Here is a 72,089-nt window from a genome sequence, read left to right as displayed (position 1 = left end):
GAAAAAAGTGTGCCTGGCAACTTGCATATGCTGTGGCTCTTGTCCAGGTCCCCTTTCCCTTCAACTTCATAAAAGCCAAAATGCTTCCATACACTAGCTTTTAAATCAGGGGGTGCTGGTCAGATTTTATCCGTCTGGTAGCTCACGCTCCGCCATTCTCACCAAAACTCAAGAAGTAGCCTAGCTTAGAACACGCATCTCAGCAGTCTTTCCTAATGACTTGTAGCCAACAAATTCCTAAGACTCTCAGGTGGCTTCCTCCAACCAGGCTCTGCGTGATGATGAAAAGCCTGAGATAAAATAAACTGACAGTTGCAACTCATTGCGAGGAGCAGGCAGCACCCTAGCAGCAGCTGAGACCCCAGGAGCCCAGCACTCCCTCTCTTATTTTCCCCATCATTTCCTCCATCACCCCCTCCATTCTCCTCTGCCCTCCTGTGTGTCTCAGTGTGTGTGTGTGTGTGTGTGTGTGTGTGCATGTGTGATAGACTGCAAGTGTGTATGTTTGATGTATGTGTGAATGCATTGGTAGTGGAATTGTGTGTGTGTTTGTGAGCATCTATATGTGAAAATGCATTTGGTGGATGAGTGTGTTCTGCAGAGGGGGTGCAGTTTAACTACTGGGAGGGGAAACTGGATGCCCCTGCCACTGTTCCCTAATTAAAGCCCATTCCCGCCTCTTTTATTTCAGTCCATTAAGCAAAAAAACGTGGCCACCCCTCTCTCGCTTCCACACATGACACACTCCAATCAATACACTCCCACTGGCTGCCTCACTGGGTTCCTCAAATGAATAGATTGCAGTGCAACATTATGTCTAATTGAATTTTGCTGAGGACGCTATGCAGAGCACTGTTGCAGGGTTTCAGATCTGTTCTTAAGGTTAAAACAAAAGGTTTGTCAAAAATGAAATTAATAGATTTTGAAAATGTATTAGCATTAGTGAGATTCCTTGAATCCTTGTGTCAAATCAAATCTAAAACAGACACATGACCATAATGATACACGTAGGAATTTTTTGTTGATATGTTGTTGTTGTCGTAGACTTTAAAATCATTATTAGTATCACCACAATACAAGATGAATTCATGCCTGATTCATTTTCACTCTTTTTGTTTTGTGATATCAAAGCAGTACGCCATAGCTAAGCTACAGCCACCTAGCTATCCACTCAGCATCACAAAGGTTCACATTAGCACATCAGGCCCCGGGAGAGAGCCTCCTCCTGGCTGGTGGCTGTGGGGGTTCAGCCAGGGATGGGGGATGGGGGCTGGGGGCTGGCAGATGGTTCAGTGGTATGTCTGACAGACTGACTGATGGATGGATTCACAGCGCTGACTCTTTCATTCTTCTCTTGTGGCTATGGCCACAATCTCTACTAAAGTCCCTTTGTATGACATTTACAGTACATGGACTGCCATCTCTCTTTTAGCAAGTTTTTATCTGTAGTTCCTTGACGCAACAATACACGTGGAGGTAACATTTTTATAGGATGTCATCCAGACTAGGGCTGTTGTTTTTATTCAAACAAATTTAACATTTGATCTAAAATTCACAGTATGTGTAAAAAACAACAACAACTTGTAGCTACTCGTACATAAACTGCATCTCACAGTCAGGAGTGAACCATGCTCAAAAATGCCCCTTACTCAGCGCCTTGTAAACTAGGCTACTGTCTTATCTTTGTCAACACAAAATGTAGTATACTAGCGAGCCATGCACAACAGATAATTGTGACACCAAACCATTTTACATGGTACATGAATAAATCTTGGATGCAGGTGAGCTCTTTAAAAAACAACTTCCTTACAGTGATGGTACCACAACAACAAATCTAAAGCCCAAACTTGATTTTTTAGAAAAATGACGGCCCTTATCCAGACATGACAAAAGCTGATTACTATTAGAAATTTTTGAATACCAGGGCCAATACTATACCTGAGTTATGGTACTGATGCAAAAATAATGCTTTATCTGATACTTTACTTAAAGAAATATTAAATATATTATTAAATGTCTACAAAACCCTTTGTTCATTTAACAAAAGAAGCCAAACATATCTATAATCTACAATTTTTGATACTCAGTGTATACTCAGTATACTCAGATACACATTTTGGTTGGTACCAAAAAAGGTTTGATACACAGCCCTACACAGCAGAGAGAACTTTTCCTATGTTTGTTCCTAAATTCAAAGTGTTTGGTATTTTATTGATCAATTTGAAAATGGGAGAATAATCAGATGTTAGCAGCTACCAGTCTAATCCTCAAGATGTAACAGTCTCATCTTTCTTAATTGATTTGTTTGCCTCTGTCAGTGAGTTTCAGTGCGAACATCTCATTGTGTGTCTTCAGTGACCACTGCAGCTGTTCCCATACCAATTAGCACGATGGCTCAAAGCAGGTGCCAAGGCAAATATTTAGCTAATTATCAATATTTAATAACATTTCTGCACTGGCTCCTTTCCTAAGGTCCAGCAGAAGCTATTACATTTCACCCCATAGATACATAGCAATGACATGTAATAACTGCTTGAATATAAAATAGATTAATAATTTAAAGTGAGCCAACAAATTAGGACCATCATTTAAAAAAACTAGGCTTGAAACCATTTTGCATAAAACCAGCCCAGTTCAAGGTAATGCCACGGCTCTCGTGATAAAAAATTACAGCATTAATTCAGCAAAGTGAACTTATTGCTCCGACTCCTTCTCAGAGATCCCTGGAGCATTCGAAGTAGAGGAATGAAATGATAGCAGTCACAGGCACAGAGGCGCTTATTTCCATTTCCCGCATCAAACCTAGTTTGAGCTTCTGTGTGTGTTGTGGTGAAAGGGGAAGGATTGGTCCTTTTCTCCTTGTGGTACAATTACTGAGATCCCTATGAATAGTGTGCTTTTATACTGAAGGTTCCCTCCCAGAGGGGCTGAGGCCTCTACCAGAAGTCCATTGTGTACACACAAACACAGAAAGATATACACACACACACACACACACACACACACACACACACACACACACACACTGTGACCTCTCTGGGTCATTGCTGGAACTACATAGACATGTCCCACCTTTGATGTAGGGATCTTAACTGGCATCTTAATTGACTCTTCAAGCTGTCTCAAATGAAAACAATCAACAGGAGTTATTTAGTCTTAACACTAAAGATCCACCTCTGGTTACAAAACGAGGTTGGCTGTCAAGTGTACTACACATGTATGTACAAATTGGCACATAACAGGGTTAGTTTTATACGTGTATTATCGTGAAAATCGGTGTAAGTGGGTGTTGTGAGATTTTCAACATTAAAGTGCGTTTTCAGAATTCCTGTTCAATTCCCACTGAGCAAATACTTCACTTGTGCAGAGGATCTGCAGCACCTTGCGCGGCAAACTCTTTTAATGGAGCATGTTGCTGGAGGCATCGTTGCTTACTTGTGTGATATTACCATTTACCTGCTGTTTTGAATTTTATTTGAATTGGGATGAAAAGATCAGGAGAAGGTGTTCGCTGGCAGACGTATCTGAATCCCAGTTTTTTCTTCCTCTTCCACATTCTAATTTGAGGCATGCCAAATGACTTGACATAGCGTTTTATACTTCTATACTTCCCATGTGCCTTTTGGGATTTAATCTGCTTTGGCAAAGAGTGAGAGAGAATTTACATCATTTCCCCAAGGATATGCATGCAGAGGGCAGAAAACATCAATCGGCAACCTTACACATTGGATCATTGTTGATAAGGCGTTGTCAAATGTTTTGAATCGTATAAAATGAAGCCTTCTCATTTTTAGCTCATTTTAGATCAAATATTTTGGCATTGTCAGTGTTCAGAGATCCATTTATGGCGAAAAGGAGTGTGTGAGGCAAATTACATCAACTTACATTCAGATGTAAGTTCACTTAAACATCTGTGTTTAATGTGCAGTCTATCATCAGACACACAACAGTTCCAAACTGGCCCTCTACACCTTAAACTACAGCCATGTTGGCTAACGGCATGGCTCTCAGGGTGGCATTGTCAGCCCAAAAATACCACTTTACTGGTATCTTAACAACTATTCGATGGATTGCCATGAAATTCTGTACAGACAATCATGGGCTACAGTGGATGAATCCTAACTACTTTAATGTTTCCCTACCTTATTCTAGCTTCACCAGCAGGCCAAAGTGAAAGCCAGTGAAAATCACTAACTTGTTCAAGCAAAATAGGCACAGTTATATATAATAGATGATAACGTCTTGCAACAGTGTGTTTTATCAAGTAATATTGCGAGTATAACAATCTGCCAAATTCAACGTTCAAGTTCACTCTTTTAAAACGTTCCTCTGTAGGAATAAAAATAAACCTAGGGATAACTTGTGACTGTTACAGGTAAAGGCTGAGGAACATGATGATGTTTGAATTTGGTGATATTCACTTACCATATTACTTACCATCCTTGTTTCTGTTATTTTATACACCTAATGTAAACAATCTCTTTTTTTTTCAAGAGGCTTTTCTGCCTTTAATTGATAGTACAGCTAGGTGAGAAAGGGGAAAGACATGCAGGATTTGAACCCTGGACCTCTGCATTGAGGCATAAACCTCTCAGTATATGTGCGCCTGCTCTACCCACTGATCCAACCCAGCCACGTAACTGATCTCTTTTTAAATAATCAAGGACAATATTTGTCTTTTTAGCAATGCAGCTATAGCAATGTTAATGATCTAGCCAGACAGCTTATTTAATTGACAAATCTGACCTTAAATATTACTTTCTTAAGCGTATCTCTAGATCATTGCACAGGTTAGATGCAGGTTTTATTTACAGTTAGTTAATTTTTGACAAACTTGGCAAAATAGAGTAACATAGAGTCATTCCTGTAAATCTTCAGCACAGTGTTTTCAGCAAGCAGGTTGTGCATATGCTCTGATATACAATACACATAACATGCTCTGTTGAGTTACATGGACATTATTCCCTCAAATTGGATATAATATTTGACATAAATCCAAAAAACGGTTTTGGAAACTGATATTTGGTGATTAATGTAAAGCTTGGTTGGTTGTGCAGGGTTATTATTTTAAGCTTGTAAAACTGTTTGTTTCAATGTCCATAAAGGGTAGAAAGACATTATACTAATTTTACAAGATAAATGATGAGTTGGTTCTAATCATAGACTGTAAAGGGCGCTGACACACCAACCCAATTATCGGCCGTCGGACAGTCTGGCAAGGTCGGTGACTCGAGTCTGTTCGATGTGTTCCGTGCCATCGTCAGCCGGAGGAGCTGTCGGCCTTCATTTTGACCGATTTGACTTGTTGAATCGGCCAGTGGGGAGTCGGACTCAATGACTAATCTGATTGGTGGAGTGCTAGCCCTTGACTAGTGAATCAGTGCATGAGAAAACCGCCAGTATCTTCTTATTACTAGCCATCATACTAGCCATTTCTTCCGTTCAGCGAGTAATGGCAACAACGATCCTTCTTGACTACTATCAACACACTCTGATGAAAACAATGATTGACGACAGTATGCTCTGTGTTTACTAGGTCTAGAGAGATGTTCCATCATTTCTGTTTTTAATTTTTTGGGCGACAATACAGATTAGTGCCGCCTGCTGTTATGGAGACATATTACTTTTTGGACCTTGGGGAGCCGACTGATCAGTCCGACTGCCTTTTCTGACGACGGTCGGCCGTCGGGTTGGTGTGTCAGAGCCTTAAAAATAATGGATGAAGCTTCGGGGTCTGAAAAGTAAAGCCAATGCGGAAGTGCCTTAAACCTGCATTCTATCTAATTTCCAGCAGGAGGCTGCTCCACTGGTTGCAAAAAAAGCCAGTTTCTATAGAAGTCTATGGGAAAATGACCCTGCTTCTCACTTGATTTATTACCTCAATAAATATTTTTATAATGAGTTTATGGCCTCAATCGCTAGTATTAAGTCTTTTTCTAAATTATGGTCCCATTTATTTTAAAATTGACAATAAAGCAGGGGATGCTTTATAGCGTGGCTACACACCGACCTGTCAGTCATGACAGAGGCTTAGCAATGCTAACCATGGCACTGTGTACATTAAAATAATAATAATAATAATAATAATAATAATAATAATAATGTTTGTGGGTGTTGTCACTGTTTTCGTTTTAAACATTGATACTCTCACTGTGTGTTTTCACTTCATCAAACTTAATTGGAACATTCTGTTCACCTAAAAATGTCTTGTTTAGCGTTCTGCCAACCAAACTAGCTACCGCTAGCGTTTGGAAGTTTGCCGATTTCAATCAGAGATGTAACACATTTTCAAAGACAAGACATTAAGGCATACAGAGTACACATATTTAGGGAGATGTTTGTTAGATCGAGAGGCCTCTCAGGCTTTTACTATTCCCTGTGGTGGCTGCGTGATCATCCTCGGCTCCAACCAAGTTCCTCCCACGTATGTTTTTTTTGGGTTTCTAAACAACTGGTGAGAAAAAACCCAGTTCCAACTTAAATTAGTCCCATCAGAAGATGTCAGAAGTGCTACATCTACATTTTTCCAGTCTGTCTAAATGTGGGCTCTAGGGCTGGGCGATATGGGCTAAAAGAAAAATCCCTGATTTTTTCACAAAAAATCCAATTTAAGATTTAAATCGGTCCCCCCTACTTAAAATCAATCTGCAGATGACAAAGAAATTGTTCAAAACAAGTTTTAACTTTATTTTGTTTTGACTCATACACACACGCACACACACACACACACACACATGGGGCATGTATAACATTATGATTATTCATGCCAATTTTGTGGAAATATAAATTGGTTTGAGTGTTTTCCCTACCATTGTTTTGGGGGGAGGCAGCCCGCCCCCCATGAAAGAATGACAAAATTATATAATTATGCCTAATATTCAACACCAACAAAACAGATGCGTGAGATAAAGCTGTTTTCACACATACAAGTAATTCACTTCTTGTTCCTTGCTAAAAGTTCAAATCATTTTGACTTTAGGCGGGCAACATTGCCCCTATTTTCACCTGTTGCTGAGTAACGTACATTAACATCCCATGGTCTCATGAATGTAGCATAGCAAGCTCCTTCGTAGTAACTGGCAGTAAAAAAAACGTCGAAGAGGAGCTCCGTGCTACAGAACGCCGATTGCTAGTTGTTTAAGCCGCTACAGACCTCCGTCACAGCTCGGTTGTATCAGCGGCATTCAGTAGATGTGTTGAGCCACAACAGAGTTCCTCAACACTGCCTCTGGTGCTCCGCATGGTGCTCCGTCAGGTCAGCTGTAGTTGGTGGTTCACTTATTCGAGAATAGGTGACTGTCAGCCAGGTACAGAGCACCGCAAGCTGCCGGTCATTTCGGCGGAGATTACGGTTAAGTAAGTAATGAAACGACTAGTTAAGAAAAGAACTAATGTTAGTCCCTGTCGCTGCCATGTTGTTTGTGTATCTCTATGGCAAACGCGTGGGGGGAGGGCTGAGCCCGTTCGGAACTACGGGAGCCCAGAGGGGAGCGTCGGCGGATGTTAAGGAGAAAACCGATTTTCATTTAAACAAATCAACAATAATATAATACAATAATCAATAAAATTGATTTATCGCCCAGCCCTAGTGGGCTCTGAACCTGGCAACCCAAACGCATTTTTCAATTTTAACATTATAGTGACCTGTTGATGACCAGCAAAGCATCACTAAGTGTGTAGTTATTAAACTCAATGACCAACAATTTGTAAACCCTTCATAATCTTCTGTATCATAAAATGTTATTCATTAATTGTAATTTTGTAATTAGAATTGTGATTTTATTGTAATTACAATTGTAATTTGTGCCATACAATATTCATTTTATTATTATGTTGAAACACATTTATACACAAGACCTGTGTTAAAAACAAAACCATAACAAAAAAACTTACCTGTTTAGTTTCACATCTGGTTATTGTTTCAATTCTGAAGAAAAACAAGAAATAGCAAGGGACTCACTGATAAAAAGAAAACACCAATTTATGGGTTTTTCACTTTGGAACCATGGGAGAGGTCTTTAAGGGGGACTGGTATCTTTTAATAAAGAACAGGCTTCAAAAGAACAAAAGTTCAACCTTCAACAACCCTGGCACAAGACAAAAAAAATGCTATTATCACAGATTAGAAACATTTTGGTTGGCTGGGATTAAAAAATAACATTGATTTTAGGGAAAAGACACCCAAGGGTAATCCCAGCGATACAAGGGGTATCAGGACTTTTAGGTTTTCATATATTCTGAGAAACCAGTTGTATCCATGTATTTTTGCTTGACATGAAAAACATACTTGTCAATTATCTGCTTGACAGTCATTCATAGTGTATAACCTTTGTTTGAATATTATTGCCATGCACAGTTATTCTTTGCTTACTGTCAATCAGTTGTCACCCACAGGAAGAAATGGAAGTCTCTGTTTCAGGAAATAATCCCTGAAAATCCACATTGCCATACAAATAGTAATAATCATATCCATCTCCTCTTTTTTGCATGTCTTTGTTCATTGGGACAGTGGTTTATTTGAACTTTTGATGTGGTTTAATTTTATATTAACAACAAACAAAAAATGGGAGATGTACTGTTAATGTTTGGAGTATTTTTTAAACACATAGGTAGAAGTAAATTTGGCATATTGATATTAATATTCTCCTTTAAGGCTGCCCAAATATCCAGTCTCAAACCTCAGGTAAATTGGAGGTCCTTGAACAGTAAATATACTTGAAACATACGGACATCAAAAAAGACCTTCCCAAGGACACACATCTACAGGTAAAAAGGTGAAAAATTTATTTTGAATTTAAGTATGTGAGACCTTAATGAGACAGAAAAAAAATCACACAAGGTCGTCTTTCGTAAGAGAACAGAAATCCCATCCCTGTGGCGCAGAAAAGACAGAACTTTTTGTTTTAGCAAACTGCCCATCAAATAAGCATAATAACCATCAGAATTCATACGGTGTTCTGAGACTCCTGAAGGCAAGCGGCCCCACTCAAATTAGCAGCTCTGATAAATCACCATTAATTAGCTAATAAAAGCCAGCAGGTGGTTTGGAGCCCAAAGACATTCCCCGGTTGTCTGAATTATGTATATTACAGCAGTGCACTGATCAAGTAAATGAGTAGGGGGAACAACAGATAGGAGTTCTGGAGGGCCCTCATGTAGGCATTATGCGCCAATCAAATCTCCTGCAATTCCACAATCCCACCCACAGGAATACAAGTGGCTCTGACCCCCACTCAAATCACATAACACACAGGGCTCTGGTGTGAGGCATATTTATACATGGATTATGCATACAGAATACAAAGTTTGCCTTAGCCCACCCCTGAATGAAAAGCTTGTAAAGATGTTATACTTCCATTATAGAAACATAAGGCAATTATTTGGAGAACAGAGAAACACGGTTTGATTGAGACACAATGACCTCTCTACATCGAGCTGACAAGGACAGCATATGTTCTTCATCATCTTCATCGTCATACATCATTTATCACTCAAACCGCACAATGTGTTGTGGCTGCATTACCTGATGTTAAGCCAAGAATGGGACTTCCATGTCTATTTGAACCTAGGCCTAACTTTATTGGCTACTTATGCTCAACATTCACTCAATCCTGGTGCTGTAATGAATGAGATATTATAAAAAAGCTGTGTGAGACCCAAGTCTGACTGTATGGAAAAAGATAAAAGATGTTTGTTCATCTCACTTCAGTTTTATTGCTGCACAATGGGATTGTCATGCAGACAAACTGAGCAACACATACTGTATATAATAATAGATCGATACTTGGCGTCTGTTTATCGATACAGTATTGCCACAGAAAATATCGCGATACTATGCTGTATCGATTTGTTCCCCCCACCCCTATAGTATATATCATCATATATATCAATATAATGATAAAATGATCTGTACCATGATTGTACCATGACAATTTTATCCATATCATCCACCACTTTCTACGCATTTGAAAGGACAAGATGTATCTTTACAACTTTAAATTCTGGGAGTATGAACCTGAGTTGACAGGACCAGAACATTATACAAGGAGAGAGAAAAAAAACTGTCAAGGTAGCACAGTTAATAGCAATTATGACCATCTGTTTTTAACAAAGTGTATCATAAATCTGTAACATTGACTGTATGGAACACCCTACGCATACATGTATAGATACAACCTTCACTGAAAGTTGCCCATCGCAATTTCCCAGAGCCAATTATCAGTTTTCTTTGTTTGACCGGTTATCTAAATGGTTGTTGATTAAATTTGATTGAATCAGCTCCAAAGTATTATATGACTTGGTATATTGGTTTTGATTTTGATCATTATTACTAAAGGTGGCGGTGGTGATGATGGTATTATTATTGTTTTTATTATTCTTATTATTATTATTATTATTATTATTCTTCTTCTTCTTCTTCTATTATTATTATTATTATTATTATTATTGTTTTTATTATTCTTATTATTATTATTATTATTATTATATGGCCTTCTCTCCATGTCACCTCTCAACCCAATTTTCCTTGTTCTCGTACTCGTCCTGCAGGCCTTAACTGCTTAGCGATGTCTCTCCTCCCATTTTCCCATATATGTCCTAGACACCAACAGATGACATCCTCAGAGATCGCTTAAAAACTGAGCATGAGCTTAACAACTCACTTAAGAAAAAAAAGGAATACCACTTTTCGAGAAAAAACAACAACTGACAAGATACTAGCAAACCAATTGAAACAAAGCCTCAACACTTAACCTATGACTTCTTTCATGCTTGCTAGCTCTGTACTCCAGTTCAGGCCTTTTGGTCAGAGGTCATGAGCAAACTATCAAAGATTCTGGGTCTCAGCATCTCTTTTTGCCATCCATGTGTCTTCTGGGTGATTGCTCTACACTTCAAGTTACACAGCAGTTCACGCCATTTATTTGCATGGCTCTAACAATAGCTGTAAGACTAACTATGTTACTTAACTGGAAGGACCATCAACCACTGACTTAATACTTGCACACATGCATGTGCATACTAATGCAAATATAAACAAAACAGGGACCCACTCATATGAACATTGCTCCTTAGCGCTACTAGTGGTTAAAAACTCTACAGGGTACCTTTTAAGTTTGAAATGATTTACTAAATCTGAGCACAGAAATACATAATGATGTAAAAAGTCTTATGACCAGTTTTCCCTAGAAAATAATCAGCATCATGGTACGTTTTCACACCACTTACCTCCACCGGAGTGAAGTGAAGCACCCACTTGATAAAATCCCTGAGAAGCATCATTAGCCTGAATAGGGGTTAATAGAGGTTAATTCAACATGTAAATGCTGCGTTACGTTATCACAGAAGGGATGTTTTAGTGCATTTTGATGAACTGTTGTTTTTGTAAAACTGCATATTTTGCACATTATAATCCGTCTAACTCTGTTCAATTCTGCCACTGTCAGAAATCTAGTTTGCTTCTTTCCTCCTTGGGTAAATGAGCTCTTTTCTCTGGGTTAGATGTCCTGAGGCAGCCACTTGGCAGAGGGTAAAAGAAATGGCAAAAAGGCATCCACACAAGTGGGACATGGGAGCAGATGGGACACTGATTGCAGTGTTGTTTACAGCTGTTGAGGTCCTTCCATACTGCTATATAGAGGTCAGAAACTATGTCTGTCTGCCACATTTCACAGCACAGCCACTGAGATACACAGGCATCTCCCCGACAAAGCTCACCGTCGATATTAGCACAAAAAAAAAGAAACATGACGATGGATTATATTTTTTGGGGTTTTTATCAACAGGGTTATTTTTGGGGATGATTCTTATTCTTTCAGTCAATATCAGAGTTCTTGTTTCCCTCAAAATGTTCTCACAGGAAAAACTGCAAAATGCACGTGCTCACGCAAAGTGAGAAGGAAATAAAAAGGACAGCAGAAAGTGAGAAAGAGAGACTATCTGGAAGGAAAGCCATCCAACACAAAGGTCTTTGACGATCGTTAACATTTCTTTATGTTCGCATTGAATCACTTTATATGGTTTTACTAGGGACGTTGACCATTTAGGATTGCTCCATCAGGGTACTGACTATAGTCTGTATCTCGAACAATAATAGCCCAGAGCGGCAGGTGAAATATATGCAAAGTAATCAACCTTTTGCAAAGGCACCTCAGAAGCACACATTTCAACAGCACAGTGTAATATAATGTAGTGGGTGACATCAACTTGCTTTGCTGAGACATTATTTTCAACAAAGAATTTGCATGGCAAGATCATGTAACTTTTGTCACAGGCAATATAATTGCTATATACCTCTCATTTACATTGCAATACTTGACACACTGCCTGTAATATGGACTTGATGGTCAAGCAGAAACATTGTCATTTTTGACAAATTATGTAGGCTACATGTAATAATAATAATTTCAGGGAAATAAAAAAAAATCTATAATTCCGTGCAGGAAACTCTGTCTGTCTATACCTGCTCCATATTTGTATGATGTCCGTGGCTTTTTGGTAGCAGTCGTTAGATGGAACTGTCTGGCTGAAATTTGTGTGGTGGCTCATTTCCAGCATGATTGGCAGCTAACAATCTGTACCCTGGATAATGCCATGAAATGCTGCCTTTAAGTGCTGTCAGAAATACTGCAATTACAGATTTAGTAAACACAAACGATCCAGCAAAGCCATAAACGTGAGGCTGGAGAAGATTGGAGATATTCTATAAGACCTGAGCGGGTGAAATACTGTGTGATATTATTCTGCTGTTGTTGCTTATAAACATACTTTTGTACATTATTATATTGTCGTAAACCCATAGCGTTTGTTTATAGTTTGTCAACCATCAGATCTTTCTGCACCATTTATACTGAGGCATCTATCAATTTAATACAGCATCTCTGGTTGGGGCAATGGTGCAAATCAGTTAGCAGGACTGTTTTATGGCAATATTGGATTTGCATGTTTTCTCGTCAATTTGATAAAGTACCTTGATTTGTCAGGTATTTAATTTACTGGATGAGCCAAGAAATAGACACTTTCAGTTGATTATTTTGTTTTTAAAATGGTTCTCAATTGAATTTCAAGAAAACTAACTTAATTACAGTATATTAGGGGTGGGAATCACCAGAGGCCTCACGATACGATATCATCACAATACTTATGTCGTGATACAATATTATTGCAATTTTAAACATATTGCAATATTCTGTGATATAGATTGCAATTTATTACCTTTTTTCCAACTTCAAATGTTTCCCAATTTCAAATTATGTCCCCAAAAGGAAACTTTGTCAACATCTGTTTTATCTAAAAAGATAAAAGATGTTTGTTCATCTCACTTCAGTTTTATTGCCGCACAATGGGATTGTCATGCAGACAAACTGAGCAACACATACTGTATATAATAATAGATCGATACTTGGCGTCTGTTTATCGATACAGTATTGCCACAGAAAATATCGCGATACTATGCTGTATCGATTTGTTCCCCCCACCCCTATAGTATATATCATCATATATATCAATATAATGATAAAATGATCTGTACCATGATTGCACCATGACAATTTTATCCATATAATCCACCACTTTCTACGCATTTGAAAGGACAAGATGTATCTTTACAACTTTAAATTCTGGGAGTATGAACCTGAGTTGACAGGACCAGAACATTATACAAGGAGAGAGAAAAAAAAACTGTCAAGGTAGCACAGTTAATAGCAATTATGACCATCTGTTTTTAACAAAGTGTATCATAAATCTGTAACATTGATATCCCACACTACACTACATCCGTGTACAGTATATGCGTCTCTGCATAAAGTGCAGAGCGTAGTGTAGTGATTTGTGGCTCACACAAACTGAGGAACATAAAAAGTGAGATGAACAGACATAAAGCACCGTGTGTGGGAAGCTTGGAAAACTTATAGAGCGTCGCATTAACAAGGCGAGATCCAAAGTGTGTGAAACAGTCTAATGGGTCTAATACTGAGTGTATGGGATTTTTGTCCTCTATAGCCTCACTTTCTGCATCCTAAAACACAGTGGAGTTTACATCAACCACAGAGACCTGACATGATTCAAGTTTAATGATAAATAATGATTTATTTTGGATATTTCATATTCTTGCTGCTTTGCCGACCTGTTCTTTGTGTCCGTGACTTACAGGAATTCCCCTTGAAGCCCATTATAAAGTCGGATTCATTTCATGAACAAAAGTTGGCTAATTTAATAATGTCTCATGATGTTAAATATGATAGCATTCTAGTAGTTAGTGTATATTTAATAATGCAAATATTTTAATTATCTCCATGCATGTAATCTCAAGTGTATAGTAGATGTTTGCTCGGTTCTGCCTCCACACACTCCTGACACACCTCCTCCTATTCATCCAAAATAATTCTAGTCTACTCATTTCATTTTCCAAGTTGTCTCTAAATAAATTGATATATCAAAAATCAAACAAATACACCACAAGTTAAGGCCTCAAACTGTGTCAGAGCAAAATTCGGGATTAATTTAACAAAAAGTACATTGCTGGACAGCAGCTTCAAAAATGCTAAACCATAACCTCCATGGATTATTAATGGGGGCCATCAACAAGGCAGTCAGTTAACACTGTTTCTATGGAGGTGGGACCACTGAATCACACTGCTTAATAATCACATATTGTTTTGATATGATATACCGTATAATGTGCATACATTACGTAATGCTTTAGACAGATTTAATCCGATCATACTGTAGATCTTTGTTTGTGTTTGGCATTTGAGATTGTGTGTGTGTGTTGTGTGAGTGTGTGTGTCCTTATTGGTGCTTTGAGATGCATAGCCATTGAGACCATAATTTAGTCCATTATGTCCTCTGGTTTGCAGTCGTAGCCCCAGGCCGCTGGCACTGAACGTTGTGTCATTTGCTACCAACTGGGTTTTTGATGAGAGTGTGTGACCTAGACGCCTCATCCCTCACCACTGTCTCATTCCCTTTATTTACATCTGTCTTTAGCATTCTAATTACTCTCTTTATTGCTTTAGCCTGGAGGAATCTGTTATACTGGAGGAAAAAAAGACTAAGGACACTAGAGTTTTAACCAATAATAAAGCAGCATAACTCCCATTACCCATAGGCAAAGATTGGGCCTGTGAGGGTCTCCTGTTATGGGCTGTGGGCAAGAAAACTACGGAAAGCCTTCTCAGTACAGGGTTTACATGCACAGTGCCATTTGCCTGATCTGTTGTGTGCATTTCAAATATTTGTTTTCACGACAAAGTCTTACAAGGTCAAAAGAAAACTGTTTTTCCTGATAATAAGCAGTTTTATAGATGTTTCTGGTGATGTGATCATATTGTAAGCAACCATTTAATTAGACTTTAGTCAATTGATAGTTTTGCCTAAATTAATTTAGTATGTATAATTTGAACCACATTTTCTCACACTTTGTCTTTCAGTTTCTGATCATACATAAAGCAAGCCGGGTGCACATTCAGTACATCATCCACTCAATTTTTTGTTGCTGGACAATGTCAATGCAAAAATCACTTTTAAATGTTTCGTCCCTTCCCACAGAATTTTATGAAATGGCATCTAGAGCAGCCACAGCAGTCTTTAATGAGCTCTCAACTTTAAAGACTTGAAGGATATTAACAAGCTACTTGACAAATGGTGCTTAGAAGCACATTAAAGACGCAGCTAATGGTGTGCATAATGACGGCTAATTTTCGATCAGATATAAATTAGAGCCCCCAACAGTTATTTGCCTTAAGGACTTTATGTAAATGATTCTGTTCTGTATAAACTGAAAACTGAGAGAGAGAGAGAGAATGAGAGAGAGAGAGAGAGAGAGAGAGAGACTAGCACTCCTTGTGGGTATGATTAATAGATCTGCAACAGAGAGCACGGCTGTCAAAACCCAATGAACACACATTCACTAGACAGCTCTACCACCTTCTCATTAAGGTCCAATCTCTACGAGGTCTACAACTTACTCATTCGGAACACCAAAACCGCCTCTGAGAATGAGCGAGTGTGAACACTCAATGGTTGCAAAAGGATAATCAGGTGAAAAGGGAATGCAAGGAGGAGACCTAGCCGTTCATAAACGTGTACACCCATCCAATGTTGTTAAATATTTGATGGCTGAAGGCACTTTGATGCCATCAATTTACACATTAGGTCATAATGCATAACCGAGTACACATGGTGTGACTGAATTAAATGACAAACACATTTAGTTAATAGCTTATATATTCACACACATTATGAAGAATCCACAGATTAAGATCTGTCATTGTGATGTCAAAGGTCCTGGTGCATGCCCGTGTATTCCTTCTACATGAATTAGCACTGATGCACTGATTTGATCCTCCTTAACAAAGTTGCAGATTCCGATTGAATGAATATTGATATCAATTGAATATGTTGTAGTGCTGTAAACATGACACTTGCATTGGTATCTTTTTTGTTTTAATAGAAAATGTCTTTAACATACAAATATTTTGACACACAGTTTGCTTTAGGCATGATGAGACAAATAATCATAGACAGAGGGTTTGAATTTTGTACCAAGCAATTCACAAGGGAGTTTAATTGTATCGATTGTAAAACCCTTTAAGCATATGAATTCTAGAATAATCAAGATAAAGCTGGATATAAGATTATCCTGCTTTGTTTTGTTTTTGCTGATCAGTCTTAAGGTAACTATGCTTTTAACTGGACGTGTTTCTGTGACACTGCATGTTTTTGGCGTTAAAGCGCGGTGTGATTTTGTGACATGAAGTTGTGACAGTATACGCTGTATTGGGCCTTTACAGAAGGACTGAAACCTCTTAAAAACTTTATTATTTATTATTCAGATGATCCTCAAGATGATTTAAAGACTTTTCAGTCAATACATTTCAGTGAATACTGTTAATCAATATACCATCAAAAAACTAATTAACATGGAATGTTTGAAGGTAAAATGAAATGGAAATGACATGATTAAATGATCTAAGTTATTTTATTTTGATGAGCATTTGGTTCTCACCATGTAAATTCTTCTAAAGTTGACTGTCTTACCTTTCTGGATAGTAAACTGCTGGTTCTGATTTGAAATGGTCTGGTCCATTAAGCTACAGTTAACATGGAAAGAGCAAAACTTTTAAGTTTTAATTATGCATGGATGTTTTTGACTTTTCTGAACTCAAACAGGTCTAAACAACACATGAGTGCCAAATGACAAATTCATTAGATTCTAATAAAATGATGTCTACAAAATACTTCTCCTTGAAGGGCAATGATGTAACTGGTGTTCCTCACACTCCCCTGGCTGTAAGAAAAAGTATTGCAAAAGGTTAATAATGTTAGTGGCGGTGATAGAGGTCTGTTTCTCATTGTCATTTTTTCTAGTCCATAATTATGTTTCTTGTTGATGCACCAAAACGCCAAAACAAATTCCTTGTATGTGAAGACTTGGCAATAAACCGGATTCTGATTCTCGGTTTTATTTTTCACGATAATCTTAATTTTATAATAATCTTCATTAAAATAAGACGTCATTCACAGCACAAGGGGTTCCCAGTCCCATTCTTTGGACTGGACTTAATGTTGAATGATTTACTATTATCTACCAATATTGATAAAGCCCACTGGCATCCAAATTGCTAAATTTACTGAACACACGTAATCTGTCCTTGATAAAGTCTATAACACGCTCGCCATGTTGGAGATAGCTGTGTTGCAACAGTCTAGCAGGGGTGTAGACAGTATTCCCCCTCAAGCAAAACCATTTGAATATTCATTTAGATTCATGTTGAAAAATAAAAATCCACAAACTTACACAATGGCATCAACTGTATGGACGATAAAGAACAATCTACCAAACCAAGAATTATAATGCTCAAAACGTTATTATTCTAATAGAATACATTTGTTAATAGAATCATTCTATTAATAACAAATGTATAAAATAAATGAAAAAGCTCTGGGGGAAAGGTAGATACTTGGTAATGCATCCAAATCATTATTTTGGTGGCAGCCACATGTCAGGGGTGACTGTGGCCTCCCAGCACCCCCCTCTAATCACGCCCCTGAGCTATTTTAGTTCTGAAGGCTGTGAACGTTTCTAATGGCATTAAATTAAGATTTCTTTTAATAATAATAAAAATTTTTTTGTGCAAATCCCATTTTTTTCTGATTCATAATGAAAATTTCAAAATTTCAGTAAATGATAATTTATCGGTATCTTAAAGTTTGATTTCGATGCAGACTGTACAAATAGCACCTGGAAAACCTTGATTTTTTTAATTACTTGCATTGAAAAAATATGCGATGTTAAATGGCAGCACTGCGTTTGAATACGTCAATGTCGTACATTTTTAATAAGAAAGGAATTCTTGTCTGTGCGCGTTTCGACAGTATCCAATGTTTGCAGCACATACATTTATTCTGTTTCACATTTCAAATTAAAAGTTAGACAGCCCAAGCCTTTTCCTAAAACTGTAGTCCCCCCCCTCCGCCCACTAAAACGCATAAATAAGTTCTTTTCTGGCTAATAATTCGCTCATGTTTTTACTCTCACATGGCAGAAATAAATATCTCGCCTGGTGAAACCATAATTAAACCATAACCAAATCATAATTTCGATTTTCAGAGTTTCGAAAAGTAGGCCTAATGTTGTAATGTCACGTCTTAAATGACTAGCGACGGAATCACCCAACTTTTATTTGACCAGTTCAGGCTGGTGTGGATTTATCCTGTAGCCTATGTAACACACTAACTGCTCATGTGGTTTAATTAACAATTCAGTCTTCAATCAGCATAAAAAGCGAGAATTGTTGGATGTTTTTCATTGGTAAAATGGAACATATGCCTACTGTATTTGAACTGAAAGTATGCCTACCCCTGGCATTAAACTCGTCTGTTTATGAGTGTGCACGTGGTTGGTACGTGTGTGCGCGTGCGTATATTAGAGAGAGAGAGAGAGAGAGAGAGAGAGAGAGAGAGAGAGAGAGCTGTTTCATTGGCAGACACAGTGCTTTGCCTCCTTTTGCATGCCATCCTAGATCAAAAAGTATCCCACCAAAATCCTTCCAGCCATCCGATGCTGCTCCATCGATTCGTTTCTGGAAAACACTTAACAAACTAATAACCATTGATGGCTAGGCCTAATTAATATTGCATTAACAACAACTGATTGGCGACAGTATCAAATGGCGATTGCCGGTTAACATTCAAGCAGCCATCTGACGGGTGTTGTACAATATTTTGGCGGTGCAAAAGAGCCAACAGATGATAAATAAAGGGTTATATAGTGCGTGGCGCGTTCAATTCATGGCTTACACTTCTTCTAATGCGAGAGCAGTCGCGTCTTTGAAGGCAGACACTTGGCGTAAATGTACAGTTAAAATATTCTACTCTCGGGTCCCCAGGCGGAGCTCCGACAGTCCCTGGCCTCATTAAATTTTCATCAGTATCCCTGTGAAAGGGGGGAAATGTTCAGGGGAAAGAGAAAAATAAAACAGAGGGCGTAATTATAACAAAAGGAAACAGCACTGCCCTTTTCGTTTTGTAGAAAGCTCCCACTGTGACGTGCTCTATGTACGTTTCAATGTATGGAGCACAGATGTGTCTGTGGCTTTAAGGTAAACTTTTTGTTTCACATATTTATCACATACCAAATAGACCTTCGATTTTTTTTTTCATTGTGCTGCTGAGGCCTTTCTGGTGTGTCTCTGTGTGTATGTGTGTGTGTGTGTGTGTGTGTGTGTGTGTGTGTGTGTGTGTGTGTGTGTGTGTGTGTGTGTGTGTGTGTGTGTGTGTTTCAGTGCTGGGGCCAAATTGATTCGCTATCAAAGAATCCAGATCGATTTTCTCCCAATATGAGAAAGTGAAAGCAGGCAGCAGTCTGGTTGAGAAGCATGCCTGTTTGCCTGTCTGTCTGTCTGTCTGTCTGTCTGTCTGTCTGTCTGTCTGTCTCTCTCTCTCTCTCTCTCTCTCTCTCTCTCTCTCTCTCCCACTCTGTGTGTGTGTGTGTGTGTGTGTGTGTGTGTGTGTGTGTGTGTGTGTGTGTGTGTGTGTGTGTGTGTGTGTGTGTGTGTGTGTGTGTGTGTGTGTGTGTGTGCGCAGAGCACTGCATAAAGTTAATTTCAATTCCCGATGAGACACTCACTCGGCAGCCCTCCCTGACCAGCGGTAATTAACAGGGATAGCTAATGACTACTTAACTCGCTCTTCATAATTATCTGGTTTTCATAATTCGATGTGTAATTTAATAATTCGCTCTTATTAACGTATTAAGTGAATGGCTCATTTAGGGGAAATTAGAAGCACTCACCAGGAGCATCTTTTAATTGATGAACCATCATCGCTGTCTCATTAATAAGGCTCGTTTTGATACTCTTAATTTGTCACAAGGATGGCGGTTGAACATGTTTGGTTTATGGATCAATGTTATGAAGGCGTTGTCTTTCCAGTTTATAGTCATTTCATTAAAAGGTTTTTGTTGGATGAATATTGAGGAGAGATATCTCTGTCACGTGTAATTAATTTAAGTATTTATATATTAGAATAAAAATATTTAAAAAAATATTTGGTGAAAATGAATTGATTGTCTCGCCCTGTGACACTTTTAGAAAAACCTGTATATTTTAGTATTTGTATGGTTATACAAATATGAAAACACTTGACAGAGGGTAAAAACTTTTGTTGCAAACAATTTTTTGATTATTGATTAAATGTGCTTTTTTAGAATCAATATTTTTTGCTAAATCACCTTTCTTCTTTCTATAAAATGAACTCCTATGATCAATTTGAAATTATCCCCAAAATAATCTAATGCAAATGTATTCCAGGTGTTGTAAATAATCAGTGTAATAGTGGAAGACAGGTTTCAGGAATGCTAATGTTTGGCTCGTGCGGCCTCTCAGGTATCTGTCCATGGTGCTGAAACGCTTGCTCAGCGCTCAACAAGCCAGCCAGCCAGCCAGCCCTGAAGCCATCAACCCTGCTATGGACATGACATTCAAAATGCTCCTCTCTTCTTCTTTTTCAACCCTACTCCTACTCATTACGAACCATAACTTCGAACCAAAGCTTTTGCTTCAAAGCCTGCGCGCCCGCATGCCCGAGCGAAGCATGTTTGAGTGTGTATTTAAATAGAGACGGGCACGTTGGCAGGCGAGCTGTTTTTCTGGCGGGCTGACATCTGGCAAGTCTGCGCTCCAGGGACCCATCCAGCTCTCCATAGACCCCCTGATTAGACTCTAATAGAATATTAGCATTTGCTCTCAGGTAAGGCAACAGTGAGTCGCATAAGCTGGCAGCAAGTCGGTGGCGAAGCCACGTGTGTCTTTAACATTGATGGAATATAGAGAAAAAGGGGCTCCTGACGGCCTGCTTTATGATGAGGCCTGGAAGGAAGACGATGCTGAGGCCAAATAGCTGTTTCTAATTACATTATCATTTCAGTTATTCATCTCTAAGATTACCTAGGTAGTGGGAGAACAGATTGGGTATAGGGTGGGGGTGGGCTGTTGGTGGTGTCTTGCCCATCGGCACTGTGGCAGGGCTCGTGGCAGTTTGCAAAATCAAACCTGACACCTTTTGGTAACGGTAAACTCACGTTACCTTTAAAAAGAAAATGGCAGTCAAATAATCCTAAAGAATTCACAAAATGTCTTTTCAAAGCTGTGCAGCCCACAGCTAAACCGTTTCCAGCCTCCTCATCAATAAATAAATAGATGAATAAATAAAAGTATAGTAATGTCTGGATGAGCCACATTACACAGTGTAGTCATGGAAAACGTCCAATTAAATGTTAAAGTTAGTTCTTTAATGAAACACATATTGCAGTTCAATAATTAAATAAATTAAAATTACATGGATGTAATAAATTAATAGAATTATTTAACCAGGAACCAAAAGCAACATACATTACAGAAATAAGTTACCTCAGCTAAAACAGCAATACAGCAAAAACCTGTACGGATATATTTATGTGCATCGACTGGTTCCAATGAAATATTTACATTGTACACGTATACTTCCATGAAGCTGTTTCTTTTGTCTTCAAGAAAAAAACATTACTTAAACAAGGTGATTTTAACAAGCAACGACTTCATAATGATGCGCGTATATTTATACAAATAAATAGCAGAAAACATACATAAAATAATTTAAAAAGAGAATACTATCTCATATATATCTCGATTGTGCCATCTCAAATGTGAGAAGTCGTAAACTAAAATTTGTGACTGTATATTTCACAGTCGTTTCCCTTTAAATCAGGACAACACGCTTAACTTGCTGTCAGAATGTGATTTTCTCAAGCAAAACGAGGAGGGGGGGAATCCCAATAAATATATAATGAAGTAAACATGACCTCACTCAATAAATAGTTCATAAGATACCGGCCCACGCTGGATTGTAAACTTATTGCAGCCGGCAAGAAATCATATTATTTTTTATTTTATGCGAGGTTCTGTGAAATCCGCACGTGAGTCCCTATTTCGATATTTCCACATACTGAGGCCTAATAATAAACAACCCTACCTTAATCCAAACCCCGGGTATCTTCAAAATAGATCCCTGACTTTGATCACACATGGTAACAAAATAAGTGGAATTAATTACACATTTAGACACAAAATGAAGTGTGTGACAAGTAAATTATTAATTTACAGAGGGTTATTTGGCAGTAATGTACTATTAGCTTTCAAGACCATGGAGTGTGTTATCCTCTTAATCCCCTCATGGACCCTGAATAAATGTCAGACTGCATCGTCATAAACTCGGAGGGATAATGTAGCTCATCCTATAAGCCAAAAATATAAACACCAATAGTCAACCAAGTGCTTTGAGTTAAACTAGCCCCGTTGTGTGTAAATAACAAACGCTATTTTCAGTGGGGCTATTTCTGCTAACGCAAACTATAGTCCTCATTTGAAATGAATCCTAAATAAAAACGAAAGCATAGAGTCCTGTAAGTCATACTGCGTTGACATTAAAGAAAAAGGTGAAGCATAGTAATTGTGGAAACAGTGGTGTCTTACTTGCTCTGTCAAACGGTGCTTTACTTGACTCCACGTCTCCCCCTCAGCGAGTAAAAGACGTGACTGTGGGTGTTTTCGAGTTTTTTTTTTTTCATTGTCATTGTTCAATTTTTTAGGAATTTTTCGAAGTTCAAAGCACAAAGTCATCGATGATTGAAAAAACGGTGTGAGATAGGAAATATGATACAAATCGTCTCTAAACAGTCCCGAGTCTTTTAGTGGTGGTTTAAAGCGATTTTAGACGCATGCAGAGTATTTCATTCGTTTCTGTTTCTGTCGCTGGTTGCAAAACCAGACCCGCACCACGTTCTTTTTCAGGTCCAGCTTTTCTGCGATTGCTGCGATTTTCTCCGAGGAGGGACGCGGCTGAATGGCAAAATAGGCCTCCAGTGATCTCTTCTCTGGCGCGGCTATCGACGTGCGCTTCCTCTTCTTCTCCGCGCCGTTGAACAACTCGGGTTTATTAAGTTTCTCCCTGTGTGATTTCTCGGCTTCTTCTAGCCAAGCTTGCAGGATGGGCTTCAAAGCAATCATGTTGTTGTGAGAGAGCGTGAGGGACTCGAATCGGCAGATGGTGCTCTGGCTGAGGGAGCCCACCCCAGGAATCTTCAGGCTGGCTAAAGCTGACCCTACATCCGCCTGGGTAACCCCGAGTTTGATCCGTCTCTGCTTAAACCTCTCTGCGAAGGCTTCCAAGTCCCTTGGATCGGCGTCCACGTCGCTCATGCCCATGTGCTGTTGTAGCCCGTGGGCGTGAGCCATGTTGATGGCTGCCTGGTGCATGTGGTTCATGCCCGCCATGTGGGCAGGGTGCGCAGCCGTGGAAACCACCGAGCCATCCGGCCCTGCCATGGCTCCTAGTGTCAGTCCCGGGGTGATGTGGTCCAGCAGATCCCCCTCCAGTGCCTGGTGAGGCTGGTGATGGTGGTGATGGTGGTGGTGATGGTGGTGTCCAGACAAGGCGGACGGATGAGAAATAGGCACCGAGGAGGAGGAGGAGGAAGACGAGGTGCAGGGGAGAGTGTTCATGGTGTGGTAGGTTGCGTCCGGCTTGAAGGGACTGTGATGTGGAGGGTGGTGGTGGCTCTTGGTCTGCGAGACTATATCCACCGCCGCTAGAGCTTCAGCCCGGGCCAACAAACTCTCATCCAAGCCTCCGAATATATTGCTCTGCAATTGCAAATAGAATGCACACATAGCTGTCAGCAGGGAATTCTCCCTCCACTCCTCGGTTTAAAACATTTCCAGAATGTGAGAAATCCCAAGGAGCACACAAAACAAGACACATGCAACATCCCAGGTCATAAAAATTAATACGCAAGGCAAAGCCGACTGAATACATAAGTTGAGCAGAGGAAAAAAAAAAAAATATGGAGGTGTTGGGTGATTTGCTGTGCAGACATGAAAAAAACATCAAGCACAAAAAAAAGTGGGCTGTCAAAATGTGCCTTTAAGCAGTGATTATGCAGAATACGTACCGGTGGGGTTGGGAGACAGGCTCTGCGCATCGCCTCCGAGCTGCTGCCGCTGCTGCTGATGATGGTGTTGCTGTGTCGGGAGGACGAGCAGGACGATGAGGGTGCATTGGAATTGGAGGATGAGGAATGCAACGAGTACTTGGGTTCGGGCAAGCTGGCGTGAGCCATGGCAAAAGGCTGCTTGCTGTTCAGAGACATCATCATCATATTTGCGGGCGATCCAAGCCTCGGCAAGTTCCTTTTAATAAGTGAAGACTCCGCCTCCTCGGTCGGGAGTTGAAGCCCAATTGCTTCGCGGGAATCTCAAGTCACTGTCGAATAAAGTGTAGGCTGAAGATGGTCGTCCAACGCTGAAGTTGTCACATCTATTTATTATTACTAGCGGAGGTATGGAGGTGTCTCGTCTTTGTGGCAAATGAGATAACGCAGGCACCAACAAGCCATGCAACTGAGCGCAGCCGATACCTTTTCCGTTGTGGACTTGTGGCGCGATAGTTCAAAACAAAAACAAAAATATTCAGTTTTTTTGTCCAGCAACCGGCTCCACCTTGTATAATATTTTTTTTTTTTTTGCCTTGGATTTTTTTGTGTGGCAGAACTCCTCATAGACGACGCCAGAACGATTTGAAAAAGTTTCTTTCCGTATCTTAGGATTTCCAAAATACTTCTAGTTTCAAACAACTGCCGCTTTCGTTGACCTGTTTGGCTTTTGTGTGAAAAAGTTTCCGTCTTGAAATGACCGTAAGTGAGAAGTAATGGTGGTGACAGTCTCTGTGCTGTACCTCGTTGAATGCTGCGGGGACCCGAACTGCCTCTGCTCTGAGGCGAAGGGCAGACTGAGTCTCTCTCCGCCTCTCTCTCTCTCTCTCTCTCTCTCTCTCTCTCTCTCTCTCTCTCACTCACACACACACACACACACACACACACACACACACACACACACACACACACGCTCTCTCTCGCTCTCTCTCTCTCTCTCTCTCTCTCTCTCTCTCTCTCTCTCTCTCTTTACAGCTCTCCCAGTCTCTCACCCTCTCACATACACACACTCTTTTCAGCTGTACCTGAGAAACCCTTTCATGATTTATTATTCTTCATTAGCCTCACCACCACCACCGCCGCCGCCGCCGCCGCTGGGGACTCTGCGCATGGGCAGTCTGCGACAAGGCATTTATTTCAAATGACTACTTCTTATCACCAACACCTCGTGACTTTTTCTAATAACGTATAAAAAAAGTAAAGTATTTATTGCAACTGAAAATATGTTGCAATTGTTGAATATTGAAACATGGACTTTAACCTTTGCCAAACAGACAACTGCGTCTCTGATACATACCATGGACAGCTCTACACCACTGACTTAGGTCAAAATACCTCCAAGTTATTATCGTATAAAGTCAAAGATATAGGCTATAACTGTGGTTTTATTATAACGCCTAGGCCTACGGTAAAAATATAAGTTGTAAAAAATAAATAATTAAAAACTAATCTAATAGTATTGGCAACTGCTGTGATTATTATAGCCTATTTATATTTTAATTTAAGGTCTAGCAATTCATATTATCGCCTGCAATGTCTTCTCCTTTGTTGCTATGCCGCTTGTATGAATTTGGAAGAAACGTGTAGAAAATACGAGAAATAAATTACTAAACTTTGTGAGACAATTATAATATTTGGTATTATTTTGTATTGTTTTCTGCATGGTGTTTTTTTTGCATGCAAACGGGGCACGATACTTCGTGAATGACGACAAAAGTGGATATTTAAAATAATTAGCACCGTTTAATTGCAAATCTATATACTTGTCATAGCAGGCTATTATCTTATCTCTCCTCTAATTAAGCCACATCATCGGTAACGTCATTACAATATTTAATCACGTTGTAATTAACAAGGGGTGTCTAATTTGTTTAATATGGTCACCTCTATAGGATGAGATAAATGTTATGATGGAAGTCTCTCGGAGGTTAGAACATATTCTTATGGCAAACAATGCCTCTTGGATATGTTTTTCGTTTCCTGTGTGGCTCTTAATTTTTCAAAACACCTCTCTCTCCACACACACACACACACACACACACACACACACACACACACACACACACAGACACACACACACACACACACACACACACACACACACACACACACACACACACACACACACACACACACACACACACACACACACACACACGTATATCTTGTAGCAGTTATGAAGCAGTGATCAGTGTCAGTGATCTATGTATTGACCCCTTAAAGCTTAAATGTTTTAATAGTATAAATCGCTAATGTTAAGGGTTCCACATCAACTCCTCGTTTCTTTGGAGATATGAAGAAGTATGGTGTTATCCTAAATATAAACTACACATCGCCGTCCCGGTATGTGGCCACAGCCTGTGCAGCACTTCAATACAAGTGTGTAAGCGTTTTAATCCGGGCTTCCGATGTAACGTGGCGCTAGACGCGTTCTCTTGAATACACGTCGGGATGTCAGTTGCCGTTTTTCTTTTTGATTCACGCAGACATCCCACGGCTGCGACAGAAACCCTGTTGGTGTTGCTGCATAGCAGTTAGTTTTTACATTGAAAGAGAGCCATCCAGCTGCAGAAGTATGTTGGCTCCCCAGCAGGACAACAGGCGCTGCTGGAGCCACCTCCAGACAGAGATCAGGCTCCGGAGACATCAAGGAGCAATCAGTGTCTGCTCACATATACCGACAGACTGATTTATGATGAAACTTTAAAGAAATCATTTATATTTCACCACCTCTAAATTGGTGTATGAAATTTTCATCCACAATGAAACACAAAAAAGTATATCTTAAGTCAAATAAATCAGCTTGAGCTGCTCCCAAGCAATTGGCTTTGAAGTACATTTTCAACACTTTCCTGAGTGTGTTCACGTACCTAAGGCTTTTACTTTCTGTGCCAACAGCTTTCTCACTTTCGAGGGAGGGCAGTTTGTCAGACAGGTTAACAGAATCACGTTTGAAGGGTCTGCCATGGCAAACACAATTAAGTGGCAATTCAAGATATTTCAGGATAACCACATATATTTGGCTGGTATGGTTTGAAATAACATACAATGTAGTTTTTTGAATTTTTTTTGTAATTTGTATTTATTTTTTGGCTTACATGGGCTATGATAGCGCCTTATATGCTTATTTTAAATGTTTAACTTAAATGATTTATTAGCAAAAATAGATACATGAATATAATTTATGACAAGATTTAATTGAGAAAAGCGACCACAGGGATCATAACAGGATTTCAAAATGATTTGACTATATAACAAATATTTTAATAAAGCCTATAAAAAAGCCCCCTAAATGAGAAACATCCCACACTCTTAAGATTGGGCTGCTTTGGTTGTCACTTTTTAAAATGTTTCTGTGCCATCAGCTAAATGCCCTTTCAGTTTAAAATATCGTGGCCTCAATTTGTGTCATCACACTGATCCAGTAATTGGAGGGAATGTTGCTATCACACATATAGACTTGTCTCAACGCTGGAAGGTGCAGTCATTCCTTGCCTTTATAAACATAAACCCTCAGTAGAATTGTGCAAGAAAAGACTTCTCTCACTTCAAGGCGCTTTACTACATATAAATCGGCACTGTCTAAAAATAAAAGTAAAGCCCAAGTAAAATGGAGAGAGCACATGCAGCGGGGCTTGATATAACTCAGGTGACTTGTTTGCTTTTTTTCCTCCTCGCTCTCTTGCTTACATCCGAATCAAGGAGTGCTGCAGAGGTGTCTGTGTGCTTTACACAAAGACATACTCTTCTCAGCCTCCCTCAGGAGCTCTCCACGTTAACAATCCCAATTACACCGAGACCACCAGAGACAGCTGTTTTTATTACAGAGCCGCTCCTTTGTGCCGCCAACAAGGTAGCGCCGCTCCTAGACTGAACACAGAGCTAAAGCTACACTGAGAGGAGAGGGAGAGAAGTGTGGAGTGAAGTGGATGAAGTCTCTTGGCTGCTCACAGTGGTGATGCCTTTATTCACAGCTTCCCCCTCCCTTTTCTGATCTGGTGGAGCTCTTTACATGTCGGAGCAGAAGGTCACTGCTTGTTGGGAGAGGGTCTACAAAGAGATCAGGATCTAACTCAAGGCAACAGCAAATCGCACAAAGAAGGGGGGGGGGGTTCAGCCACTAAGAGCGGTGTTTTATTTATTCATCTGCTTTACCTGGGAAATGTGACAGGTTCCGCAAGGAACATTGTGGCTTTAATGTGTTGTTTAAATGCATTCAACAAAAGGTAGAAGCCTTCAGGATTTACTAAATGTCACACACTGTACTGTAGCTCTCAGAGGGAACAAGTGGCTCACCACTTGAGATAATGAAAGAGGGTTAAAAAAACTGCACTTGAATTGCAGCTCGACTGGTATACAAACTGTGAGATGTTTTCTATTTGATCTCTATGCGGGGCTAAATAAAAGCATCAACAGTTCTCAGGATATTCTAATTACTTATTATAGGTTTATACAGGCCTGCTTGTTTGTCTGTGACATTTTATGAGAGCCACTTTTCCTAAAATAAGACCTGAAATGTTTGCTGAGGCAGATTATGATGACATATAAGGCCTCTTTTGTGATAAAATAACAATTCATTTGATAATAACAAAACGCAATTGAAAAGGCGTAGAACGTGCAATAATCTAACAACACATAATAATCCAAATAATCAAACACACCTTATGTCACAATTTGCAGCCATAAAATTGATTCATGAAAGTTTAATCTTAGCACCTCTGTGTAAAGCGAATCCCATCTTCATGCAATAGGACAGAGTTTGTGCGTCTTTTGCATTAATGGTGTCTTTTTTAAAACCCTGTGATCTTTTCCTTAATCTTAAAGCTGCATATTAGATTTTATGTTTCGGCCACTAGGGGACAGTGGAACAAGATGACGTCTTACCACCTTATAAAGTTATATGGCAAACGTGTTAGCGAACAGTAGCCTGTTTACACATGAGCAATTTTAGTATTTAGTGTAGTATATTTGGAGTCCTGTTTGTGTCAACCTGACAAATATAAGTCCAATATTCACTCTGTTTGGTCGTGTGTGTGCATGTTTGTATCTGTCTGATCTGTATGCTCAAGGACCTCTCGTGGTTGGTGTGATTTACAATATTTGAACATATTTGAATGAGTTCTCTGTTTTGCTGACTCCTCTTAACTGGCTGGTGGATCAACAACTGCTTCAGTATTGAAAGGCATTTCCAGCAATCGGCTAGGCTAAAAACAAGCCTTACCTAGTCTGTTGCAGGTCACATTTTGAACTTTGTAATGACTCAAACACTGACATCCATAGAAAAGTTTGGTCTTATTTTGAACTGGAGCATCTGCAGATTAATTCCATCCCGATATGTTATGCTAAAGTTAGGCATGAGACGAGATGAATAAATTCCAGTTTTTGTTATCTTCATCGCCTCAAGCGACACTTTGCCTGCCTACTGGCTTAGATTCGCAGGGTCTTACTGTGCTCTTTATGTGAGACAAGCGCTCCACGAGTGAACGCGAGGTACTCCATGCGTGGTAACCATGGGGCTTCTGTGCACTACTGTATCCCTGCCGGTACAACTGAATGACATTAGTTGGCTGTGGCATCATATATCCCTAATCACAGGTGGATTTATAACAAAAGGTGGCAATTTTATTCTTTTCTAACCACAGACTGTTATTGTTGAAAGTTAAAATTAGCTAAATTAGCATAGTCAGAATTCTATAGTTCTAATTTAAGTTTATTGTTACTCAATAAAACCATGTCTTGTGCTGATGCTCTGCCATGCAAAAGCCCTACCGTTTATGTCCTGATGACTGTTTATAACAGCACGACTGCGACAGCTTCACGGGATCGCGCCCGCTTGCCACTCCACCTGTCAGATTACCCGCGTCCACCTACATGCCAGCTCGCCTCTCATTGAAAATGAATTACTAGGTGCGTCAATCGCTCCCCATGTGAAAGACTTTGAGGGAGCCGGAAGGGAAAACTGAGTGAGATTCAACTCTTCTTTGTCAGGGAGAGGAGAGGGAGATACACCTGGCGGAGATCTGCATTCTACTGTGTGCACTTTCTAGTTTAACGGTACCTCTGTTTTGGTCTCCACCAACTCCTGAGGAAAACCTTGGGCTAATTGCGCCACTGTCCCACCAGTTAGTCACTAGCTTTGTCTGTTTGGCATTCGGCCCTCAGCAGGAAGTGTACAGTGGGTTTATCAGAGGTATCACGCTAAAAAAAAAATGCTGCTTGCTGCTAATGATGCTGATGAGAGCAGTGAACCAAAACAGTAAAGTTGCTTGCTGTCAAACCAAAATTCTGAGCTGAAAGAATTACACAGTCATCTTATCCATTATTAATACAAACATATGGATTAGTTCAGCACTAACAGTGTGTTTTAGTTTATTTACCGTAACCATTAATTTAACATAACTGTAACCCAATATCAGCATTGAGTCTAGTGATAGTGTTGATCATCTCAGTTTGGTTGTTGCTGACTAGACAGAGACAATGTGTCCATATTTCTCTATAGCATTATGGGCAATATTATCGCTTATGTGGACTACAGTATGATAACCAGCTAACCTGGTCTAGTAGTGAAGCCAACCTCAGGCCATGACTGATTAGAGGCCTTGAGAGTGAGGTGTGCCATGAGGTCAGGAAAACAAATAATATCACCACCAATTTCCCTATTACGCAACAGGTACCAATCATTTTTTTTTGGGGGGAGCATTATATTCTGGCCCATCCCTGCCTATTGGCTGCAGGGCAGCAGATGATAAGGTCAAGCCTCATAATGATGTCACATACCTTAAGGTACTTCAGATCAATATTGAGAGAGGCGCGTTATACCTGACAGCCTGTCAAATAAAGCCTGCCTGGCAAAGGAAGAAAAAAATTACTTGCTTTGAGATTGTCTCTTCTGATAAAATGAGATCCTCTCTCTCACGCTGCTTTTGGCAAATATCATATCGGTGGATGCCTTTGTGATCTTTAAAACAATGTGGTCACACATGATAAAGAATATATCCTCTAGATTTGACTGATCAACCTTGAATGACTTGAATGATAAAAACTTTAAAATTGTAACTGCATAGTAAAGCATGGATTAGTGTAAAGTGCTTGCAGCTGATGCGCATGGTTTCTGTAGGATAACATTTGACATGACAGACGTTCCTTTGAGTAAAGCTGACCTCATATGACAACAAACGAAGACGAGGAAGGCAGCGTACATGTGAAGTTACACCTCAGAGCGTGCGACTGTAAAGAATGCATAAGTCAAGTGCTATACAAGTGATTAATGTAGCAGAATGATTGCAGAATTCTGTCCAACCTGAAAGAACATTTCTTCTACCTCTCTCATTAGTTTGACTGTCCCATGTGGTAATATATTGCTTGTCACTGGGTTGTCTAATAGTTGATGCTAATTGACCTTCTTTCCCCCTTTCTTCTGCACAAATGAAAAGATTTCCTCCGTCCTGTGATGGAGCATGTCACAATCTGATCCGACAAATTAAAAAGCTCTCTGCTGTCACGCTGTCATCATTCCAAGCCTCATCAGCTATAATGATCATTTTTCTACACTGAAACCACTGCAGTGCACTGCCAAATGCAGTACACAAGAAGGCACAGTGCTGCAGCTGCGCGGTATGTGTGATATATCAAAATGTTTTTCATCTGTGAAATCTTCAATATTGTTAATCTTGAACTGTCCTTCAACCTATACATTTTTACTATCAAGAATGTTTTAGTTCATGCTCTCTAAGGTACATTTTATGTTTGCATACATTTTTGAAGAGTTCTACCTATATGTGCAAAATATGCAGCATTTATTATTTATCACAACTCCAAATTTACAGTAGGTTATATTTTATTTAAAGGCTTAAAAAACATTACCAGTGTAACCTCCTCTTTAACAGCCTCAGATTATTTACAAATTGTCACATTTACCTGCCTCGCACTGTCAAACTGTAAAAGATGCTTTTAGTCAACCAAAAAAAGTCTTGCATTCTGTTTATTAAAAATATACAGATCATATAAATAACAGTGACATTGGCCTAATTTCTTAATCTCAGAATACTGAATGAACATTTAGACAAGACGAGAAATTTCGAAACAGCTTCACATTAAATTCTTTTCATTTTTGTTGTACTTGAGACATGTGAGTGCCACTCTGCGAGGCCATTGGCCTGAACATGATAGCAACACGAAAGCTCAGCCACCGCACATTATTGGCTGCAGGGCGGTGATGACGCTCATTACCTGCAATCAGCTGCCCCATCTGTGGCCAAAACAGAAATTGAATGTGGCATATTACCTGCTGACTTTGTGTGTATAACTTTATAATTTATGCGGTGTACCCATACTATTGACAAAAACGCAGGGCGGTGATCAAAGCAAGCCATTCAGGAGGTTGGACAGGGCCACGAAGACAGGGCCTGTAACACTAATGATCTTCAAACGCTCGTCTATTTCACTGGGAGCTATGCACAACTCCCTAGCAAGTCCCGCGTCCTCCCCCTGGAGGTAATTGTGCCTGGCTGGTTAGGTGACAGGTGTCAAGTGGCCCCTCCTCAACCGATTCATCTCACTAAGCAGAGAGGAAAAGCTGATCTCAGGCTCTCCCTTTCTCTCTCTTTCTTTCTCTCTCTCTTTTTTGTAACCTCAAACAACTACTTTGTCATCACCGTGCCCTGATCACATGTTAGCTTTTTTTTATGACAGTGTTTGGAATGCAGTCACAGCTCGGTCCACAACTTGGTTCATGCTGTCCAAACTGTTCATGTTGTATCATATTAACATATAGTACGCATGTTTGTGCATGACAGAGAGAGCAGGGCTGCAACTAATGACTATTTTCAACAACAAAAAAGTATTATTATTAATTAATTACTGAGTTATGGAAAAGGGGTATGATTAAAATACTTATTCCTACTTCTTTTCAGACATGTCTATGTTGGCTAATGTTTCTTATTGTTTATTGAATGTTTTGCTTATTTAACTTATTAGTACATTTCTTTGATGTTTTGTTTGGCTTATTTTTGATATGTCTGAAATAAATGTTTTCATTCATTTATTCATTCAATATCAAAAAAAAGCCCAATGTGATGTCTTTAGATTGCTTGTTTATTTACGTACAACCGCCAAAAGTAAAAAAAATACTCAGTTTAGTATCACATAAGACAAAGAAATGCAGCAAATCCTCATAATTGAAAAGCTGGAACTGGACAATGTTTGGCATTTGTACTTGAAAAAATACTTACCGGATTAATCAATTATCAAAATAGTCAAATCAGCTAATCTTTTAATTGGCTTATTCATCTTTAAGAGAGAGAGACAAAGTTGCTTTCGAGACACATTTGCTTTTCCTTATCAGTTAACCTCTTAATTATTTTTCTGATCAACATTTTTTTTTAAAATGTCATAAAATAGGGAAAACCACCCTTGTTTTTGAAATGCCTTAAATGATTATAAGTTGTCAAAATGTTCTGTTAATTGAATAATTGATTGACCAAGAAATTTCAGAACTAATTATTTCTAATCCAGAGTTCTTGTGTCCTCTTTCTGTGTAGAATAACTGGTGAGAGTTTATTGAGTGAGTGAAAACAATGCTGAACGGTGGTGACCACAGAGTCACTGACAGACAGGTTAGCACACAGGCCAAAAATCATGCAACCCAGTGGAGATGTGGAGAGAAAAATACAGTGTGTGTGTGTGTGTGTGTGTGTGTGTGTGTGTGTGTGTGTGTGTGTGTGCGTGCGTGCGTGCGTGCGTGCGTGTGTGCGTGTGCGTGAGAGTGAGAGAGACAGAGCAAGACTGAGACCACACCCTCTCCATGCCTGCCTGTCTAAGCAGAATCCCATAGGGACCTGCCATACACACACTCTCTCACACACACACCCCAGTCATTAATTCCTGCTTTGCATCTCCACACCATGTAATATTTATGGGTCACCGCAGCTTTGTATTCACAAATGGAAACGCCAAGAGAAAAAAGGGAGAAGACACGATACCTCAATCAATCCTGTGAATAAGGTTCAGATTGTCACATCATGGCTTTTTTCCCCTCCACTAAGCCAGTGCTTAGGCAGCATTCTCTTCTTTGACCTCTAAACAAGTGTTTTGTATGACGGATTGTCAGACACAACCTTTGAGATGGAGTCATATTTAACTTCCTTAGAGTTAAAAAAAAAAAAAAAAAAGCTCAAGGCAAAGGTTTTATGAACGTGACAGAAAATTCCATAGCTGCAGAATTTGAAGAACAACAAAACTGCATTAGTCAGTAAAAACAAATGCAGACTTAATACATTTTTGCCAGATATGACACTGGAGTATAAACGACATACAGCACTCTAGTACCGACATTTGCTGCTACTCAGAATCTCCACACTAATCAAGGGAAGTCTTTGGGGCATTTTTCCTCTTCTACATCTGACAGATCATAATTGGGGGGCTTTTTTTCACTTCCTAAGATGTTGCCTGAAATCTGTGACGCAACAGTAGGAGCTATACCCTTGCTGCCTTTCAAATCAACAGTGTTGTCAAAATAGAGCCCTGAGGAACCCCCAGTAGAGCATGGCTCACCAGACCCCTGTAGAGATTTGAAGACCACTTTGGAACTCTAATCCACTCAAAATGTGCTGATAATTTTCCTTGCCAGGACACTCTCTGCCTGGTGTCACAAGATTGGCCTCCCGGGAGCAGATCAGCCAATGATAACAAAGTAGCCAGATGTCTGGCGCTGGCAGAGTCCCAGAAGCCAGACAGCGGCACGCAGCAGCATCCGCTGTGGGCCACAGATCAAAGATACCTGAGAATTACTTATGGGCACAAAATATGTGTTGCTTACTCTACAGTTCCCATTAATAACAATCTGGGAGAATTTGTATTTCTAATTAACTCTTTTCTTTCGGCATACAAAGTGCTGTAGGTTGTCTAAGGCTGCAGCAGCAATTTTTTCGTGGCAACTGCGAGTCGACAACAGGAAGTCGGATGCAGCACTGTCTAAAGGAGCCAGATCAGCTTTAAATGCAGTTCTGAGGCTCAGAACACCCCCTGACTTTCCTCAATAAACAAACAAACAGTGTAAGAGTCAGCATATTTAGATTTAATCATGCTGCATGGTGCCTCCTTAGACTGGCCCTTGATGCATACCTCAAAAGCATTAAGTGATGTCGTTGAACTGATTCTACTGAGGTGTAAACATAATTAGCTATTTATTTCTTGGCTCATTCTTTTTTCTTAAATTGTGTCCTAAAACTGAGTAGGGGATATTTAATCTGTAAAGACCAGGCCAGTTACACCAGCATTCCCTGTACATTTACAAATCGTAGCCACTAAGCATCTGACTCATACTTTCTACAAGATTTGAAGCCTTGGCTTGTTTTTCACCATGGTTGTTTGTGCTAGGCACACTGACATTAAGAAGCATTACAGTTCCATGTTGTTTTCTCCTGCAGGCCCTGCACTTATTTTAGAGCCCTCCATTTATTCCATCTTATGTGTTATGTTTAATACACAAATATTTAGAGTAGAGCCCTGACTTTGAACTGAAAAGAAATAGTTAAGCTCTCTCTGCCTTGGGAAGGCATTTGTTGCCTTTTTTCATCTTTATGTGGGGAAGAGGCGTATTTCATCTTGCGCACATTTGTGCATATTTTCTAAAGCTCACTATGTTCTAGTGCACTTAAAAGTCATTGTTCAACGGATGGATGATATGCATCCCATGCAATGTGTGTGTGTGTGTGTGCACTGTATTGTATTAATTTCTAAGTATAGAAAGTGTTGCTTCATGTCTGTATTTGATGGAGATCCCCCCCTCTCACACCTCATCACTCCTTCCCCCAATTATGCATATTACATTTGCTGGTGCATGGTTCATGCAAATTCTCATTTGCATCGCTCTCTTGAATGTGCTATCTGCTGGTGGGAATCCTTTAAAGCCTATAGTGAGCACTGCCCTTCATCAGATCTTGGTTGTGACCTTTTCTCCTCGTATCTGTTATTCTACTATGACTCTCACAGTTTGAAGTGCACAAAAAAGCACTATTTTGAGGTTTAATTTGTTTTTGGCTTGTAATACATAATTCTTGATTACCTTGCTTTTCCAAGGCCTTATCTTTTCTATATTTCTGCTCACTGTATATCCTCATTTTAGACAAAGGAATGCCTACCAACTCTAACACAAGCCTTTCTCTAAGGTTTTCTTGAAGCTGAGCATAATTGTGTTGGTTAAAACATGCTGCCAATTAACAAATGAACCAACGATATTCATCGGTTGTTAATAAATGATCAATCTTGCTTCATATCAACCTTCTCAGTGGGAAGTAGTTTTTTTTATGAGTGTATTTAAGGCCCTGCACCAACATCCAGTCCCAGTACATTTCAGGGTTACCCCAGGTCATTTTTTTTAATGTCGTTTACTTGAAAATGTAACTTTAAAACGAGGCTTAAAACTGCCTTAGTGAGATCCCTTCTCCCAGCTCCAGCAGCTCATCACTCCTAAAACAGCCGCTCTCATCCACCCCGGCCCCGACCGTTATTAATGTGTGCTGAATAATTTAACAGGGTAAAATTACCATGCTCTTTTGAAAAGATTTTTGCCTACACAATTAAAGAGCATTATAGTGATTTTTAGTTGAACAAGAATTATGACTGTTTTCCCTCCTCTCTGCTACACTTTCTGGCTTCCTTGTTATGAACTGTGGGTGAGCGGAGTTGTAAAGGCCTGCGATTCTCTGCTCCTGTCTGCCTGCTAGGAGAGGTTGTGCTCCAGACCTGAACTATACCATGACGAGCAGCTGATGGATAATGGATGAAGTAGTATATGTTCAACTTCCGATGAAAGGACCCCCATAATGGTCTGCTGGCCCCACTAAACATGGGCTATATATGGGCTGTTACAAAGCACAGTATTTTTCCGGTGGTGTTAAAGGTGCCTGGATTGAGATAGCTACTCAAATTCCACATGGCTGCAAGTGTTGGAAGGAGTGTATTTAATAATCTTTGAGTTTTTCACAGAATCCCCATGCTAAGTCAAACAGAATTTATTAAAAAGGACAGTAATAGCTTGTTTTATGAAAGTTTGTGGACTTACAGTACAATATTATACTGCTGTTGCATGCTATCAGCATCAGCAGGAGTGTTTGCCAGGCCTTCACTCTTATTCCATGCGGACAACTGTCCACATCTCAACCACAGGCCAACAATTGGCAGTAATTGGCACGTTTCCTTGGCTGTCCTGGGAAAGATCTGAGAGTGCATACGGCCACGGACAGGCTGCCCTCTCCACCAATTAGAGAGTTGTCTCCTCGTGGGGCAGGGGCTGGGGGAGGTCTACCTCACTGCTACCTTGTCTCTTGATCAAAATGATTTGTGGAGATCCTTTCCTCTCTTCCTCCTTGCCTACCTCTCTCTCGCCACTGAGGTATTACTGTGTGTGAAGTGCTAGTGAGAGTCTTCAGTCAAGGACCCCAACCAGCGGCTGACAGCCTTACAGTAACAGTCAGTGGGACATTCACATTAGAGGTGCACTGACAGTCAGGCTGTGCAAGACAGGCTTCCCAATGAAAATGCTCTACACTTTGCTGGTGGTTTCCTAATACACTACTTGCTGGCTCTCCTCTCCATATGAACTTCTTTTTTTCTACCAGTGGATGTGACGCTGAATTGGGTTTGGCAGAAGCTGGAGTTTCTCCGAATAGCTGAACTTGATTCTTTCTTTTACACTTTCTCTTGTTGCTAGTGTATTGGCCTTTTGTTGTTCTGTCTCCAGGCATAAGCAGTGCGCTATAGCTGCATGGCTTTATTATGATGGCTTTGACGCAATAATGGCAAGTGTCTCATGTGGTTAGAAATGTGCAGGCCACACAAGGTACCATGGGACCCCAGTGCGAAGGATCACAGGCCTCAATGCATGCATGCTATGCCACAGGGAAGGCTGCGGAACCAACACCCAACCCCCTTATTCTCTCCCCTCTCGGTCTCTCTTGTCCTCAAAGCCTATGTCTCTTCGTATTTCACTTCAGTAAATATGAGGAGGCGAGGAGATGCTTCCTATACTCAGAAATATGTGTCAGGCTACTGGGTTATGTTGTGTTGCAATGTGATGTAGAAGGCAACAAAGCAAGAGTGCTCAGAGAGGGAGAGAAAGAAACAGCCTTACTTATTCTCTTTAATCCATCGTGAGATATTCAGAACTAGGTTAAATTATACCTCACATTACCCAACACTTAGCTCATTTGAGCATGTAACAAGATCACTGTTTACACATGTGGGACTAAAGTAACTAGCTATAGGTTATTTTCAGTCAACAATTAGCACAGGTGAAGCCTAGCCTTCACCACAGGTTGACAGGCTCACCGTAAAGCAGCTTTATTTCCTTCAAGGACCTTCATGAGGGGGGGCCTACCTAATATACTGTCTGGCCCCGGGGCCTGTGGGAGTGTGGTTGGATTATTATGTTAATGTGTGTGCCTCCTGCCCTCTCCTCAGTCCCAGCTGGCCTCCCTGTCGTTAGGAAGTGCTTTGCTCTGACAGAGGAGTAATATGCTCCGTGATTGAGGGGCCAAAAGATCGAGCACTATGAGAGCGGGGCCACCACTGATAAGCATATGATAAAAGTGCCATTGTACGTGAATGCCTCAGAGACATGGAAGATGACTTGGCAATTCCTATGGATTTCAGTGGAAGAGTGAATATGTATAAGGGCTGTGTGGTCTTTTTTGTGCAGCTGAATTTAATTGCCCATAGCATTATATCTCATGCCATGCATTTTATTCTACTTTTATTGCATGGACTCTTTCATTATGAGCCAGTGACACATCCACCTGTAAATATAATGGCTCCCACTGAACAAGCCAAGGAGTGGTGTTTTTAATCTTCCTGTAGGAATCAATATGAGACTAAGAGACAATTCAGTTGGATGTAGTTCATAATATACAGTAAATAAAGCAATTAGATGAGCTCTAATTCTGAGCGCTGTCAGTAAAAACATTCAATCAAACCCATATTTTAAGATGTCAGAAATTCTACAGAGGCGCTTCAGTGGGTGTCTGAGTGTCATTTAGGTGCAATAATGTGTAACACAGCCTTAATATTAATTGATGGAAAGTTGGTTAAGTCAGTGTAACTCCATCAGGAAAAATGACACTGCTCTGCCAGATGGCGTTACCCTGCAGCTCTATGTCACACACTCTCATTTAATCAACTTGACACAAAAGTAAAAAGAGAGGTGAGAGAAAAAAGAAGAAAAAAAACTAAACTTCTTTTGGCTTGTCGAGAAGGAGAAACGCCGGTTGCACTGCTTCTTTGTTGCTGGATCCTGCACATAATTGTGTAAAAATGTCAGCCAAACAGAGGAAGAGATCTCCTTTTAAACACTTGTCTTTTTTATCTCGCCGCCTCAGGAGTGCTCGGGAATAGCTACATATTAGCTTTGTGTGGGCCCATTCACAAAGTGTATAGAGTGTTTGTGTTTTGTAGGGGGTTTGTTTTGTTTGCTTTTTAATCAAGTTCAATTTCATCTCCATCAATACAAGCTCTTCCCACACCCCTCTTTCTCATGTCTGCCCATATTATAATGTGTCTCTTTTTGCTGAGGAGCCTTCACTCTTGTTATTGTTTGTTCCCTTTTATGGGGCCCCAGCTGTAACGAGAGGAAGGGTATCTGTGGGTAATTGGTGGGTAAATACTTTGCCGTGACTAAACGTCAGAGCAAGAGAGTTTGTAACACAAGCAGGTTGCTGTGCCGATTTTGAGGAGAAGGCAAAGAAAGACAAAGTAAATGGAGAAGCCCTTTATGTTGTGTTTTTACCTGATTTTCTTCCAGAGCATCAAACAAAATATCTTGAATCATTGTTTTTCTGGCTTCTCTTATATCAAGAAATAATTTTCAAAATGAAATATATATTTCGTAAAACCATGCATACCATTTGGAGATGTGATGGATTTAGGCTACACCCGTTTTGTTGACTAGGTGGAAAACAATTAGACGATTAATCAATTAGTCGATTGCAAAACTGTAATTGTCAATTATTGACATGATATAAGCGATTGATCATATACATAATTTTTAGTAGTGTAAACTCCAAACATTCTCTGGTTTAATCTTCTCAAATGTGCTGCTTTTCACAGTTTTATACCGTTGTTAGTCTATATCCTCGACGTTCCACTTCTAGGATTGCTAGGGTGCCGCAGGACATTCCGCCGGATGCATGTCTTTTCGCTGATGTCTGTTTCCTTCCGCTTTCTTTCTGTTGGAATTTTTAACTCCGGTGGATTTATTGTTTTGATTTATGGTTAACTGCTCCTCAGATATCTGCAGCGTAAATCCAGACAGCTAGCTAGACTATCTGTCCAATCTGAGTTTTCTGTTGCGCGACTAAAACAACTTTTAAAAGTACACGTTCCACCAAAACAAGTTCCTTCCCGAGGTTATTTTGCAGCGGCACCGTGCGGAGCTTAGTGCTTCCCATGACAATTGTGCTTGGTTAAAAGAAATGCCAGTGAACCAGAGCACGTTTTTTTCTCCCATCCCGGAATGCTGTGTGGACTAGCGAGACCCTCCTCCGCAGCGCTGTGGAGGAAGGTCTGGCAAAGAGAGACTATACGGTTGTAAATGTATAAGGACTGTAACTAATGATACTTTTCAGTATTGATTCATCTGCCGATTATTTTATCTATGAATTGTTACGGCTATAAAATGACAAAAAGCAGTAAAAAAAAACCCGGCCATCCCAGTTTTCAGGAGTCTGAGGAAATATCTCAAAATGTCTGTTTTGTTTTCTTATACTGTTTCGTCTACAGTGAATACAGTATTTTGATTCCCTGATATCCTCAAAGATATTTTGTATTACTTCAACATAAAATCAAAGATGACCAATGTTACATGATTTTACTCAACAAATAGAAAGTGCAGAAGTATGTGTCGTTTGCTTGAGGTTGGAGTGCAGTTTGTTCTGGAAACACGTTTCATGTTTTTTAGTATTAATGGCATTTGTCATTTATCTTGACCAATATAAATGCAACAAATAAAAACCATCATGAAGAATAAATAACATAGTTGCATTCAATCAGTGGCATGGCTTTACTCTATATACTTATCAAGCCCTTTGAGGAACAATAAGGTTGACCTCCCGTTTCACTTATATCCATTTAGATCCCTCCGGTTGTCATGTAAATGTCTTCTTTTTTTTCAGAACAAGTGTCTTTTCATAGCCTGGAAATCCAGACCCAAATCCGAAAGATTAAGGGTCTGGCAATGAGTAATGAAAATGGCCCAACTTGAGGGGCGGCACCAAGCATGCATTTGAAAATCTCACTGCACGCAATTGGATAACACTACGACCAATCACAACAATACACGGGGTACGCTTAGCTACCAGCGGAGCTAACTTCTGTTCCTCTTTTAGATAAAAAGCCAAGTCTAACTCATTGTAGCGGCCAAAGCCGTTTCAAACAACTGGTGTTCATCCGTAGCCATCTTGCAATGTTTACTAATGACTTTGACGTTGCAGTGCTGTCGTCATCTGTTTAGCTCGCCTCTGGCCCGCCTATATCAGATACACCAATGTGATTGGTGCAGCTCGGCTACAAAGGCATAGTTAATGAGCATCATTACTGAATGCCAGAGTGACTCGCTGAGCAAATTCAAATTGTGCTCTCGCGAGAACTCTGGATTTCCAGGGTAGACTTTTCACTCAAGTTTGGCAAAATGGAACAGGGGCACTTTGATTGTTACCCTCTCCTTTGTTGTTTGTTAAAGTCCTTGAGGTTTGGCAGCCATTGTCTTTATAAACTCAAAGCTGTGTTAAATGCGGCCCAGCTAATGAGGGGGAGCCTTCAAACCCTCCATGAGATGATGCTGTCAAATGGTGACATAAAAACGTTGCATGTAATCCCCCTGTGCAGACCCTGGGTGTAAATATGCCAGCTCCACCATTTTCACAGCGTTTACTCCGAGTTCAAACAACCTCTTTCCCTGCTCTCCCCCTTCCCTGAAAGCACAATGACAGCTCTACGATATTCTCCTCTAGATTCCTTGGCTGCCTGCGACCAATGAAACAACCAGGAACAGCTCTGATAACCTCCTTCCTCCACATTGTGGGTAAGACACATTTCTCTTCTTCTTTGTTTCTGTGGACTGAAACTTCTGCCACTCATACATTTTGTACTGAGCGTGCTCAGAATTTTGGGTGTGATGCTTGTAAATGAATTTGGTGATTTTTGAGCGAAGGATTGGTGCTGTTTGTTTGCCAGGTTGTATGTTTGTCCACACACAGTATTAGACACTTGCTGTTGAATTGTAATCAAATGAAGCTTAATATGAACATGTACCGTAGTAGGCCTATATAGCACTCATAGTCAATATAAGTCTCTAATGCCTTAAAACAAATAACAATAAACAATAATTTGAACTTCATACAGAATATATAAAAAATGCCCTGAGGGCTAGTATTTGGTATCTGTTTAATGTTGTTGATGTAATTTTCCTATCATAGCTGAGGTACCTTTTAAACTAAAATAAATGGTGATAAATGAAAAGCCATTCATTACCTTAATCCTACAGAGAACCGTATTGTATTTATCCTGGTGCGAGTTGCCATTTCCATGGTGTGCCAATCTCTAATCACATGTGAAAGTGCTCATTGAGTAAGTTTAATAAGTATACTGACTTTGTAAAGCTCTTACTGGACACTTAAGCAAAATGATAGAATATACCCTCAAACGACATAAATTTGTCCCCAGACAAAGAGTCTGAACTCCATTTTCATAACCGTTTGTCTAAACATGCAGCAAAATTAAAATTTTCAGTGGTATACATAGTTTTTTTTCTGCTACCTGTAGCTTTCTTGAACAATAAGTCCTCATATGTAAATGACAAATTACCCACCTAACTGTTAATAAAACGACTCATGTGAGCATTTTTCTGATCTGTTACCTCTATGGTTACAGTAAGTTTGGGTTAACAGGACTGTGCCTCCACTCTTACCGAACCCATCGTGTGTATCCTTGAAGACTAAATAAATATTAAAAAATAATAATATATAATATAAATAAATAAAAATTAAATAACGATACATGTGTTGAATGCATATACTTTCTAAAAATACATTTGTAGAGCTGATTAATAAAAAAGAAATAATTTGAAACCTGCATTTTTTTTACATCCATGTTTGCTTGCTAGCAGTCTTCTTCTTCCTTGCCTTGTTATCATGTTCTGCCTTTCTTGGCACGTTATCGCCACCAGCAATCATTCATTTGCGTCTTTGTGCGCACACGCAGGATAATAACAGCGACCCACAAAACGTTGCTCCATAACGTTACTGGCTGTCAAAACTCCACAGGGAACCTTTAAGTTTAGGCAACCAAAACTTCTTGGTTAAGAAAAGGTTATGGTCATGGTTCAAAGAAACCAATGTTGACTTGTGGTGCAACACAGGGTGGGAGCCGCCCTCTCACTATGACCCAACCATCCACCCCAACCTCCTCCCTGAGAGGTTTTGCCGTGGCATATATACATCATCCTACTTCCTCCTTTGCCACCTAGAAAGAAATGTAATTTCTCTCATGACTGCAAGAGGTTGATTATTAGGAAATATCATATTTATTGTTTAAACAATCAACCAACTACCAACCGACAATGTTAACACTGGACTGACTTTAGTACATGTCATAATACATTTAGCATGTGGTTGCTGAGGCATATACTGCTTGAAAGAAGCTTCTGTGACGGGCAGACAGGAATAAGTGATTAGTGGAGAGCAATGTTATTATTTTTACAGTTTACTGCTTTCCTTACATACCTTGATTTTTTCCTTTGTGGTGTTGAAAATGTGTGTTGTTGCATATTTGAATAGCTGGCAAGATGAAATTACAACCAAAATTACACGTTTATAATACTCTGTCTGAAATGTTTGAAGTAAATTAAGCACAAAAAACAAATACTATAACTAAGTGATAACAATATTAAACAATGTAATTCAATTGCAAAAATCATATACTTAGTAAGCATATTTATGATTCAATTAAAATTAGCATATGTGTCTCTCTCTATTCTTTAGCACTGCACAAGCACAAGGCAAATACTAGACTTAACTGTCCTTGTAGACGTGACCCACACATGTTCCTCATCCATCCCTTTTCTCTGTCTAGTTTGGCTGCTCATCACGCAGCAATCCATACTGTGGCTTCTCATTTGCAGGCTCCGTGTTTTGTGTGGTCCCTCTTTTGCTTCCCATGGATCTCTCTGCAGGGAGCTGAGCTGACAGACTTGTCTGATTGATGTATTGGGCGGCGTCTCGTCAGCTATTGTTTTCCTCGACAGCGTTCAGTGGCTTCACTCACGAGCCTTATCTGTCCTACCTAGAGTACAGTATGTGAATGCGGATGTGTCAGATTCACTGTACTGCAGGAGGTATCGGTTACGGAGGTATATGGGTCGCATGGCGACCTAAGAATTTACGTAACCTGTGAGCAGCAGCTCAAGAACACTTTTGTCTGACATGAAGATTTAAGAGTTACATTTCATTGTGTTGTTCTGTGAATTTGTTGGGTATGTGTATTTTAGCGGTTGCACTACATTGCCCCTCGCAACTTTTCTTTGGACAACTTTCCCAACTTCCATATCAAAAGAGTCACAGCTCCATGTAAGGAGAGTATTCACTTTAAGACCATTAATAGTTTTCTACTAGTTTGAGTGTGTACCTGAAAACTTTCCCACAGAACTTTCCTGGATGTCAGTGTTCACTCCCCCATCTACCCCTGCACCCTTTGATAATCCTGCCCAAAACTCTTTAAATTCACAGGAGAATTCTTAAAAATTCTTGAAAAACTCCTCTCAGGCAGTAGATGTGTTACTGCCAACCCGTTCACCTGCTCGATGAAGTGGGCAAGGCTGGAAGGTTGGAGGGGCTGGATGTCCGATCACGGCACAGGCCATTAAAGATGAAGGACTGTGGTCAGAGGTAGAGGGGAAAACCAAACCAGGCATGCGGACAGTGGGCGCTCGCACCCTCCCTCATTGCATCACAAACCAGGCCGACACTTCCCCCAGTAATGAGCAGGGGCCCAGACTATGGGGTCAATTATTCATACCGAGTCAGCTGGGAAAGATAGAGCGAGAGAGGAGGGGTGTTGAAGCTTCATCGAATCCTACAATTCTAACACACTCCGCAATGATTTTTTGTTGCAGCGCTGCCTCCATCAACACAACTAAATCTAAGCCCAAGTCTTGTCTGGGTGGATGGAGTGTAACTTTAAAAGGCATACATGAGTGGCCACTCACTCCAGTGGTCATTCTGCAGCTGTAGCCTTGGCTACTCAGCCATTCTCTGGCCTCACAATTACTGTGTTGAAAGGACAGACATTGATCGTCAACACACTACAGCTGTTTGCAAGTAGTGTCATTATGCATACAGTAGACCCTGTCGGGTCAGTTATCAAAGGGCATTACTCAATGTGGAGAGCCTCGATGTCAAGTATTAGTCCTGCCTGTTTGTGCTCTGCGTGGATTATGTTACTGAATTAGCATTGTAGATGCTAGATGAAGTGTAGTCTCTGCTGAAAATAATGGAGAAGGTCAAATACAAAAGGAAATGCTTCATAATACTTAAGATCCTCAAGCTTCACAAGCGATAGTGATGGCAGTTTTCTTGTTTTTGTCAGAAACAAATGAGCATTTGATCATTGGCACCGCAGCATAGAAGGATCAAACCTATTGAGATGCTCCCCTTCACAACCATTTAAGAAGACATTGATGGAGCAACCCATGGGAACAAGAATGACTCCTCCTTTCAAGGCCATTTTGCCATGGCAAAAATTTCCATGTCTTCACGTTTAGTGGCAATATCTCTGACGTCAGGATAATCCATTTAGGTGACAGATTGCTGAGCTTTTCACTTACAAGTTGCATATCGGTCTGAATTTTAATAGTTCACAAGTGCAAGGGGAAGAACAAATCTAGTTCTTACTGTATCTACAAGAATGATCAGAGTATGTGCAGTGATGATCCATGTAAAATGTGAGTATCAAACAGTCAACCCCTATAGTATGGAAAGGCTGTAGTCTTCAGCTTTGGGTTGATTTTAATTGGATTTCAATGTGACCAAGAAAAAACACCAAAGCATCCATAGAAACTTCTCACTCATGCAGCATAATCTACTTCTCTATTTGTATTTTAACAAAAAAGATTGCTGTTTACACTACTGCATTAGCGATGCGAGTGTCTAATACTTTAATAAAAACTTGTAACTTACAGTAGTGGCAAGTAACAAAGTACATTTACTTTTGAGTATTTTCATTTTCTGCCACGTACTCGACTCTAGTACATTTCAGAGGAAAATGTACTTTTTCCTCAACTACAGATATTTGACAGCTGGAGTTACTAGTTATGTTGCAGATACAAATTTTACATACAATTTTCAATCAGCTTTAAAAGTATTGGACAGTGCTGTAGGTAGCTTCATGAATAATAATAAATACCAGAACTCTGTAGCCGCTCCTCATCTGTGCTTGACGCCATCAGCTCAAAGCTACATTAACATGTTGCATGTTGCGTAATGTAGAGCCAGGTTTCTAGGAAGAAGAATCCGTGGAATAAAAAGGACGGTATCTCTGGTTCTGCTGCATTGATTTTGATACTTCTTTTTTAAACTGATTATCGTGAGTCTGACAATGTCATAGAAGTGCAATGCTAAATCGCTGTAGTACTCTTAATTAAATGAACACTTCTTCCACCACTGTTAACTCGTCACAATTGGAATCCATTATATGTAACATGAATTCAAACTGACCATGAACACAGACCTGCAATGTATTTGGTACTAGAAAAATAGTTTTTGGTTGGAGTATAACTTTAAAGTGCTCATATTATGCTTTTTGGCTTTTTTCCCTTTCCTTTACTGTGTGTTTTTTATCTTTTTGTGCATGTTATTACGGTGGCCGAGAGGGGCAAACGCCCTGCAACTTAAGAAAACACACGCAAATAGACAAAACACAAGCAAATTAAGAAAACAACTTCATTAATTTGACAACACATGTGCAGGATTCAGCAAACGCGCTGCAAATACACACAACACAACCAAATAGATAAACGCACTGCAAATACACACAACACAACCAAATACATAAATGCGCTGCAAATATGAAACGATGCAAAAAGAAAAGCACACAAACACAGAAAACAAATGCAACAAAAAAACGCAGCATCCAGATTACACAACGGAAGTTCTCCAGACGTCTAGAGGGAGCAGCTAAGTGGAACAGCTAAGCTGTTTTCCAAACCGTTTTCCAAACCGTTTGGTGGGTGTGTCTCAGCTCAGGTCACAGGTGATACTCAATCAGCAGAGACGTCTGTAAACTCGTGGTAATAAAACATTTAAAACTGCATCTGCGTTTAATGTTGATGTTTGTTTAAGCCATATTACATGAGAGGGTTTAATTTCAAGGTCCGAAAGGCACATTACTGAAGTATAGGCCTCCTCAAGTGTAATATTGTGATTATACAACAACGGTTACCAACAAAATAAGTGATCAATCTGTATTCATATTGTGGAGCAATTCGCTCTTGAAATACAAAAAACAGACAGCATTTATAGTCCCTCCCTGTTTAGTAAACCAGCCAATTTACCGTGGGATTTATCAATCTGAATAAATCCCGCTCGCACATATAAACACAAAACTGCTTTGCTAACTCCATCGTGTTGTAAGTAAGACATCTGCTGAAAAAGTTATTGTATTCATTAGCATGATTGCCGTACTGTTGAGTTCACAAACAACACACCAAACTACAAAGACATAGCGGACCAGACGCAAGCTTTTATTTTGAAAAGCTCGGGGACGGCACCAGCCGGGAGGGCATGAGACGGGAGCATAGACTGTATATTATTAATATGTTATGTTATTAATAATAATAATATGAATTTAATATACAGTCTGTGGAGTTCTCCAGGCTGCAGCCATAACTGACTCTAATAAAAAGGCAGAGCGCTCTCTCCCTGTGGGGTCGAAAATCCAGCTGTTCCACTAGCTGCTCCCTCTAGAGGTCTGGAGAACTTCAGTTGTGTAATCTGGATGCTACGTTTTTTTGTTGCATTTGTTTTCTGTGTTTGTGTGCTTTTCTTTTTGCATCGTTTCATATTTGCAGCGCGTTTATCTATTTGGTTGTGTTGTGTGTATTTGCAGCGCGTTTATGTATTTGGTTGTGTTGTGTGTATTTGCAGCGCGTTTGCTGAATGCTGCACATGTCTTGTCAAATTAATGAAGTTGTTTTCTTAATTTGCTTGTGTTTTATCTATTTGCATGTGTTTTCTTAAGTTGCATGGCGTTTGCCCCTGTCGGCCACCGTATGTTATAGGTTTACAAAGTGAAAAAGCCCAAAGTCCACCCCCAAGGCACTTACCATCTCCAACAGAAAACACTGTTCACAAACTGCTCCAAACAGCTCTATTGTAGTCCAGCCTTTACTTCCGTGACGACCGTGCGTCACTTTGTAACGCTCGCCTAGCTGCTAGCATGGCACGCCCTCATGCTCTACATGACAAGCTAGCAGTGCTTACCTAGCTACTGCGCATGTGCGACTCCCAACAAAGATGGTACAACAAACTACTACAAAGAAGTGAGATGTCTCACTCTGTAGCTAAAACAGAGAGCTCAACACACAGGGTGAAAAGAGGAGCTGCAGCAATGTGCAGTACAACAAAAATATGGTGTTTTTTGAAACCATGTAAACCTATTCTGGTACAACCACTAAATACAATTATGAACCTGAAAATGAGTATAATATGAGCACTTCAAATTAACATACAATGGCAGTTCTTTATATATATATATCTGTTACAAATGATATTATTACGATCATAATTGTCCATGAATATTTTATAAATAAAAGGAGTTAAGATCCTTGGTGCATTCATTTACAAATAATGGACCAAATCATGTAATAAAACCAAACATTACTGTACTTCTCTATTAAAATGGGGTTCCCTCGCAATGTAATAGTATTGTATATCTTTGCATTCATACTGGAGGGCATGCTCTCTGTACATTGTGCTGCGAGTGACTGTGAATATGGAGAGAGATCCATCAAAATCAAAAATCACATAATGGCCAATATCAAGATGTACCATGAAGTAAAAACACATGGAAAGAAGATGCCCCTCTTTATTAGCTGTCATCATTTCCATGAATATATGTGCAAATAAATGGCTAGTATCACACAGGGAGCAAATGTGTCCCTAAAGAAGCCTTGGAAATGGGAGGATGGCGGGAGGAGAGGCAGTGTGCATATGTGTGTGTTTGAGGGAGAGAAAGAACCCGAATGGTGGGGGGTTCATGGATGAAAAATCATCACCAGTCCAAATGCAGATACTGTGGTAGCCTCACACTCTTGCCAGTGTCATCCTCCATTCGTCACTGTCCACAAGCCTGCCTCTCATTAAGTGGCCCCGCTCCGGCGACAACTTAATTTCCTTAAGAGGACCAGACACCTGATTCAATTGTACGCCCATTACACATTTGTTTTCCCCGTCTAGGCCTTGCTGGGACCACATGGCTGTGAACAGAAATACACTCCCACTATATTAAATGTTGTGGACATAATTCCCAGACATATGATTCATGTCTGCCTCCCAGTATCCATCCCTCACAATGCCCTTAGCTCAAATGGTGGTGGGTAGCTCCAGTCAGCTGGGCTGGTTCAGCTGCTGTAGATATTATATTATCAGTGTTGTCTATTATTCTATACATTCAGATAGTTAACACTCGCATTTCCAGACGTGGCCTTCTAGTTTCTTTAAAATATTTTTTGGTTGACTTCTCAAATCCATCCATGTTGATTTTTGTATTTTGACCTTCAAGATAATTTTTCCGCATCTTATCAGGCTCATTGGTTTGTTATCACGTCATCATAAGACCCGGAGCTCTTCAATAATTCAGAAACCCTTTTGAACCATTTCAACATGACTGTTCCTCAGTCCTCAGTCTTTGAAGATCAGACAGCGTAAGATTTTTTTTATGACTTCCATTGTCCATTTGACTGCTGGTCTCCATAGCTTACCTCTCACCTACACCTGTCAGTCAAACAGTAGTCGTTGGAGATCGGTGAGAAACAGCTTTTCCTCTTGTACAGGGTTTAACTGATTGTTGCTGTAATTCTTCTGTCATTGCTTTTATCCACAAGGTGTGAGTATGTTTGATACCAGATGCTCACCCAAAACCACACAAAAGCCTCATGTATTCATTTATTTATGGTTTTCTCTGTCGTTTTTTCTTTCTTTCTTTTTTTACACGCATCCTGCCAATTACCCAAAAAGTTATCCTCTGAGGAGTCGTTTTTTGATCAACCAAATAGGATTGTGTGTGTCTGTGTGCATTGTTTAGTATTGAATGTTCGGAATTCTAAATAAAGCCAGAGATTAACACCCACCACCCTCACTTTCTCTCACACACACACACACACACACACACACACACACACACACACACACACACACACACACACACACACACACACACACACACACAGTCAGAGTACATGTTTTGTCTTAAACCTATCCAGAAGACACCTCTAATATATAGAACTGCTGAGTATAGGTCTGTTCTCAGCAGCCAATAAAACAGAGACAAACTCAAAGTTATAGTAGCTATTCACTCCCACATACTGCTCCCTTCCTGTGATGCTTTCCCTCTGATCCTGCTGAATGTGTTTGTGTTGTGTGTGTGTGTGTGTGTGTGTGTGTGTGTGTGTGTGTGTGTGTGTGTGTGTGTGTGTGTGTGTGTGAGTGTGTGTGTGTGTGTGTGTGTGTGTGTGTGTGTGTCCTTTGCTCTTATTGAAAGTATTGACAGCTTTACCAAAGCAAAATGATCCTGTTGTAAATTTCAAATGTTGCACGTTTTATTTTTAGCTGTTCAGTTGAATTATTATATTATTATATTATATATATATATTATTATTATTATTAATTATTATTATTATTATTATTAATTATTATTATTATTAATTATTATAAGAAGGAGAGCATAAACTCATGCACAACTACTAAGATGGCGAGTATAACACAAAATCCAATACTATTATGCTGCACACAGATGGAAACAACTTTCTGATGATTTTACTGTAAATGTGCTTCAACTTAGGCCACTTTCAAATCTAAATGAAGAACTGTGCTGTTCTCCTGTGAATTCAATTGATGCGTTTCTCTACTGCAATCTCCAATCTGGTCCAGTAGAGCTCAGCAGCGTGTGTGGAGGAGTGTCTCCTTCCCCCTGTCCTCTCCCTCTCCAGGAGCATCAAAAGGAGGCGGACCCACGCAGGGTGTTTGAAGAGCCCAGCGACACTCCCCTATGGGTGGTGAACTGGCAGATGCTCAAACCACACAACTCTATCTAGACGGGAGGAGCATCCTTCTCATCTGCTTTTGTAGCTTTCATTGGTTTCCCTTGCAGCCATGAACCAGACATTAGTTTCAACTGTATTGTCGTTTGTAGATTTGTATTCTTGCACATAACTTGTCGTTCATTTTTTTGCATCCTTCAGTCGTGGTGTTATGACAATTTGTCCATAGTTTTGTTTGTTTATAGATTGATTTGTACTAATCTCCAGCCTTGTAGTTTTAATACTTTACCTTTAAAAGGTTGATTCACTATCATTATTTATTTAGAAAACATGCAATATTTCCTGTCGTATATCTAGTGGTATATATAGAGATTAGGATTTGTGTTGTTTGTGGTGATTTATGCCAATCAGAACTGAAGGATAACGCCCGCTAGATGCTAATTTTCAAGGGCCCTAAAACTATTCCCATATGGGACTGATGATTCAGATGGAGCAGGATAAAGCCTACTGACTTTGGTGATTCTCTGACTTATCCTTAAGCATCACCATGAGTTTTTGGGTAAAACGTCCTGACTATTAGTCAGTAGTGCCTGGGCCACCTGGGTGAAAACCAGGAATCCTAACCACTAGACCATATGGGACAGATTTTTTTTTTCATGAAAGACATTTTAAATGTTTGCGAGCAGCGTAGCTTTAGGAATGTCAATATCGGCCTGTTAGTCATTCTGAGAACTTTGGCATAGAATTTTGTGCAGACATTCATGGTCTGCAGAGGATGAAGCCTACTGACTATGGTGATTCTCTGACTTATCCTTTAGCATCACCATGAGTTTCAGATTTGAGGTTCTGGCTAAAATGTCAATATCGGTCTGAGAACTTTGGGCCAGATGGAAATATCTTAAATTATTGGATGAACTGGCATGGAATTTTGTGCAGACATTCACGGTCTGCAGAGGATAAAGCCTACTGACTTTGGTGATTCTGTGACTTATCTTTTAACATCACCATGAGTTTCTGTGTAAAATGACCTGACAATTATTTGATAAACCATCATATGTTTCATTTAATTTTCAAGGGATCCTAAAACTGCAGTTCCCATACCGGGAGTTGAACCCGGGCCACCTGGGTGAAAACCAGGAATCCTAACCGCTAGACCATATGGGACTGATTTTTTCAAGATAACAGGTTTTTTTTCTTCTTGAGAGACATTTTAAATGTTTGCAAACGGCGTAGCTTTAGGAATGTCAATATCGGTCTATTAGTCGGTCTGAGAACTTTGGCCCAGATGAAAATATCTTAAATTATTTGATGAACTGGCATGGAATTTTTTGCAGACATTCATGGTCTGCAGAGGATAAAGCCTACTGACTTTGGTGATTCTCTGACTTATCCTTTAGCATCACCATGAGTTTCAGATTTGAGGTTCTGGCTAAAATGTCAATATCGGTCTGAGAACTTTGGGCCAGATGGAAATATCTTAAATTATTTGATGAACTGGCATGGAATTTTGTGCAGACATTCACGGTCCACAGAGGATAAAGCCTACTGACTTTGGTGATTCTCTGACTTATCCTTTAGCATCACCATGAGGTTCAGATTTGAGGTTCTGGGTAAAATGTCAATATCGGTCTGAGAACTTTGGGCCGGATGGAAATATCTTAAATTATTGGATGAACTGGCATGGAATTTCGTGCAGACATTCACGGTCTGCAGAGGATAAAGCCTACTGACTTTGGTGATTCTGTGACTTATCTTTTAACATCACCATGAGTTTCTGTGTAAAATGACCTGACAATTATTTGATAAACCATCATATGTTTCATCTAATTTTCAAGGGATCCTAAAACTGCAGTTCCCATACCGGGAGTTGAACCCAGGCCACCTGGGTGAAAACCAGGAATCCTAACCGCTAGACCATATGGGACTGATTTTTTCAAGATAACAGGTTTTTTTTTTCTTCTTGAGAGACATTTTAAATGTTTGCAAACGGCGTAGCTTTAGGAATGTCAATATCGGTCTATTAGTCGGTCTGAGAACTTTGGCCCAGATGAAAATATCTTAAATTATTTGATGAACTGGCATGGAATTTTTTGCAGACATTCATGGTCTGCAGAGGATAAAGCCTACTGACTTTGGTGATTCTCTGACTTATCCTTTAGCATCACCATGAGTTTCAGATTTGAGGTTCTGGCTAAAATGTCAATATCGGTCTGAGAACTTTGGGCCAGATGAAAATATCTTAAATTATTTGATGAACTGGCATGGAATTTTTTGCAGACATTCACGGTCCACAGAGGATAAAGCCTACTGACTTTGGTGATTCTCTGACTTATCCTTTAGCATCACCATGAGGTTCAGATTTGAGGTTCTGGGTAAAATGTCAATATCGGTCTGAGAACTTTGGGCCGGATGGAAATATCTTAAATTATTGGATGAACTGGCATGGAATTTCGTGCAGACATTCACTGTCTGCAGAGGATAAAGCCTACTGACTTTGGTGATTCTGTGACTTATCTTTTAACATCACCATGAGTTTCTGTGTAAAATGACCTGACAATTATTTGATAAACCATCATATGTTTCATCTAATTTTCAAGGGATCCTAAAAGCTGCAGTTCCCATACCGGGAGTTGAACCCGGGCCACCTGGGTGAAAACCAGGAATCCTAACCGCTAGACCATATGGGACTGATTTTTTCAAGATAACAGGTTTTTTTTCTTCTTGAGAGACATTTTAAATGTTTGCAAACGGCGTAGCTTTAGGAATGTCAATATCGGTCTATTAGTCGGTCTGAGAACTTTGGCCCAGATGAAAATATCTTAAATTATTTGATGAACTGGCATGGAATTTTTTGCAGACATTCATGGTCTGCAGAGGATAAAGCCTACTGACTTTGGTGATTCTCTGACTTATCCTTTAGCATCACCATGAGTTTCAGATTTGAGGTTCTGGCTAAAATGTCAATATCGGTCTGAGAACTTTGGGCCAGATGGAAATATCTTAAATTATTTGATGAACTGGCATGGAATTTTGTGCAGACATTCACGGTCCACAGAGGATAAAGCCTACTGACTTTGGTGATTCTCTGACTTATCCTTTAGCATCACCATGAGGTTCAGATTTGAGGTTCTGGGTAAAATGTCAATATCGGTCTGAGAACTTTGGGCCGGATGGAAAATATCTTAAATTATTGGATGAACTGGCATGGAATTTTCGTGCAGACATTCACGGTCTGCAGAGGATAAAGCCTACTGACTTTGGTGATTCTGTGACTTATCTTTTAACATCACCATGAGTTTCTGTGTAAAATGACCTGACAATTATTTGATAAACCATCATATGTTTCATCTAATTTTCAAGGGATCCTAAAAGCTGCAGTTCCCATACCGGGAGTTGAACCCAGGCCACCTGGGTGAAAACCAGGAATCCTAACCGCTAGACCATATGGGACTGATTTTTTTCAAGATAACAGGTTTTTTTTTCTTCTGAGAGACATTTTAAATGTTTGCAAACGGCGTAGCTTTAGGAATGTCAATATCGGTCTATTAGTCGGTCTGAGAACTTTGGCCCAGATGAAAATATCTTAAATTATTTGATGAACTGGCATGGAACTTTTTTGCAGACATTCATGGTCTGCAGAGGATAAAGCCTACTGACTTTGGTGATTCTCTGACTTATCCTTTTAGCATCACCATGAGTTTCAGATTTGAGGTTCTGGCTAAAATGTCAATATCGGTCTGAGAACTTTGGGCCAGATGGAAATATCTTAAATTATTTGATGAACTGGCATGGAATTTTGTGCAGACATTCACGGTCCACAGAGGATAAAGCCTACTGACTTTGGTGATTCTCTGACTTATCCTTTAGCATCACCATGAGGTTCAGATTTGAGGTTCTGGGTAAAATGTCAATATCGGTCTGAGAACTTTGGGCCGGATGGAAATATCTTAAATTATTGGATGAACTGGCATGGAATTTCGTGCAGACATTCACGGTCTGCAGAGGATAAAGCCTACTGACTTTGGTGATTCTGTGACTTATCTTTTAACATCACCATGAGTTTCTGTGTAAAATGACCTGACAATTATTTGATAAACCATCATATGTTTCATCTAATTTTCAAGGGATCCTAAAACTGCAGTTCCCATACCGGGAGTTGAACCCGGGCCACCTGGGTGAAAACCAGGAATCCTAACCGCTAGACCATATGGGACTGATTTTTTCAAAATAACAGGTTTTTTTTCTTCTTGAGAGACATTTTAAATGTTTGCAAACGGCGTAGCTTTAGGAATGTCAATATCGGTCTATTAGTCGGTCTGAGAACTTTGGGCCAGATGAAAATATCTTAAATTATTTGATGAACTGGCATGGAATTTTTTGCAGACATTCATGGTCTGCAGAGGATAAAGCCTACTGACTTTGGTGATTCTCTGACTTATCCTTTAGCATCACCATGAGGTTCAGATTTGAGGTTCTGGGTAAAATGTCAATATCGGTCTGAGAACTTTGGGCCAGATGGAAATATCTTAAATTATTTGATGAACTGGCATGGAATTTTGTGCAGACATTCACGGTCCACAGAGGATAAAGCCTACTGACTTTGGTGATTCTCTGACTTATCCTTTAGCATCACCATGAGGTTCAGATTTGAGGTTCTGGGTAAAATGTCAATATCGGTCTGAGAACTTTGGGCCGGATGGAAATATCTTAAATTATTGGATGAACTGACATGGAATTTTGTGCAGACATTCATGGTCTGCAGAGGATAAAGCCTACTGACTTTGGTGATTCTCTGACTTATCTTTTAACATCACCATGAGTTTCTGCGTAAAATGACCTGACAATTATTTGATAAACCCTCATACATTTCATCTAATTTTCAAGGGATCCTAAAACTGTAGCTCCCTTACCGGGAGTTGAACCCAGGGCACATGGTTGAAAACCAGGAATCCTAACTGCTAGACCATATGGGACTGTTTTTTTCAAGATAAAACTTTCTATGGGGAGAAGCAGAGATAGGTTGGGGGTGCGCCATGACTGTGGCTACACTCCCACCCCCGCCGGTCTAGGCGAATGCTGCAACTCCTCATACCCTAAATATAGTAAGCTTTCTATGAAGAGAAGCAGAGATAGGGAGGGGGTGCGTCATGACTGTGGCTACACACCTTCCCCCTGCCGGTCTAGAAGAGGAGACTTTTAAGTTTACTCTTAAAGGTGGTGACGGTGTCTGCCTCCCGAACCCAGACTGGGAGCTGGTTCCACAGGAGAGGAGCCTGATAGCTAAATGCTCTGGCTCCCATTCTACTTTTAGAGACTCTAGGAACCACAAGTAACTCTGCATTCTGGGAGTGCAGTGCTCTAGTGCTTTAGCATCTCCATGAGTTTCAGATTTGAGGTTCTGGGTAAAATGTCAATATTGGTCTGAGAACTTTGGGCCAGATGGAAATATCTTAAATTATTGGATAAACTGGCATGGAATTTTGTGCAGACATTCATGGTCCGCAGAGGATAAAGCCTTCTGACTTTGGTGATTCTCTGTCTTATCCTTTAGCATCACCATGAGTTTCAGATTTGAGGTTCTTTGTAAAATGTCCTAACAGTTATTTGATAAACCCTCAAAGTTCCATCTAATTTTCAAGGGATCTTAAATCTGCAGTTCCCGGGACACTTGGGTGAATGGCTAGACCATATAGGACTTATACTTTGGGAACTGACCCTTTAGCAGGAGGCATGTTATTGAGTGCATCTGGCACAGACAAGTGTAAACTTGAGGTTTCTTCTCTCAGTAACAACATATCGTACTGGGTTTTTCCCCATCAAGAACATCAAATGCAATACTTTTTGCTGCAAAAAAACAGAGAGGCACACTGTATTGTCAGGATCTTTTCATTTGCTCAGCCATCATAGCATCACACAGCTGTGGTCCCTGCCATGCTGGTTGTCTGGCCTTTAGCTTCTTGGGTGGCAGCACTGTAGCTCTGACCTGATCTGTCTCGCTGTACTCCAACTGCTCGTTCAGTCTGCCTCTATTTGCTCGACAGCCCTCGCCTCCTCCGACAGGCCTCCCAAGAACAATGGCTCGTGAAAGACAAGCCTTTCTCCCTCTCTCTCTTTAATTCTTTATCTCTTTCCTTCTTCCAATTTTTTCCATTGCGTCTCTGTATCTCTTTCACTCTGCCTGTCCATCTATCAAAGCCAACTCCTTCGTGCTCATGTCAGTGAGAGGTGAAAGGTGTCTTGCAGTAAAGAAGAACCTGCAGTCTGTTTCATATTACACCTCACAGAGTGCCGCAACTGTCTGTTTTTATCAGCCAGTCCTGCCTCCGACAAAACCCTTTCTCCGCCTTGCACAAATAACTTTCTATTACTTGTTGGGTTACTCCTAATGCATCTATTGAGTGATTTCAAGATGTAATGGAAATATAGCATGTATGTAATATGTAACAACACAAAATTAGGATATTACCATACCTATGTTGTATAATTATATATATTATATATATTATATATTATATAATATATTATAATATTATATGTTAGGCATAGGGATTTATACAAATCACATTGTAAGGTAAAATAATTGTCATGGTTTAATTGAAGCTTTATGCACAAGACCCTTTATACTGTATATAAGCTTTGATAAAGGGATATAGAAAGGCCAACACATTCTCACTTCCAGCGTGTCAAAAAGTGATGCTTGGTCAGGTGCCTTTGGCGCAAAAAGTCTCCTTTAGCGTAGCCCTCACTTTTTGACACTCTGGGTCGGGACTCATGTCGTCACTTTTTGAAGCTCTGGGTCAGGACGCATGTTTAACTGACATGCAGCACAAGAAAGGGACAGTAAACGAGGAAAAGATCGTAGGTGGGGTTACAAATGTATCTCTTGGTTTTCAATACTACTTGATACAGGTGTTGCTCTTAATACTACGTCATCTTACAGTGCCACGGTCAAACTGCTGCTATGCTCGGTGCGTTCCATCCAGTCGCTGAAGTTAGATTTTTGCGCCGGTATCCGACGCTTAGAGCCACTGACCAAGTGTCAGTATTTGACAAGTTGGGAATGAGAACGGGTTGAGAAGGCATATTACTGATGTGAAACCTAATCCTCAATGTTTTTAGGTGTATTGTTTTGATATTCTTAGAAGGCTGGAAACAAAGTATAATATTAAAGCCAGTACCAAGTTGCAGTTCATCCAATGGCCACTAGGTGCTGGCTCTACGAAAATTCAAATTGTAGTGAACTTACTGTAATGGGTGACCCTTTTTCTCTTAAAATACACCGTCAACGTTATCTTCTTTACAGAAAGCAATTTAGTAGTAATTTTACATGTGTTTTGTGGTACATCTGAACTATTGAGGCAATTGATGTGTATATTTGGGGCGCTTTTTCATTATGGGCTTGTTTCTCAGCCCTTTATGCTCCCTCTGCCTTCAGTTAAGTCGTGAGCATGAAGACTCATTCTTGAGCTTGGTAACACATATCTTTGATAAAATATTCTAAACTATAGGTGCCCTTACTTTCACCTTTTTTACCTACTACTACTACTACCGAAAAAATGCAGCCACCTGTGCGTGTTAACCGGCCCTCGCTGAACGCTATAAGTCACATTATTTGATTGAAATGCATGGATTTCAGATGTGTTTCTCCTAAGCAATGCATCTGTGTGTGAACAGGTCCTTAATCAGCTGAGGAATGTACTTAAAATGTGGACACTTTGCATCATGTTTGGTTTGTAATTCAGCAGGGATACAGAAAACGCAGCTCTGTTTTACCCATTTCATTTACAGTGATCTTACTTCCCCCGAGCAAGCTATTACAACTCTGTGGTCATATTTCATTAAAGAACTGTTTAAAATGCAACATTCTTAATAGGCTCATCGTAATGGTGTGTGTGTGTGTGTGTGTGTGTGTGTGTGTGTGTGTGTGTGTGTGTGTGTGTGTGTGTGTGTGTGTGTGTGTGTGTGTGTAAAGCAGCGCACGGCCATTATACTAGTGTGTGTGATTCCTGTGTTTGTTCGATCTTTTTATCTAGTGATCAAAAAGGGACTATGTGCCCATGCTGAAGGGGGTTGGCCCAATGAAGGAAGGGAGAGGGTCTCTACACATGTAATCCTTGTCAATGAATTTAGGCAATCTTTTTTTTTATAATGAATATTTCAGTAGTTATTGCAGCGAGCTACTCGTGTGAGTCTCTTTTCACTGCTCCCTTTGCTCATAAGTGAATCACTCGTCTAATGATTTAATTAATAGCATTGTATCCACAGATGAAAAGCTTATATTTAATCAGCAAAATGGAGTGAACTGAGATCAGGGGCCTTGACTGTTATCAGAATGTGCTTGGGGTCCCACTTGCTCACTAAGCCACTTTAAGCCCTGGGACACCCATACTTAATTGAGAGTTAATAAATAAATGTGGTTAGAGTAATCCCTGGATCCAGCCCCTCAGAGCTCCCAATCTAGCTCTGCGTGTGTGTGTGTGTGTGTGTGTGTGTGTGTGTGTGTGTGTGTGTGTGTGTGTGTGTGTGTGTGTGTGTGTGTGTGTGTGTGTGCACATACATGCCTACCCTGGCCAAGCTCCCTATGTCACTACAACCGTGCCAAAGCAGGCTCTACTGTAGTGTGCCAGATACTGGTTTATTTACCTGAGATGCCCCCTGAGTCACCGCAAGTGCCATATGTTAGATCCCAGGACAATTGATCCCAGAAGGCACCCTCTCTCTTTTTTTCCAATTTTAATTGATTTTTTTTATTTAAAAATTCTCCTTAGTTTTACAAATGTGTTAATGGGAAACAAAGGTAACACATATAGATACAAATTAAAACAAAGACTAACAAGCTGTATCGTGGCCTTTTTAAAACCCTCTTTAAAGTAAAATGTTGGATGAGATTTGGCCCATAGTTATATTGTTATAGTTATAATATATATATTAACTGGGTTTGATTTTTGCATTTCATGCATCATCAAACTATTACACACCCATGACATAAGTCTACACTCCAAAATCTATACAGTTGATGTAATCTTGGTGATCAGCAAAGTTACGTACTAGAGTCAGACCGATCGACCAGACAGATATATTAACCGATATTAACTTATTTCAGATATATCAGTATCAGTGTATATGTCGCCCGATAATAAGATTGTGTGCTTATATTATATGTTTAAAAAGATGTAATATCGGCCGATATATCGTTATTAGATGTTTTTCAACTCTCAAATATCGCTATCAGTTTCGGTTAACAATATAGATATACATAAACTTTTAATAGTTTTTGAGTTAGTGGGATGCCTCTGTTCACCAGATTATATGTACATGCATGCACTTTTTATGCACTTCAAATCGTGCATTTACCACTTTTAATAGGTTAATTAAAAAAAAAAAACAATAGGCAGCAATAGACAAATTAAATTAGTGATCATGAATTAGTGAAATGATTGCTAAATTATACTGAAATTATATGTCTGTAAAATATGGAAACTTCATCCCAGTGACTTCTGTTGAGATGAGCGGAATTTTGAGTTCTGCAGCCAACCAGTAGACAACAATGGGCTTTTTTCACAGCAAACACTTCTATTCCAAACAAAGATGGAATAGAAGTGAGATGTCTCACTCTGTAGCTAAAACAGAGAGCTGAACACACAGGGTGAAAAGAGGAGCTTTTTAATTAAACCATGTAAACCTATTCTGGTATAACCTCTAAATACCATTATGAACCTGAAGATGAGCATAATATGAGCACTTTAAGTGTCCCAGTAAGTCGTGATCAAGCATGCACAATACCAGGACCCAGAAACAGAAGCAACTAAATGGAATTCAGCCATCATTCATTTTCAACTGTGCTTTTCCTTCTGTTACATGTCAAAATGTCTTGATTAAAAAGGCCAGTGGAAGAGCTGTCACATTTGACGTCCATGTCAAATGAAAAAGACAGTTCTTAGCAGCTTGTAGCTTATACTGCATTTGGGGCAAGGTCCCACAACTTTTCAGTTGTTTTTTAATACTGTACTAATTCATATTTGCTGGTATGAAAGAGAAGGAAAAAGGCAAAAAAAAAGGAATGGAGAGAGAGAGAAGTGTGTGTTTAGCTAAGCAGGGGCAGCCTCTGGTCCATTGCCTATCATTTATTGATAAAGGCCCTGGAAAATGCGCGGGAAAAAAAACCCTAATGAAATTATCAACGTTATTGAATTAATGATGAATGGGAATAAGAAAAGGCTGGGCTCTCTGTGGAGCCAGAGAGGAGCGCTGCTTCATTAGCCATGCAGTCTCATCACATCCTCTTTTGGAGCTGCAGACACTGGGGCTCTCCACTCTCTCCTCTCCTCACCATCAGGACCTGCCATTGGATTCCATTCAAAAAAATTCCCTCAGACCCTCCGCCCCTACCTCTCTGCTTTTTCTCTTTTGCCTATTTTTTTTTTGTCTTCCCCTATTACTTCACCTGCCACCCCCACCCTCATCGCTTTTCAGAAGACAGGAACTCTTTGGTGGCTAATTTCATTTATCATTTCTTTCACTTTTCCTGAAGATGAAGAGAGAAAAAGCTGACCCAATTCTGGGGATACTCGTGGTCAGAGAGCACACCTCTTTTCCCTGCCTACTCTTTCTTTCTTTCTTTTCTCTCTTTCTTTTTTTTCTTTTCTCCAGCTCTCTCTCCTGACTGCCTCTCTGTGGATATCATTCCTGATTCTGCACATGCAAATGATATGGGAGGGAGAGAAGGGCGGGGGGGGTTCATTTGGATTCATCGCCCCCTCCTCCTCCTTCTCCTCCTTGTCTTCTCCTTTTTTTCCCTGGGTGGTGCAGGAGTGGTCTGGCGAGCCACAGCACGCTGAGAAATCACGGGCATGGGGTCTCATTAGGTAAGCAGAGGCCAGGGCAGCAGGGCTTCACCCAGACGCTGATTATTCTGAGAGCAATATCTGGAGAATCACCTCAGCTATACATCTGATTAGACACACTGATTATGCTGAGAGCAATATCTGGAGGATCACTTCAGCTACACACCTGATTAGAGCTACTGTCTCTTATAGTTCAGAGCCCTCTTTGACAATGAATTAATCGTGTCTGTTGTGTGGGATTGTGTTTGAGCTTTGAAATTTACTGCATTTATAGGAACTTTTTTGCCTCATTTAAGAATTGTCTGAATAGATTTTTTCTTTATTTCTAAAGCATAAAAGAGCTTTTCACTTTCTTCTTTCTCCTCGTAGTCACTCCTCTTCTTGAATCCCAGCTGCTCTCTTCCCATATCATTTATCTGGAGACAAATGCACTTAAATGAATGTTCTGCCAATTTGATGGATACAGTAATTATCTGTGAGCACTTTATTTACTTGAATTCAGCCTACAACTTAATGAATGACTTGACCGTGGTTTTGGAGCTTTGTAATACCCCGGATAGATCGCCCATATGTGCATGTAGCCGTTGACAGCAGTGACACGCATAATATAATGTGCTGTCCTTTACATGATGATCTGATCTGAAGGGATTCAATTATTTAATAAAAACACCACAGACTATCATTAAAACAAATCGTGTGTGTCAACGCGAGCATACAGTCGGAGCTGCAAGGTCACAGGTGTAATGTCACGTTTTGAAGTCTTGATCCCTCCTACACACACACACACACACACACACACACACACACCCTCTCTCCGTCTGCTGGTTCTTTTCGTATGAATTGGCTGAATTGAATTGATCCTCATACAAATTAGGTCTGTCCTCAAAGGGCTCCATCAATACATTGACTCCTTTTATGAGGGTCATCAAACAGCCATTACTGGGCATCAGGGGGTCCCGTTTGGGGAGAGACTGCCCAGGGTGACTGATGAGCCGGATGGGGATGGGAGCTCGTCTGGGGGCCTCGGAGCTGTAGCAAAGAAGAGAGGGGAGGGGGTGCTTATTGAGTGTTAGATTCATTAGTTAAGCAAAGCCAAATTAATTTGATGTGCAACAGAGCAGCTAATACCCCAAAACAGTTAACTCTACAGCTTTGGAATACTTTAAACATAATATTCATCTGTCAGGAAAAACTGAGACACATTGGACACACCATCCTCTTATCCTAAAATCTCTCCTTCAATGTAATTAGGGTGATTTTTAATTTCTGGTACAAGGGGAGGTACACATGTACTGAGTTTATTGTTGTCCATTAACATGCAAGTAATTTGGCAGAACAAATTCCAAAGGAAGTAGAAATAAAACAGATTTGCTCGTGCATGACATCTTAAATTGCATCATTAAAAAGCCCCATTTATTCATCTGGTCTGATCCTGCTATTTGAATGGCTTTCTCAGAGCTTTGTCTTGTATGTCTTTATCATTGTTAAGTGTTTGTGGCCGTATGCAGTATAAATGATTCCTTGCAAGCCTGGCATAATGTTTCAGCCTACTAGATTGTTGCATTAACAAAGACCAAACTATCCATTCCCTGATCCCCAAAACAAGAAGAAAAAAACAAATCAAACAAACAAAGCGCTTAAAAATGTGTGATATTTTGCTCATGACAAGAAAAAATAATGTTGAAGCACCAGCAATAGACAAGAAGGGGGGGGGGGGAGAGAGAGCCCAGTAGTATTCCCCATGGTTGCTCTCAGGTATTACGAAAGAATCTTTGAAACTGAACAGAGACACAGCAGGATGTAAACAAACTGTCACTGCTGTCAAACACTTGCTTCAAGAAGTGTCAAAAGTTTAGGCTTTTCAATTACAGCCGTTTTAATATGCATGCAAGCCTCCCCTGACTCATTAAAATGCACAATTTTAAGTCTAATTGTTCAAGAAAACTGTGTTTTATGTTGCTGCAATGGTAATAACTAATGATAGATGCATAAAATTAGCATACATTTCCCAGACCAAGAGAATATGTGATCATTGTGCCATAGAGAATTGCTCTAAGTTAGGAAGTTAATTTCATTATCTCCTCCTCCTCATTTAAACCCCGCCACTTTACAATAATTGGAAAACAGAATAAAAGATTAGCTTTTGAGTGGATGACGGGCATTAATAAAGTGTGATGGAATGTGAGTGTTACAGAGTGGGTACCAATTACAGCAGCCAATCTCAGACAGGCAGCCATTGATGGTGGTGGTTCAATCTCTTCATCTGCCATACTTTACCATCAGGGACCCACTGCAGAGACCTCTGCTCCAGCTAGCAGGCTAATTGTCAATTCTGCTTAAGTCATAAGGAGAGCTATTTTACCAGGGCTTTGGAGAGGAAGGGAACTGTAAAATGAAAGTAAAAAAAAGTCAAAGTATAGTATAATTGTAGAAATTCCAGTTCAAGGAGAAGCACAGAGAGATTTTGTGGAGTAAATTGGGTTAGATGATAGATGAAGTTTGAATAAACGTAACCAGCATATTGGTTTGAAATGTGATCTTCTTAAAGGCATACTATACAAGATTTGTACTTTAATATAACAGCTTCAAAGTCATTTCGATGGTAAACAAAGTCGTAGTAGGGCGAATCATCCCGATAGCAGAGCTGGGGAGGGACGCCTCTGAGAAAACCAGCAATGCAAGTTGGGGAGGTCGCATCCCGCCAGATCTCGCGAGAATCACGAATTGCTTTACGACTGTCGGTTCTGCCAACATCTGCTACACCCGCCAGAGCCTTTTGGACATCTGTGACCAGCACCAGATAGCAAGCCACCTCTATCAAGCCTGTATCTCTCCAATGCCAGATCCCTGGTGCATAAAACGGACAACTTGGAATTACAACTCGCTTCGTGACTGCTGTGTTTTGATTATCACTGAAACTTGGTTTCACCCGGGGATACCCGATGCTAGCATAAAGCTAGTAGGCCGCACTCTGCTACGCTGGGACAGGACTGAGGACTCTGGTAAGAGAAGAGGAGGGGGGCTCTGTATGTACGTGCATGAGAACTGGTGTAATAATGGGACAATTATAGATAAACACTGTTCCCCTGACCTCGAGTGCATGTCTGTAAGATGCCGGCCTTTTTTTCTACCAAGAGAGCTAACAGTAGTGATCGTTACAGCTGTGTAAACACGACGCTCTCTCTCCTGCTGGACACTATAAACGAACAGCAGTGGGCCCACCCCGACGGTGTTTACATAATCGCAGGAGACTTTAATAAGGCCAACTTGAAGACTGTACTCCCGACATTTTTATCAACATGTCAAGTAAACTTGCTTGCGTTCTATGTTGTATGTTGTTGCGCTTGCTTGTTGTATGTCAGTTTTTACCACCACCTTTGTATCACATTGCACTTTTCTGCTTTTTTTGCACTTCTGGTTAGACGCAAACTGCATTTCGTTGTCTTTGTACTTGTACTCTGCACAATGACAATAAAGTTTAATCTAATCTAATTTACGAAGTTGTTGATTCATCCATTGTTGATGATAAGACCAGTCCTACAGGGGTGAGGGTATCAGGCCTTGAGTGCAGAGATAGCTCTGCGTGAGTGGTATTTACGACAGTAACGTTAAATACAAGTACTCCACAGCGACTCTAGGTGTAGCTGTTTGACAAAAAACATAAACTGCATAGTATGCCTTTAAAAAAAAATTCAGTATCAAGCACATTGTAGTCATGTTCCAGTAGGTCTATGTTTGAGTGAAGGAGCAAATTCATGACATGAGTTTCTTCCTAATTCTCATGGGTCACGCTCATCCCTCATCATGTCATTGCTTTAAACACATTAACCACATCAGTCACAGTGACCCAACACGTCATCACTTATTGGCTGTTTCAACTGTTCTAAACAAATGGCTGGCTCAAATGCCATTTTGCTTGCATTTGTAAAATTAAAAATCTAATCAAAGGCTCAAGAGTATATATCAGAACATTTGCAGAACTTAATATGTAGCAGGTGTGTAGTCAGAGTTAGGCTACTGTGTGTCTGTATTCTGTAGGCCAAATGGTCCATTGGACAAAAACAAAACACCAGCTACAACCTATTAACCAAGACTGTCCTCTACCAAAAAACTTTCCCATTGGACGTTAATCCAAGCAGCAATTACTTCACGTATTTACGGTTATAGTGGCGTTGCCCTCTAGTGGCCATAGTAATTATGAAGGGAGCAAAGCAGAAAGTAATGTGCCATCTGCGTAAGGAGGCAGGCTGGGGTGGCGGATGGGTCAAATAAACACAAGGCAAGTTTTTATTAACTTTTAAGGAACAAACAGAGCTTCCTTATTCCCCTGTGGGTCGTTTTTCCTGCCACCGCTAGGGGCGCTAATTTATGAAACACTCCTGTGGGTCCTATTAGAGGGTAGGAACAAACAACCTATATCGTTGTATGGTTTGGAGGACTTGTATCCACCCCATAACTGTTCTAATTAAAGGCTTACATTATAACTGATCTTTAAAGCATTGGTAAATCCTTTATTAATCATAAAAAACATCAGTTACGACTAATAAACCCTTTATACGGGGTGTATTAATCAATGATACCATAGTGGTTATCTTTAACGACAAACTGTGTAGTCTCCTCATAAAGTTTTTATTCTCAAGTAAATAGTGAGTAGTGGTAACTTCTGGCATGGCCTAAAAAAGACACCATCATCTATACATTTTATTTTTATGTATAAATATATTCAATTATATGAAATTTAAGGTTTTTATTACTTACCAATCTACACCAGTGAAAACCAAAGCCTTACTATTCTGGTTAGTAATCCAGAAGAAATTCAATACCATTATTCAGGATTCATTGAATGTTATCCAATGCAGTGCTGATTTTGCAGGCTGTTTACATGGAGTTTGATTCTTCTGGAGGTTTATCAGCCCGTATGTCACATGCAGGACAGTGATAAAGAACCATTTTCTGTATGGATGTTTTTTTTTTATGTTTGAAGAGCCACTGTTGCTAATAAATGAAAAAGGCATTTTTCTTTTATTTATTTCCTTAATAATGCTGTGACAAATTTACTAACTCTGGAAATTTAACACCACTGCATCATGTAAAAACAAAGCAAAAATCAGCTGATCTAAACAACATTCATTTTCCTCTACATCCTTAATTGAACATGTAAGTTGGATAGAATGGTAGAAACCTGCCAGTATGTATATATACACACACACACACACAAACACACACACACACACACACACACATACATAATCTAGTCTCATCAAAAATGATGTGTTGGGCCCTTTGTTGTCAAACTCTTTATACAGAAATCACATTTTCATGGGGGTGTATTTAAGCCATTTCTGCTGGCGTAAGCATGCAGCACTACAGCAGCGTTCTGAAATGTCATTTTCTGCCATTCTTTGCTACTTAACCTACCTCTCTGTTTGAGAACGTGGCACCTTGTTTTTTTGATGCCTTACGCTGCATTGCGGCCCCCATCACAGTAAAGTCTTCAGGTTTAATAGTAGCTCGGAGGCCTATACGAGACACCTCCTGATTATACACTAAACAGCAAGATTTGCAGTTATTCAATTGAGTGGCAGTGGACAAACACAACTGCTTTGAATTAGTGTGCCGCTGCTGCAGTGGTGTACCGGTGTTTACTGCCTTACCTTACAGATGTTGAATGCAGCTGTCTTCTCATTCTAACAATAAAGAGCACGCTTCACACACAAACCAGCCCGCTCACCCTGACATCTATATTTTATTAAGTCTGTAGACTCTCGTGCACCTTTATTTTAGCCAACAACATGTTAAATCGAATGCTTGCATCATGACATTTTTTTATATTCTCCTTCTTTACTGAATGACAGAGACAAGGACATTATGCAAAATTAATAGTAGTTTCGTTTGTATAGTACTTGTGATAAATTAACTTCTAATGTAGCCGGATATAATATCTCTCTATGAATATTTTTTGCATTTGACATGCATTTATGCAACATGATTTCTCATTAAATTCAAATAGTAAATCTGTTTGCTGGATATCCATAGGTGTTACTGTAAAATGGGTTACACACTATTCCCATAAACATAAATTGAAAAGGAGATTATTAGAGGAGACAATTCATCAAATCTCCATATGTACTATCCTGTAGGAGACACAAACAAATCATTTTCCCTCTTTTGACCAATGGAGTCCTAAGGTTTTGTTTCTCTGGTATAGAGTTATCCACCTGCTATCAAGCCTCTTTGATCCTCAGTTGGTTCAATATCCGCTGTTTCCATTAAATCTTGTCTTTAGAAGAGCTGCCAATAAAAAGACAGGCTTTTCAGGAGTGATGTCCAAGACCTGCAGGACCGTGCCCTTAACACCCCGACACACACACCTTCCTTCACTTACACAGTGAGATTGACAGGTGTCTGTACAGAATGTTACAATTTAACACATACGTTCACATTTTTTTCAAGTCTCAAAACAACACTCACCTTCCCATATGTACATTGCTATCAGTCTCTTTTATCATTTCTCCTGTCCATACTGGCTGTGAAGAGATATGCTATTGATGCTATTTCAATGCACGAGATGGAGGGACAAAATTCCTTATCCTCTTTCGATGAAAAAACATACATATGAGGGTTTAGCTGTAGCAGTTAGTCCAATTAAGAGGACATTAAATTCTGTACTTTTGCCTTCCACCCATCTCAGCAAGGAGACGATGTCCGAGGAACGAGAAAGGGAAAGTTCATATTGAAATGGCCAGAACTTGGAAAGAAAACGCATGTATTTTGACTAACTGCGCCTGCTCAAACTGTGGATTTTCACGTACATTGGAAATGAATTAGGAGGGGATCTTTTCATGGACAGAAAGGAATGATTACTTCAACCAATAACTCTCTCAATGTAGTGAACATATGGGCAAGTGAGTACTGCATCACGATAGACTTAAAAAAGTGAATCTTTAGAACTTTAAGCTTTAAACATAGGTTTTGAGTAAAGACTGATGAGAAGTGTAGAGATGTAGTGTAGAATAAATGGACTTTGATTATGTACTGTATATGACAACACACGTACAGTCTGTTCTATTTCTGGTTTAATCAGAACAAGTGTAAAGTCAGTGAAGTCATAATCATTCACTTGTAGTTTATAGATTAACAATCTGACCTAATGCACTGACTAGATGATAGTTAGATTACAATACTGCCCTGCAACTAAAGTTCCTGATACAGGAAACATAAACGCGACAATACTCAACTTAATTGATCAGATTTACACGTGATGTCCATATCAGCCATACCATGAATTACCTTAATTAGAAACATTCCCCGGAGCTCTTTCTATTGATCGCCCAGCAAGCTAAATCAAAAGTAATGTTGGACAGTTACCCGAGAACGCCATGGATGATTAATCAGGCACAGCTCAATCATTACTCTTTTAAAGAATTTCCTCTTCTTTTAACACGTCGTCCTTTTTTCGCCTTTTTTGTATTTTTAATTTTCTTTTCCCAGCGCTTTATTTGATGTTTTGTAACTTTTCATGTGTTGCCAGTGGATTAGGGCCTTTAAAAAGGAGATGCTTCCCTTCGAATGTGGCAAGGGTGTATATGCATATGAATATTTTCCATTGATGAATATGATACACTGCCGCGGCGCCTTTGATAGTCTCCTGCTTGGGTCTTAAGTGATGTCATAATGGTGGGACACCGACCCTGGGCAAAACATCCCAATCCACAGCAGAGAGGAGCAAACATTACAGCTCTTTGACGTCCTCTGTGTTTAATATTACAGCACTGTTTACTGGGGAGGGATTGGGTTCTTGTGTCCACCAGGGAGCCCAAGTATGTTTAAGGTCAAGCCATCTCCGTTCCTCTTCAGTCAACTTCAGGATCTTTAATCACGTTGTTTTTGACTGTGCTGTTTTCAATCGTGGCCAGGTCTTTATAATGCATGAGGACATTACATAGTTATGAACAGCTTGGCAGGCAAGTCGAGGCAGTGATGGAACTTGTTAGATACTTTCCGAAAGAACTTCATGTTCTTCAACGTACCTTCAGGTTAAAGGAATAGTTCGACATGAGAAGGTCGATACGAGAAGACTCTAAGTCACTGCGCTCGGCTATTAAATAGTCACGCACATCAACCCTGTAAAACACAATTTTTGTTATGGTTTTGTTTTTGTATAGATTAAACTAACAAAATGTAAATTAGTGAACTTCAAAAGGTTCTGGTAGGCGTATGTTATTCATTTTTAAGAGCGCCAGGCTAGCTGTTTCCCTCTGTTTCCAGTCTTTATGCTAAGCTAATCTAACCAGTATCAACACTTATTTGCAAGAAAGCAACAAGGGGTTTCCCCAAAATGTCCAACTATTGCATTAGCATCTTAAAATGTATTAAACCGAGGATGCGTTTATCCTTTTGTGACTTAGATCTATGAGGTTGCCTTTTTTGAGTATAAGGGTCATGATCTTTGAATGTTTCTTACAATGCAAAGTGTTTCTTGCTACACTAGATACACGTCGTATCTTCACTGTTCAATACCTCACATAGTTAGGACGTTAGGATTAGGAAGTTACTAACAAGCTGAATTTAAAGTGTGTCATATATCATATAGAAAAATAAGCACCAAGGAAGCAGTTTTGAAGGTTAAAATATGTTTTTTGATCACATGCAGTACCATCTAAAGGAATCTAAACGATTTAAACGATTTACATAGAGACAGAAGGAAATCAAAAATAAATTGAAAGAAAAAAACACTTATAAAGAGTTCAAAAAGGCCGAGGATGGACCACTTCCTCAAAAACCAAATGACCCCTTGTTGGTTTGGGGTATTGAAGATTTAGAATTTTGAATTACTTAATGTATAATGCATATGGACTAAAGATTTGACTCATTACTTACTCGGGGATTTCCTCTTTTCAGCAAGGGTAAAAAATGTGGAGGAGATGCATGAAAGTCAAAAGCATTAGCTTGTGTTGTCGGTTTTCTTTTTAACAGAACTTCTGAACAAAGGCAGTTAACATGTCAGTGTGCTCAGATGTTAAACAGGATGCTCATTTGCTATAGCTCTTTGTAACATATCCAGATGTTTATTCAGGATATGTTTATACATTGTATTATTTCCTTGCTTCAAAACAACAAATATTACTTATCTGGTATGTTTTAACCTCTAGAGATCACGTTCTAGTGTTTTGGTTCCAGGTCCTTATTTAAAGTGAAAAACATTTCATCAGGCAAATTGTTTCACAAAGTAAAGTTAATGACAATAAGAGCCAAACAACCAGCACTGTATCTAAATATACAGTATGGGTAAATAAAAGTAAGCTCACAAAATATGCTTAAGACTTAATCCAATACCCATACCCCCTAAATAACATCTTTTCCAGCCCCTTAGCTCGACAAGGCCTGCAGCTTTTTTTTTACAAGAAGTTGTGTGTCA

The 72,089-nt window shown here is 39.8% G+C and overlaps 1 protein-coding gene and 5 non-coding genes across 8 annotated transcripts; all 6 read right to left on the bottom strand.

Moving 5' to 3' along the window:
* Positions 1-23,246: 23,246 nt before the first annotated feature.
* Positions 23,247-24,694, bottom strand: pou4f2 (POU class 4 homeobox 2). 3 transcript variants are annotated; one of them, XM_078269806.1, is made up of 3 exons: positions 24,621-24,688; positions 24,484-24,542; positions 23,247-24,208 (listed from the first exon to the last, which is right to left on the bottom strand). In XM_078269806.1, exons 1-3 carry the CDS (start codon positions 24,686-24,688, stop codon positions 23,247-23,249), a joined length of 1,089 nt encoding a protein of 362 aa, XP_078125932.1. The 3 variants fall into 3 exon arrangements, with proteins under 3 accessions (XP_078125932.1, XP_078125940.1, XP_078125924.1); XM_078269814.1 differs by having other exon boundaries at positions 24,484-24,539; XM_078269798.1 differs by having other exon boundaries at positions 23,247-24,179; positions 24,488-24,694.
* A 28,225-nt stretch (positions 24,695-52,919) lies between these two features.
* On the bottom strand, positions 52,920-52,991 carry trnae-uuc (transfer RNA glutamic acid (anticodon UUC)). Its single transcript has one exon. It is a non-coding gene; the product is annotated as a tRNA-Glu (tRNA).
* Positions 52,992-53,679: 688 nt separating this feature from the next.
* Positions 53,680-53,751, bottom strand: trnae-uuc (transfer RNA glutamic acid (anticodon UUC)). Its single transcript has one exon. It is a non-coding gene; the product is annotated as a tRNA-Glu (tRNA).
* Positions 53,752-54,442: 691 nt separating this feature from the next.
* On the bottom strand, positions 54,443-54,514 carry trnae-uuc (transfer RNA glutamic acid (anticodon UUC)). The gene has a single exon. It is a non-coding gene; the product is annotated as a tRNA-Glu (tRNA).
* A 691-nt stretch (positions 54,515-55,205) lies between these two features.
* On the bottom strand, positions 55,206-55,277 carry trnae-uuc (transfer RNA glutamic acid (anticodon UUC)). The gene has a single exon. It is a non-coding gene; the product is annotated as a tRNA-Glu (tRNA).
* Positions 55,278-55,968: 691 nt separating this feature from the next.
* trnae-uuc (transfer RNA glutamic acid (anticodon UUC)) lies at positions 55,969-56,040 on the bottom strand. The gene has a single exon. It is a non-coding gene; the product is annotated as a tRNA-Glu (tRNA).
* Positions 56,041-72,089: the final 16,049 nt, after the last annotated feature.

Source organism: Sander vitreus, chromosome 2, assembly GCF_031162955.1.
Source record: "Sander vitreus isolate 19-12246 chromosome 2, sanVit1, whole genome shotgun sequence".
Classification (NCBI taxonomy): domain Eukaryota; kingdom Metazoa; phylum Chordata; class Actinopteri; order Perciformes; family Percidae; genus Sander; species Sander vitreus.
Note: the sequence above shows the minus strand (reverse complement) of the source record. Positions and strands in the feature narration are given on the sequence as shown.

Coding starts and splice junctions, on each gene's coding strand:
- pou4f2 (XM_078269798.1), bottom strand. CDS start 24,694: ATGATGATGATGTCTCTGAACAGCAAGCAGCCTTTTGCCATGGCTCAC. Junction 24,180..24,487: donor CCTGTCTCCCAACCCCACCG/GTACGTATTCTG, acceptor TTGCAATTGCAG/AGCAATATATTCGGAGGCTT.